This window comes from Scomber scombrus, chromosome 3, assembly GCF_963691925.1.
Source record: "Scomber scombrus chromosome 3, fScoSco1.1, whole genome shotgun sequence".
NCBI classification, from domain to species: Eukaryota; Metazoa; Chordata; class Actinopteri; order Scombriformes; family Scombridae; genus Scomber; species Scomber scombrus.
In genome coordinates this window covers 34,893,613-34,965,701 of record NC_084972.1, presented here as the reverse complement: position 1 = coordinate 34,965,701, position 72,089 = coordinate 34,893,613, and the positions used below count along the sequence as shown (strand labels likewise).

Genomic DNA, 72,089 nt, shown 5'->3' with positions numbered 1-72,089 from the left:
ACAAAAATACTGCAAATAAAGGCAAAAACATCCAGGCCTCTAAATTGTGTCTCGCTGATTAACAACGTTGAAATAAAAGGCCCCCTGGTGGTTTATGTGTGAACTACATGTATCTGATGGTATCAGGTTTATATACTGATGATGTAAAGCTCTCTAACACTCATGGATCACATATTATTCAGTTGGAGTTACAAAGTTAAGTTCCCCTTTCCCCCAAATTAGATACTATGGGGCGCTTCCATACACAGTGTAACTTAGACTTCAGCTGGAAGTATTAAAGTACTGAGGTACAGTCTGTGATTCTCTGTAAGCCATGATTTTCCTTATTGACTCCACTGCATCAAACTGTGCCACCTCCCAAACCTCAGCCCCCAGGTCCCTCTCCCATACATCTTCAGTCAATGCTGAATGTGTTGAGGCGCTGTAATCGCCCACAAAAGTGAGATTTAACCTTATTATTACAGCAGAACTGCAACAGAAGCTGCAGACATTTCTCTCACAAAGACTAAAGAAGAATAACCACTGTCAGCTTGTGTGAGATTAACATGTAAACGGGTAAAATACAAATGATTTTAAGGGTTTAAGTCGACATAAATCTCTCAATAATAGCTATCTACAGGCTCTCATTGCATGACAAACTGTGCATTTGTGTGTGTGAGACAGAGAGAAAGAGAGAGAGTGTGAGAGGAGAGTGTGAGAGATAAAAGGGAAACTTGGAGAGAAAGAGACAGCCATCCACTGTGGTTAAAATGAGATCTCACACAAATCTGACTCGTCCTCATTTTCTTCACACAAAAGAAACCCAGGGTACAAAGCTCGCCCTGGACTACACAACACATCGTTTGTTTTCAGTCTCACGTTTCCTCTGATGGAGACGACTCGCTGTGAGTCCGCCGCCGAACGTCAGCAGCTTCTTTTCTTTTTTTTTTAATCAATGGGACAAACACGACTATTGTCTGGTTTTTAATGAGCTGTCCCTCGTTCTGTTGTTATGTGATCGAAAGAGTTTCTTAATGGCCAATCAAAGCGTCGCTAGGCAACAGCGTGCATCAGATGGATTGTTTGAAGAGGCTGTCGGTGAGTGGACGTAATGATTAGATTGATCTCATTAAGACGCTTGTAGACATCGTGATGACTTGTTTGTCTGAGGTTAGATGTGTTTGTATTTCTGCTGCTTGTCTCTTTGTATGAGAGCAACGTTGACTGGGTCTAACATGTCAGATTAACCCTCCTGCTGTCTTCAGGTCATGTTTGAACCAGGAGGACAACAGGCGTTAACTCAAACATGGTGTAGTTTCCTTAAATGAGGCCTAATGAACATTTAGAAGGCAGCTTTATTCATAGAGCATTTCATACACAGGAGCAACTCAATGTTCTTTACATAAAAACAAACATTTAACCTTCATGTCGTCCTCCCGGGTCAAATTGACCCCGTTTTGACGGTTCCTTCCTTCTTTCCTTCCTCTGACCCCCTTTCTTCCTTTCTTTAATCCTTCCTTCCTTCCTCCTTCTTTCCTTCCTCTCTCTTTCTTCCCTTCCTTCTGTCCTTCTTTCCTCCCTCCCTCCTTCTTTCCTTCCTTCCTTCCTTCCTTCCTTCCTTCCTTCCTTCCTCCTTCCATTCTTTCCTTCCTTTCCTCCTTCTCTTTCTTTCCTTCCTCTCTCTTTCCTCCCTTCATTCCTTCCTTCCTTCTTTCTTTCCTTCTTTCCTTCCTTCTTTTCCTTCCTCCCTCCTTCTCTCTTTCTTTCCTCCTTCCTTCCTTCCTTCCTTCCTTCCTTCCTTCTTTCCTTTCCTTTCCTTCCTCCTTCCTCCCTCCTTCTCTCTTTCTTTCCTCCTTCCTTCCTTCCTTCTTTCCTTTCCTTCCTCCTTCCTCCTTCCTTGACTCGAGGACAACAGGAGGGTTAACAGTGAGAATTGGAAACATTAAAACATTGACTGGTTCTAACATGTCAGATTAACCCTCCTGCTGTCTTCAGGTCATGTTTGAACCAGGAGGACAACAGGCGTTAACTCAAACATGGTGTAGTTTCCTTAAATGAGGCCTAATGAACATTTAGAAGGCAGCTTTATTCATAGAGCATTTCATACACAGGAGCAACTCAATGTTCTTTACATAAAAACAAACATTTAACCTTCATGTCGTCCTCCCGGGTCAAATTGACCCCGTTTTGACGGTTCCTTCTTTCTTTCCTTCCTCTAACCCCCTTTCTTCCTTCCTTTTTTCCTTCCTTCTTTCTTCCCTCTCTCTTTCCTCCCTTCCTTCTGTCTGTCCTTCCTTCCTCCCTCCCTCCTTCTTTCCTTCCTTCCTTCCTTCCTTCCTCCTTCCCTTCTTTCCTTCCTTTCCTCCTTCTCTCTTTCTTTCCTTCCTCTCTCTTTCCTCCCTTCCTTCCTTCCTTCCTTCCTTTCCTTCCTCCTTCCTTGACTCGAGGACAACAGGCGTTTACTCAAACAGGGTGTAGTTTCCTTAAATGAGGCCTATTGACCTTTTAGAAGAGCGCATTTCATACACAGGAGCAACTTAATGTTCTTTACATAAAAACAAACATTTAACAGTAGGAATTGTAAACAAAGACCATAAAAACATACAATTAAAACCCAATAATAGTAAAAATTGGAAACATTAAAACACACAATTAAAAGATGCATTTGTTTCTCACACTTCGTCCACAGGAGGTCAAATTTGAACCACCTCAAATGCTTTTTGGGATCTGAAAGTTATTAACTCCACCAAGATGCAGGAAGTTATGGATGAATTTTAAAAATAGACACCAGATTCCTAATTTCACTCAAATGAAAATTGTTCATCAAGTACTTCAGCCGAAAAACTTGCGCTCTCGTCCGGTCCAATTTACATTATGATGAAGTTACATAAATAATATAATATAATATAATAATCATATAAAACCATCACTGTATGAACCATGTATGTAAGTGTAAATGTTGCACCCTTAAAATAGGCAGAATAGCGAAGGAAGAGGGATGAAAACACAAGACACTGCTGTCGTCTTCACTTGTGTATTAAGCGTTAAATGAAATATAGTACAAACATCTCAGCAACAGTCTTAAATACAAACAATGGCGTAATAACAGTCTGACATCAAGCGGGAAGAAAACAGTAGCTAGCATACACAGTGATGAAGTTAGCCTGAAACTCTTCATCACAACCAATGACAGAAGAACAATTATCTACAACATGTTACTACTTTTATAATGTTTTCTGTCTGATAATTACCTTAAAACTCGTGTGTATTAAGTGAAGGACAGAAGCGTGACTCCCCCTAGTGGAGCATTAAGGCATTACTAACAAATCAATGCATAATCAACCTGGAATCTGTCAACAATCTGTCACTTATTATCTGGACTAATACATTTATTAGCATAATCAAGATACAAAAATTAAATGATATGCTATGAAAATGCAAAACACAATATACATCTTAACTGTCAAATGAATTAAATTGTTTCTAGAAAATCAAAAAGCTTTTAAATTCTTAAGTACGTGATCATACATGCACACACTGTACCACAAAGCCACAAACACACACAGATAAGAATATCTTCATTAATACAGTGTCACACACACACACATACACACACACACACACACACACACACACACACACACACACACACACACACACACACACACACACACATCTCCTCGCTCGCTTTCTGGAAGCAGAATTTGTGTTTTCTGCCAAACTAGAAGATTCTGCTGCAGACAAGAACAACAAGTAAACATCTGTAATTCCCTGCAACAGAGCGGGTGTGTGTGTGTGTGTGTGTGTGTGTGTGTGTGTATGTGTGTGTGTGTGTTTGTGTGTGTGTGGTTGTGTGTGTGTGTTCCTGTGCATTTGATGTCATACTTTGTGTCCAAGCTTCCCTCTTTTTGAACCCCATCTATGTACATGCACAGGTCTCGACTCTCTCTCTCTGTGTGTGTGTGTGTGTGTGTGTGTGTGTGTGTGTGTGGTTGTGTGTGTGTGGTTGTCGTCAAGCTGGCTGCTGATTCCCAGCTCGAGAGCAAACAGCATAAATCCACACAGTAGTGAATTAGCTCTCAGATTAGTCACACTGTTAGCTGTGATGCTAATGCTGCAGGCTGCTTCAGTTCTCCATCAGCTGACTGACTGAATCCATCGAACCCAACAGACATCACATCGCTGCTGCTGATGCTGATGTTTGTTTTATGTGCACATTTTTACTTTATTATTATTATCCCACAGTCCACAGATAGACTGCCTCGCTATCGCTTTACAAGATTAAATCTGCAATTTCCTGCCTACACATAAACACTTTCCTCGCCACCAAAAAAAAAAAAAAGAAGAAATCAACATTTTCTGCCTCCGCTTCATGTTTTCTGGCTGCGGATGAACAGAGCTAAATTATAACACAGAAAATAAAGTTTCCAGAGTAAAAACAGTGATGAGAACAGCATATTTATGGTCATTTATGGGACTTTTTAGCTCTGTGGATGAAGGTAATATCAGTCGGACCGTCCAACACTTTGATCCAGAAACATCTAAAACCTTCAAATGGACTGTCATAACATTTTGTGCAGATGTGAGAAAATGAATCCCAATAACTTTTGTGATTCTCTGAGTTTTCATGCAGCAGCAGCATCAGCTCCACATGTTCACTAACCCAGTGAATCATCTCAACATCTACTCAGAGGATCGGGACAGAATTTGGTGCAGACGCTCTTCTTCCCCGGAGGATGAAACCAGGCGGGGAGTTCCGGTCCTCTGAAATGAGGCCAACGAGGAAGTAACTTAAACTGCATTCTATCAAAAGGCCACCAGGGGGCGACCGTTTTGGTGTCAAAAGGACTTCCGTCTCTATACAAGTCAATGGAGAATTCACCAACTTCTCACTTGATTTCTAACCTCAGTAAACGTTTTCAAAATGTGTTTATGGTCTCAATCGCTAGTTTAAAGCCTTCTTCAATGCAGTATGATGTTCATTTGGGACATTTTGGCCTCCCTGATTTTATATGTGACGATAAAGCAGGGTATGCATTAGGGCGTGGCTACGTGGTGATTGACAGGTTGATTGGTTCACAGGTTCAGGAGGGCGCCTCATGCTCCTCCTGATGCCCATATAAGTAGAATCTGTGTTTTTATTTTTCCCAGCATGCACCTGAAATGTTCAAGATGGCGCTGCTCAGATCCGAAACTATTGGCCTCCGAGCAGCAGTCCACAAACCAATGGGTGACGTCACGGATGTTACGTCCATTTCTTATATACAGTCCATGATTTGCAACTAAAGTAAAACATTTCCACAAATATTTTTAATATATTTTGGATTTTATGAGTTGTATCTCCACCAGGATACTTTGTCCCTATTAATGTATAAAAATGATCATAACGGTAAAAACAACTGAATGTTTTATTTGATAAAGAGAATAATTAATTAATATCACACATACTAGTTTCTAAACTGGTTTTTATCATTTTTATCAAAGTAAAGGTCTACTTGTAGAATTGAAGCTTGTTGTAGACCTTTACGTCTACAACAAGCTTCAATTCTACAAGTTCAAGGCAAATACAATAAAACAACCACCTTAACCACTACATAATAACCTATAATAAAATATAATATATATGTTATACCTTTATAAAAAGAACATCTATTTACAAAAGAGACAAAACAACCAGTGATGTCTAAAGAAAAATGAGTTCCATTTCAACAATCTCAGCCTTCACAAGAGCATCAATATTAGTTTTCTGCGTCTCGTGGAAGGAAATCAGCAGCTTCTCAGAGTTTTAAAGAATAAAAGAAAAGAAATAAAGCAGAGTGAAGAACAAACAAGCTCCACAAAATGAAGGGCAGAAAATGTCAAGCTGGTTAGTGATGCTGCACGAAATCCCTCCTCACAGTTGAGCCTGCTGTTCGGTCTCACTGCTGCTTGTTTACATGAATAAAAAAAAGAAATCCTAATTGAATTACAGCCACATTTTAATGATGTTCTTTTATTGAATTTGTCTGCTTTAAATTGTTTATTTTGGAATTAAAAACAGATGAATTTATTATCTATCTCTCGTCTCTGTGCTGCAGGCTCAGCTCCACAGAAATACTGCTGAAGATTTTATGATGTGAGTCTTAATTTATAGATGAAAGTAGAAGGAAAGTATCCGTATTATAACTAACTCCCGGCTCTGGCTGCCAGGCCCGACAGATGCCAGACACATAACAGTCTCCATTTGGTGAATATATGTGTCCAAAGCGCCTCTGAATGCCATGTGTGCAGACATTTGTAGAGTCAGAGCGGTAGGGGAGAACGGGGTTGGTAGTCACACTTTTTACTTTCCTTTCAATTCCTCATAAACCGTATACTGAATAGATTCCCTTTTAATTTGTAATGAAAGCCTAAAGTGTCAGGTAGGAATAGAGAGGTCTGACTCTCCTTCAGCTGATTCTGTTCTAAAGATATAAACCGTCTAATATGTCTTGTGCACTTATGACAACCGTCCCCATCGTGAGGTTGGTAGTAAGACATCATGGAGGTTGGTAGTAAGACATCATGGACGTTGGTAGTAAGACATCATGGAGGTTGGTTGTCTCTGTGTTATTTTAATGGAGAGAATTTTTAAAAAAGAGACAGTCTTAAAAATATATTTAAAATGATTAGTTTCATTGAAATACAACAACCTAACATCTCAGCACCAAGAGAACATCAACAGGAAAAATCATTCTGTTAAGTGCCTTTTTTGTCCTTATATGACAATATTGTTAATTTTCACCTCTCTGACTGCTCTGAGCTTCACATCTGGAGGAGTCTGGCTCTTTGTTTGTCTTCCTGACAAAGTTCCTGCTCATTTTGTTATCTTAAAAGAAAGAAAGAACTAGATGTATGAAACCATATATGTATATACCAACATGTGACAAACATCCCCAACTGGGATTTGTTGCTACCAGCAAAGCTACCAACCACATGTTTTGGTGTAGCTAAGAAACAAACCTCCTCATACTTTTTAATGGTAATAATTGTTTTATTATAAACTAATTGTGTAAAAGAAGAGAAACACTGAAGAGTTGGATATTTACATTTTCACATGAAAAACACTAAACGTCCTCTCACCTCAATGTCAAGCAGTTTACTCCAGAAATGATCTCTGAAGTAACATCCCACCTAAATTCTGAAACGTTCAGTACCAAAACCTTTTAACAACAGCGCCTTCTAGAGCCTGAGATCTGATGAATGTGACAACCAACCCCGCTCTCCCCTACTCAATGATTTCAGCTCTACAGGACCCACAAAAAACTTTCCCATCTTTTTCTATAATTGGCTGAAAACTCCATCAGCAGTTTATTTGCCAGCAGCACACAACAAACAGCATCTCTGCCTCGTCTGTCCAAAACCAAACAAACCCCGTCATGTGGAACAAGAGCAGCATATGTCGAGCTGGTTGGTGATGTAGTACATAAGTAGACAGCATGTACGTCTCTAGGGTTCAAGAAACATTTCATTTTTTTAACAACATAATATTTTTATTGAGTTTTCAAGTAGGAGAGAACGGGGTTGGTAATCACACTTTTTACTCTACATTGAATTTCTCATAAACTGTATCTGAGTCAGTGATGTTTGTTAGTGTCCATGTGGTTTAGTTTAAATTTAAAGGGGTTCAAACGCAAATTTCTGCTTTTAATCCATTTTGAGAGAATATATTAGAGGATTATGACAAAAATGTCTAAGTGGTTCTTTCGGTCACTACCCAAAGCTCATGACCGTAGGTGAGGGTAGGAACGAAGATCGACTGGTAAATCGAGAGCTTTGCCTTTCGGCTCAGCTCCCTGTTCACCACGACGGATCTGTGCAGAGTCCGCATTACTGCAGACGCCGCACCGATCCGCCTGTCGATCTCCCGCTCCATCCTTCCCTCACTCGTGAACAAGACCCCGAGGTACTTGAACCCCTCCACTTGGGGCAGGATCTCATCCCCGACCCGGAGAGTGCACTCCACTCTTTTCCGGCTGAGGACCATGGATTCGGATTTGGAGGTGCTGATTCTCATCCCGGCCGCTTCGCACTCGGCGGCGAACCGATCCAGTGAGAGTTGGAGGTCACGGTCTGATGAAGCCAACAGGACAAGATCGCGGGTACAAGCTGCCAAAATGAGCTTCCTCCGTAGGGTGGCGGGGCTCTCCCTTAGAGATAGGGTGAGAAGCTCGGTCATCTGGGAGGAGCTCGGAGTAGACCCGCTGCTCCTCCGCGTTGAGAGGAGCCAGATGAGGTGGCTCGGGCATCTAGTTAGGATGCCTCTCGGACGCCTCCCTGGTGAGGTGTTCAGGGCACGTCCCACCGGTAGGAGACCCAGGACACGCTGGAGAGAGGGAGGTCTGGGCTTCCCCAGACTTCCCTGCGTAGGCTGCTGCCCCCGCGACCCGACCCCGGATAAGTGGTGTAACCATAAAAACTTTGTACCAAATAATTCAACTTGCTTAAAAAACCTAAATTGTCAATAAAACACCATATCAACTAGTTTGGCATGATCTTACATTATAACTTTTTATATTAAATAAACATGTGTCAACTAACAACAACTGGAAGCTAACAGCCACATGTTGTAGTTAAACTATCGTTCTCTCTTCATACTTTTTAATGGTAATGATTGTTTTTATTATAAACTCATTGTGTAAAAGAAGAGGAACACAAAAGAGTTGAATATTGACAATGTCCCCTCATCTCAATGGTACAATGGAGTATTAGGGCCAGACTAAGAGAACATTTTTTTGGGGGGAAAATACGAGAATAAAGTCGTAATTTTATGAGAACAAAATTACTAAAATAACAAATAAGGAAATAGTTCACACATCAGCATCAACGACGGAGTATTAGGTAGGACGGTACAGAAGAGTATTAGGGCCACTGAAGAAAAAAATGTAGTTCTGACCTTTTTCCAAAAACTTTTTAGGGAGGATTTAAAAAAAACAAAAAACAAAAAAACTTTTTTTTTTTTAAACAATGGCAAAAAAATCCTCCCTAAAAAATTTTTTTTTTAGGTTTTGGAAAAAAGTCAGAATTCTGCCTTTTTTCTCAGAATTCAGCCTTTTTTCCCCCCAGTGGCCCTAATACTCTTTCCGTACAATGAAGTAACATGTCACCGAAATTCTGAACATTTCAGTACCAACGCTTTCTAACAGCGCCCCCTAGAGACCAACATCTAGTGATAACCGACCCTGTTCTCCCCTACAGAATATAATACAAAGCAGGAATGACAGCAGAGAAAGATTAAAACACATCACACATCTTAAGGGATGAACAGGCGAGGTGAGGTTATTTATACAGCAGCAAGCAATTCAAGGTGCTTTACATAAAACATTAAAAGCATCCAGATAAAGTGCAAAAAAAACAAAAACAAACTCACCATAAAAGCACATTTACAATTACAAACAGTCATTTTTAAAAACAAATCAAAAGGGGATTCAGCCTGCATATAAATAGACATGCACATTACATATGAAGATTAAACAGAGATCACAGAGTTTGGATAGATTACAACTAATGCAGAGCAGTAAAACCCCAGAGAGAGAGCATCAAACATTCACAGAGCACCCCCCCCCCCCCCCCATCCCTTTATACTGGTCTGCTGCTGGTTTTAGAAGAGGCTCCCACAGCTTATCAACCCTCTGATTCCCCTTCAACACTGAGCTCCATCGCTCCGTTGGCTAAACTTAAAAGACGACTCTGTAGCGCCGGTTCACAGCATGAGGTCGAAGCTCAAAAACTACTGAGATTAAATATCCTGCTGACGGCAGAAACTCATTCAAAGGAAACTTTTTACAGGACATTTGTCAAAGAAAGACCTTCACCTGAAACAGTCAGCTGACTCAAACCAGAGTTCATCTTTATGTCCTTATTAAACAGTATTGTAAAGCCTGAACCATCAATTGCTAGAAAATCCTAATTCTTTAAAACTGGAGTGTTTATTGGTTTGTGCAGTTAAAGCTTGTTGTTTATTATGAATATTGAAAGTTATGTTTTGAAACATTATCTATTTAGCTCTTATGAATGTTGGCATGCAGCAAATATTTGGTTATTCGCCATGAAAAAATGGGCTCATCTATAACTTACCCACCATGTGTGTTTCATACAGGGCCTGCAGATTCCTTTAATGTTGACAAGATTTTGATGGTTTTATTTATAAATCCTTTATTGAGTCCATTTTAACATTTTGCCTAATCTCGTTTTATGGAAACTTGTCAGTAAAAAACAAAAATCGTCTGTTCAAAATTGTGAAAGAAGCCAGCAAGATAATTGGCATGCAGCAGCTCTCTCTTTCAGAGATCTTTGACAGGCGTGTTTTAAAGAAAGCACGGTCAATCTTGTCCAGCTCTGATCACCACTTTTGGAGGAATTCATTCCTCTGCCGTCTGGACGGATATTTAGGCCTCGAGCACGAACAAATAGGTAAAAATGTTCCTTTGTCCCAGGTGCAATCAATGCAGTTAACTTGTAAACCCCTCATCGCATTGCTCATGTGGCGAGACTTTTCTGACATTTCTATTCTTATTCCGATTGTGATTGTTCTTATCAAATTTGGTTGTGCTGTATGTTGAGATGATGTTTGTTATGTCACTGTTTATTTATTTATTTATGGTTGTTTTTTGTGCTGTCACTGCAAACCAAATGTCCCCGCGAGGGACAATAAAGCTCTAAACTGAACAATTACAGAAAAACAAACAAACATCTGTTTCATCAACATTTTCAGACAAACTCTGGACTATGAAGCGTTTCCACTCGCAGCCCCCAAAACTTTACACTGAGTCTGCTTCCAAAATTAAAGTTTGATCTGAGTTTGAACCCAAACTGCTCTTAAAAAGCTCTTATGAATAATTTCCTCTTAAGCATCAGTGAAAAAAAAGAAGCACAGACTCACACAATTATGATATTATCAGATGACCTCCGTGTTAGTGAAATATGAAAGATAATTTCCGCTGAAGTGTTTACGCCACAAATTACAGACGCGGCAGATTCTCAGCTGATGAAGAACGCAGTCGACCTTTGCAGTTATTAACAACAGCAGAGTGTCAGCAGCCTCGTCCTCTGATAACAGCATCACCTCCTCATCATAAAGCATTTTTACTTTATTAAAGCCGAGGAGTCAAACGAGCGATAATCACAACAACATCAACACAAGTGGAGTTTCTCACTGAGGCTCTGCAGCTTACTTTTTGTATTTACTGAAGGACCGCAGAGAAGTTTTACACCGATAAAATGAAAAAGACACAAAGAGCACAGCTGAAAATTGTGTGTTTGGCCTCATGCAATATGTATTTTAAAGTGTTCCTGTTTTAGAGGTGCAAAATATGTGAGGAGAGAATATAAATCTATATAAATATATATCTGCTGAAGCTGATTTATCAGCACAGACTGAGCACTGAAATCCAACATCTGAGAAAAGCAGGTTTAAAATCTGCAGTTTGATCACAGAGACAGAAACAGAGTTTAATAGTTACCAGTGTTGGGCAAGTTACTTCCAAAATCTAATATATTTCATGTTACTAGTTACTTGCATTTGAAAGTAATACGTTTTTTTTTTTTTACAATATTACCTTCTGTGTAGACTAATGTTACTCATTACTTTTTAGTTACTTTCTCCAAAATAAACATTTAGGACAATGCATTACAAAATAAAGACGAGCACTATTTGTTGCTGTGCTCTCTCTCCAGGTGTTTCTTGAGGTTACTTGTACTAGTTTTAGCCGTAGACAGACTTACTGTGAGGTTCTTATCATTTTCTGTGACAAATTCAAAAAGACCAGGATGCGTACAGTCTCTGGTGATGGCTGAGGCTCTGCTGAGATAGCGGCTACTGTGGATGTCATCAAGGGAGGGGAGAGAACAGCTGATGATTTTTTGGGCAGTTTTTATTACCCTCAGCAGAACAGCCAGCATGCCAGACTGTGATGCAGTAACCAGTATGCTTTCAATGGCCGAACGGTAGAATACCATCAGCAGCTGCGTTTTCAGACCGTCCTTTTGTCAGAAGCCTCAGGAAATGCAGGCGTTGTTGAGCCCTTTTTACTGCAGCCGTGGTATTGACAGACCAGGTTCTGAACGCGTTCCACACATTCAACCCCTATGAATAGTGGAAGATGTTCCCTGCTGCGCTTCCTGAAATCAATTATGAGTCATGTACAAGAGTAATGGTGTTGTCAGTCTGATGTGATATTGCACTAAAAGTAATATTACACCTGGAATACTGATATTGCCCATTTGTGTACAAGAATTGGAAGAATTACAGACATTCATATATATATATATATGTATGTGTATATATATACTTTGACTCATCCTGTATAACGGGGAGATTGAGCAATTTTTTAAAACTTAAGCCGTCCTCTAGGAAAGGAAAAATGTTACAGCAGTAGAATGAAAAATGACTTTCAAAATATAGTTTTATATTCACATTTTGGTAAATGACAGAAGAATAACTCATCAGTATCTTTCTGTAGATAGATCATTCTGGCTCAGGAGGAAGGGAGCGGTCGTCCACCAATTGGAAGATTGGTGGTTCGATTCCTGGCTCCTCCAGTCCACATGTTGATGCTGTTGCTATGCCAACGGTGTATGGTTAGTCTCCTCCTGATGAGCAGGTTGGTCTGTGTGGTAGCTGCTGCCATCAGTGTATGAATGTGTGATGGAGACATGTAGTGTTAAAGCGGCCTGAGTGGTCAGAAAGGCCAGATAAGCGTTATATAAGTACAGTCCATTTACCATTTATCACATAACTCAGATGAAGTGTCGGGTATGATGTCGTGCAGCTCAGCCGACACTCAGCCTGCAGAGAGTCGGCTGCAACATCTGAACGCTGAAGAATTCAACAACAGCTTCAATTATTGATCGTGGGGAAGGTGAAGATGGCGTCTCTGAGCTGTGAAAGCTGCAGAAGGACACAATGAACAATATGTGAGAGAATATAAGAAGCTATCAGCTGTTAGAGAAGAGAAGCTGCTGGAAAACATTCCTCTGTTTAATCCCAGTAACATTTCACACTTATAGTATCAGGAATGTTTGTATATTTTAGATTTATGCAATTTCAGATTATTTTACACAGGTATTGTATATTGTATGTAGTATATTATTGTATTTTATTGTTATTTTTATGTGTTTTTATCACTTTTAACATTACGGGGCTGCTGTTGTGTCTATTTTGAATTTCTCCCTAGAGAGATCAATAAAGATAACTTACCTTATAATAACATAAACCTGGTCCGAACATGAGGATAATTAAATGTGATCTAAAACGCTTTAAAAGACTTTAACAGATAAAAGAATATAATGATCCATGAATTAACAGGCAGGAATATAAAAATGTCCTGAGATTAAACTTGTTTTATTCTATAATATTAGGCTTTTTTTTCTAAGTATAAACAGAAAATTAGCAACAATGACAGCAGCAATATTTAATCGCACTAAAGAAAATAAAAGCTAAACTGGAACTTTGTAGATCGTCTATTAATCGTTATTTTCAAAGCAATTTTTACAAGGTTTATTTATATGAACCAGGCGGGGAGTCCTCTGAAATGATGCCAACCAGGAAGTAACTTAAAACTGCATTCTATCAAAAGGCCACCAGGGGGCGACCGTTTTGGTGTCAAAAGAACTTCCGTCTCTATACAAGTCAATGGAGAATTCACCAACTTCTCACTTGATTTCTAACCTCAGTAAACGTTTTCAAAATGTGTTTATGGTCTCAATCGTTAGTTTAAAGCCTTCTTCAATGCAGTATGATGTTCATTTGGGACATTTTGGCCTCCCTGATTTTATATGTGACGATAAAGCAGGGTATGCATTAGGGCGTGGCTACGTCGTGATTGACAGGTTGATTGGTTCACAGGTTCAGGAGGGCGCCTCATGCTCCTCCTGATGCCCATATAAGTAGAATCCGTGTTTTTATTTTTCCCAGCATGCACCGGAAATTTTCAAGATGGCGCTGCTCAGATCCGATACTATTGGCCTCCGAGCAGCAGTCCACAAACCAATGGGTGACGTCACGGATGTTACGTCCATTTTATATACAGTCTATGATTTCAACATGTTGAAATTACAAAATAAAATAGAAATGACAGCAAACTTAAATAAACATCAAAATAATAACCAATCAATAAAAAATAATAACTATTCAATACCAAAAAGATGCAAACAGTGTATATCTTGTTAATAATAATTCCTTTTTATTTGGTTGAACTCGGCTTCCTTTGTCCGCTGAGCGTGATGAACAACCTCTGCACAGTTTAAGTCCACAGGAAGTGAAGCAGAGCAGTTTATTTATGTCTTAATGAGTCACGAGCTGGTCGGCCTGCAGCAGACAGGCATGACTAATCAAACTGGCTGTTCGGGAGGTCAGATGGAGGAGAAGTCGCCCCGAGCTGCAGACCGACACCACCGAGAGGAACCAGGAAGTGCGTCTCTGGTTGTAATCTGCTGATTCACGGCGAAGGTTTGAAATGAGCTGCTCGCTGACGTAAACGCTGTGATTCAGACTCAGTGTGACGATGTTAGAGGGATGAATGACTGATGAGATGTTAGAGGGGAAACACAGCCTCCAAACACAGAGAGGCTCAAGTTTACTGTAAAAGTTTAGTTTATTAAAGGACGAGTTCACAGTTTTTCAAGCATGTCTTAACCTTTACATCAGGGGTGGCAAACATGCGGCCCGTGGAAGGGAGGAAAAAAGAAGGAAAGGAGGGAGGAAGGAAGGAAGGAAGGAAGGAGGGAAGGAAGGAAGGAAGGAAGGAAGGAAGGAAGGAAGGAAGGAAGGAAGGAAGAAAGGGAGGAAAGAAGGACAGGAAAGACGGAAGGGAGGAAGGCAGGGAGGAGGAAAGAAAGAGAGAAGGAGGGAGGGAAGAAAGAAGGAAGGGAGGAAGGATAGGAAGGAAGGAGGGAAGGGAGGAAGGGATGGAAGAAGGAAGGAAGGAAGGAAGGAAGGAAGGAGGATGGGAAGGAGGGAGGAAGGAAAGGAAGGAGGGAGGAACAGTCAAAACAGATTGGGTCAATTTGACCCGGGAGGACGACACGAAGGTTAACACAATAAATATGATATATATGTATATATGTATATATATGATATTTATCTATTTCTATAAACCATAAATTATAAAACATATAACCAGACATTTATTCTCTCGGCTTGTATCGACTATTTTTCTTCTTTGGGATTAATGATTATTTTAATGAAGAACAGGAAACAGTGAGAGTAATAAACAGGAGCAGATAATGAGTGTTTGATTGAACTGGTTACAGCAGGTAAACAGATGCAGATGGAGGGGCGGGGGGGGGGGGGGGGGGGGGGGGTTGGGGGGGTTTGGGGGGGGGCATGTATTGTTATTGTGCTCCTGCAGTCAGCGGCTGATGAAGTGCCTTGCTCGAAGGCGTTCTCAGAGGCAGCCTTCAGAGACGAGGAGCATTAATCAAACACTTCTCTCTGCCACATTTCTGCACCTCCACCATCAATATGAACCTGCAGCATGAATCATCACAAAGCAGCTTCTTCTTCTTCTTCTTCTTCTTCTTCTTCTTCTTCTTCTTCTTCTTCTTCTTCTTCTTCTTCTTCTTCTTCTTCTTCTTCTTCTTCTTCTTCTCCTTCTTCTTCTTCTGCAGAAATATTTAGTTTAGAAACAGACAACGCTTCTTCTAGATGATGTAAATCAACTTAAATCATTAAATATTCATGTTTAGATGCATCTGAGACGTCAGCTGTAAAATCTGCCTGCTTTCACTTTTTTCTTGTTTTTTTCTTGTTAGTCTTTTTTATTCTCTTTTGTTTTATTTGTTGTGATGTTCTGCTTTATTCCATTTTATTATTATCATCATCATTCTATAAGTTTTACAGTTTTATAATTTTTTTATATCGTCTGTTTCTTTTGTCTCTTTTTGTTTAAACCTAGTTTTTAGTCCAGCTTTTATTAAACTCTCTCTCTTTTCTTTCATTTTTACTTCATCTCTTATTATTTCTTATCTTTATTTATTTATTTATTTATTTATTAATTCATGTATTTATTTTGCTTCACATTCAGCTGCAAATCGTCCCAGTTCCTGTTGACAAAATATAAACAATTTGATACATTAAAGTGAGTACAATGCAGTCGCCACTTTCTGTAATATAGTCGGACATAATATCATGATAGCTGTGTCACTGAATGACGTTATTTTGACAGATTTAATGTAACGCTGCTCTTCATGTAACCTACCATGGGCTCAATCCTCTCATACTGGCACTGTGCCGACATCACAGCCAGAATTTATAAACTGAGGACAGGCCGGCCAACCAATGGGAATTCATAATACAGGTACAAACTAAAATGTGATTGGAGGTAAGTGGAATCAACAACAAACAACAAAAACTCTGTTACACCTGGACAGAGGACCAAACCAAAGTCTTAATCTTTGGGGGGATGGCTCCGTTCAAGCGAAGCTCGAGGGTTTGTTGTTGCTGTCGCAATTATATGACATCACACAATACACGCTAGATGACGCCTCCGCTCCGACGACGTTGCCACAGCAACCTGTCAGATTGGTCATTAATGTGGCCCAGTCTGAACAGAGCCAAATCCCATTTGGACACTTGCTGTTTGGACAGTCAGGCCTAAACATCAGATTTGAGAAGGAATCAGATTTGCCTGCAGTCTGAACGCAGCCTTTGTTTTTGTCTGTTATTTTCTCTCTCTTCTCCAGAATCTTGAGGTTTTTCCTTCACGTTGTCTTTCCAGCAGATGTTTGACAGGAATATAAGAAACATGAGTGGAAGCGTTTTGTTCCAACACTCAGCAGCTGATATGGAGGAGACACTTCTGCTCGCTGCTGTGTTTTGGTAAATTGAGATCTGATTGAGAGGAACACTTGGAGAAGTCAAACACTGGTCAACACTCGCTCTCCGCTGAATCTGTGTTCACGCCTGACTCATGTTGTTGTTGTGTAATCTGAAGCCTTGTTCTGTGTAATTGAGCTTCTTCCACTTCAGTTAATAATGTCTCACAGTGACTTCTGGATGTATCTGAGTTTGTTGTGTCAAGCTTGTCGAGTGAAAAGTGAACATTATAAGATAATGAGCAGGAAGAATAAAAATGTTTCTAGTCGGGGAACAAAAGAGAAAAAGTCAAACAAATTTGAATAAAGTTTGAATAAATAAGTTCAGCTTATAAGTCACCAAAGTTTACAGGAGTAGGTTCAACATAAAATATTATTTCAACTTATATTTCCAAGTTACTAAAGTTTAAAGAAGTTGACAGTCTTCTAAAACTTCCCAGGACAAGTTAACAAACATCTACAAATAAACACATTAATAAAAATCAAAATATAGTTGAAGTGAAAATGAGTGGTTCAGTAAAAGAGAAAATAATGAATAAGATAAAATAAAATTGGAAAGGTGTTATAATCGACATGTACATTTGATATGAAAATAAGTTTCAAATGTCTTCAACACAATCATGGCTGCGTGTGTGAGAAGATGAGGAAGATGAGGAAGATGAGGAGGATGAAGGAGGAGTCAGCACTCATCTGTTGCATGAGAGGCTTTTTGTTTTTGTCATGAATTCTTGAACACAGAGAGCAAATATTATGAAATAACTGTTTTTTAGATTGTAATAAAAGTCCTAAAATATTGCAATATGGCTTTAGCTTTTTTTTATTTATTAATGTGTTAATGTTTATGTGTTTATATTTAGGTCTGACTCTGATTCATGTAGATTTACAGTAGTTTTGTAGGTGTTTGTTAACTTGTCCTGGGAAGTTTTGGAAGACTGTCAACTTCTTTAAACTTTAGTAACTTGGTAATATAAGCTTTTCGTGTTGAGACAACTTTATTCAAATTTGTAATTTTTAAAGCTGATGTTAGCCTGGTATGCAAACTGTAGAGGATTGGGTTTGATAAAGGAGAGGACCGGTCTCTCAAGGGTCTACATGAGATAAGACGTGAGTGCCACAGGCCTGCAGTCACTGAAGTCCTCAGGGTGTCTTTTTAGGGGAACAGGAACCAAGAAGGAAGTTTTTGTGAGAATCTGCACTAAGAACAGCGTGTTTGATGCCTGAGAGGTAAAACTCAGGGTTAAAGGAGTCTGTAACTCTCTGACTGCTGCTCTACAGGTTAATCTGAAGGAGAGACTCAGATGAACATGTTAATATTTTGATCAACTCAGAGCTTCTAATAGGGCTGGGCAATTAATCGAAAAATAATCGAAACCGACATTTAGAAACTCTAATCGACTTAATCTCGCTCATGTCAATTAATGGTGGTGTTCACTGTTGCCATGACAGCAAAGGTTGCATATCTTGCCTCCAGTGATCATTTGAACCCAAACCATGATCTTTACATAGTTCTAATCAAGTAAACTAGACATTAACCACAGCGTCACACCTTAAAACAGCATTATTTTCCCTTCCTAAAGATCCTCATGTGTGAGGGCAGCAGTGTAAAATATAAAAGGACGGAAGGAAGGAAGGAAGGAAGGAAGGAAGGAAGGAAGGAAGGAAGGAAGGAAGGAAGGAAGGACAGACAGATGAAAGGATGGAAGGAAGAATGGAAGGAAGGAGGAACAGATGGAAGAAAGAAAGGAAGGGATATCACAAAATATGGTGTGAGGGCAGCAGTGTAAAATACAAAATATAAGAAACTGTGAAAATACATCATTGTTCATCAAAGGAGGAGATAATCGGTCATTAATCGTAATCGAGGTTAAAAGTTCAATTAATTGTGATTTTGATTTTTGCCATAATCGCCCAGCCCTAACTTCTAACATCTGGATTACAGTGAGAGGACACAGAGCTTTTAGAAGTAAGGAAGACTAAAGTAGTACGAGTCCCACTCATCCCCCAGTGGAAACCATGTCCTTGACTTTAATAAAACAGCCGATAATATGAGCTTTAATAGCAGCTGAAAGCCTGCATGGTGTTAAAGTGAAAAAGGAAATGATTTCACAGTGTCTGACAGAGACTGATTACAGTGCAAACGCTGTTGTGTAACATTAATTACTGAACTATGGCAGCGTTTAGGAGGTGAGATGAGCGGCTGAGTTAGAGTTAAAGCATCGATCCCATCATGACTGTTACATCATCTAAAGTTAAACGTCCCTCACTTCAAAAGTCTGATGGAGGAGAAATGTACCTGGCTTTTAAAGGGATGAGAGATGACACTGTGATTGGTTTACTGCATGTTATACACCCAAAAACACCCATTACTAATTAAGACACTAAGAACAAACCTCTTTCAACCATGAGCTGGTGCTATGACTATTTATTTCCACCGTTAACAAGCAAAAGTTGATTTGGACACATGATAAATGCACTTCACCTTCAAATAGATAGATATACTTTATTCATCTCCACATATACATACATTAATAAAACAAATAATATATACAAAAACCTAAAATTTAAAAAAAAGAAGTAAAATATGTAAGAAAAGTATGTTATAAAATAGATATATTAGAGGATTATGGCAAAAATGTCTAAGTGGTGTAACCATAAAAAATTTGTACCAAATAATTCAACTTGCTTAAAAACAGTAAATTGTCAATAAAACACCATATCAACTAGTTTGGCATGATCTTACATTATAACTTTATATTGAATAAAGGTAATGGAATACAATTGTTCTAAATATTACATTTACTCTGGTTACCATGGAGATCAGGAAACATTTACATGTTTTAAATGTCATTATTAGTATAAGTCCACTTAAATACACTGTAGGTGATAAAATATGTAATATGTATCATTCTTTTGTGGTTACACCATTTGACATTTTCAGGAGCATTCAGTCTTACTTTTGGTAAAAAAATGGTGCAAATGTCATTTCAAATTATATAAAACCAACAAACTTTAATATATTGATTATATTGAACTGGGCGTAACTCTGACCTCCATGATGTCTTGCTGCGGAGCCGTTGAGTTCAGTATGAATTTATCTCCTATAAAACCAACAAAAATACTAAATGTACATTTTAACAAACCTGATGCTGCTTTTAAAACTAGTTTTAACAAGTAGGGGAGCTCCGGTCCTCTGCAATGAGGCCAAAGCGGAATTAACTTTAAAACTGCATTCTATCAAAAGGCCACCAGGGGGCGGCCGTTTTGGTGTCAAAAGGACTTCCGTCTCTATACAAGTCAATGGAGAATTCACCAACTTCTCACTTGATTTCTAACCTCAGTAAACGTTTTCAAAATGTGTTTATGGTCTCAATCGCTAGTTTAAAGCCTTCTTCAACGCAGTATGATGTTCATTTGGGACATTTTGGCCTCCCTGATTTTATATGTGACGATAAAGCAGGGTATGCATTAGGGCGTGGCTACGTGGTGATTGACAGGTTGATTGGTTCACAGGTTCAGGAGGGCACCTCATGCTCCTCCTGATGCCCATATAAGTAGAATCCCTGTTTTTATTTTTCCCAGCATGCACCTGAAATTTTCAAGATGGCGCTGCTCAGATCCGATACTATTGGCCTCCGAGCAGCAGTCCACAAACCAATGTGTGACGTCACGGATGCTACGTCCATTTCTTATATACAGTCTATGGTTTTAACTGATTTATGGATTGATCATCTTACCAACACTTATTTATCTCTGACCCATGAACAGGAGGAATGATTACAGCAAAAAACATCTTTAATGTTCATTTGGTTAAAGACAAGAGAAGCCTGTTTGTCTTCACCTCGTCTGCTGTATGATTATAATTTGTTTTTCTCTTTTAACGCCTTCTCTCTCTCTCTCTCTCTGTCTCTCTCTCTCTCTTTCTCTCTCCCTCTCCCTCTCTCTCTCTCTCTCTCTCTCTCCTTCTCTGTCTCTCTCTCTCATCATCATTATATTTTATATTGTATTGTTCTGAGTTTACAGTGTTATGTTGTCTCTCTTCAGCTCCTGAGTGTGTGTGTTATTATTAATATCACTCTGCATTGACACATCTCACTCTGCTGAACTCCTCTGTCTCTTTTTTATTCTCTGATTGCTGACGCCTAATAAATACACAGATCAGCCTCTTCTCTTTGTGTATTTGCTCTCTGAAACTCGTCTCAGCTGATGTCAATTTTAAAGGAAATGAGGCGGCGGGAAACTAATGTCGATATGAATATGGACTCGTACATTAAGAGTCGACTCGAGCCTCCCGGCACTGAGAGAACATTTGTATCTTGTTTGTGTGTTTGCTCACCCTGAAACACACACACACACACACACACACACACACACACACACACACACACACACACACACACACACACACTGGAGAGAGTAATGAATGTTTCACAGCAGACCTGACAGGCATCAAACACACTGTAATGAACCGAACACGCGTCTGTAATTCAACAAGCAGATTAAACACTTTCTTGCTCTTGTAATTGACTAAAGAAACTATTAGAGATATTTTATTTTAGTCTAATGTGACAGTAAATTAAACATGTTTGTATTGTTTTTTAACAACCCAGGAAAAACTGAAGACATGATCTTGGACTTTAGGAAACTGTGACATATTTCACTGTAATAGAAACAAGCAAGTCACCAATTAATCAATTAATCCTCCAATTACTTTGTTACTTAGGCAAGACAGCTTTTTTTTATATAGATGGCAACTCAATGTGCTTTACATGAAACAAACATTTAATAGTAAGAATTGGAAATTAAAAACATAAAAACATACAATTTGAGAAATAAAAATGAAACCCGATAATAGTGAAAACATAGAAATTAAAATTTTTCGGCCACACGGACAACCACCTAACACTATCTCTTCCATAGAACCTCATCATGTACTCTACCAGACGGCCCTCTGGCTCTCTGGACTTGTTTCCTGTCCCATGATTAGCTAATCTTTCTCTTTAGACGTAGTCGTCACTACGGATCCTACGGATCTGTTTCTTCGGCACAATCAAAGGTAAAAGCCGCCGTACTGTACTGTACCTTTAAGGAGTCAAAGGACTTTTAATACCTTATCTTCCCCCTAAACATGACACTACAGAATAGACAGGTCCAGTGGTATGTCTCAGTGGTACAAAATTAAAATAACATTAAAACATACAATTATGTATTATTATTTAATAATAAAAAATAAAATAAAAACAAACTACAGAAAAATAGAAAGACAGAGAACTTCTTATACAGTTCTAGCACTACTTGGCTCGACTCTACTTGGTTTTTCTGCTTCTCCATCAGGGATAGTACCTGGTATCTGGTACTAAACTGAGTCGAGTCGAGTAGTGCTAGAACTGTCTAATGCAAAAGCTCCAATAGTTAGTTCGATACTGCGATACCTTAAAGAGACAGGAGCTAAAACGGCCTGTTAATAGACAGAGGCTGAACTGAGCGGCTGCATAAAGGACCAGTAGAAGATAAATAAGGAGTTTTTATTCCAGTAGAGACTCAGAATATTAACATAGTGTCAGGGCCCAGTAGTGTGGCAATGTATTTTGGTAGGTTTAGTTTTTGTCTTGTCTACTTCCTGTTTTATTTTGGTGTGTTTCCTCTTGTCTAGCTTCCTGTTTGCCTCCCTTCCCCTAATGTGTTACACCTGTGCCTCGTTGTTATCCAGTCTATATATGAGGTGTGCTCTTTCTTTTCTGTGCCAGATCGTCTTGTCAGTTTCTTGTCAGAGTTCCAGCGGTCCCTTTCAATATATCTTCTAGTGTTATCGACCAGTTTTGCCGTTTGGATCCCGAGTTTTGCAAAGTGATTTTGTACTTCTGCCCTGTGAATTGGATTTCCCAATTTTTGACTTTTGGATCGATTAAACGTCTTGAGAACTATTCTTCCCTGTGTCCCTGTCTCTGCATTTGAGTCCACCTGGTCTGTGAAGGATATTCCTCCTTTGACCAACTCTATTGGCTCCTACAGACTTTCATTCACATAAAAGCAGCCAATGAAAACACCTGAGGTCCTGCAGGAGAAGAAAGATAAAATAAATCTGGCACAGTTTTAAAAGTCATTCCTCATGTTGTCTGTTTCCTGGCACCGAAGTCCCTCCGAACCAAACCCCCCCCCTCCCCCCTCCCGCCTCCCACTGCTGCCAGAGACTCTTCAGCCACTGAATATATGAACCATCAGTCTCTTTGTGTGACACTCTTTATATCAAATGAACCGCTTTCTGCCAAGCAAGAAGTTTATAGAGCTCGTTTACAATGCAATCAATTCCTGAATGTGTCCTTGCTCCTTTAAAAGCAGACAGGCTCTGAATGTACAGCGGCGGAGCCAAATGCATCTAAACCTACTTAACGATTTAAGGGTCAATGAGCAGAAGAAACATGGAGTCAAACATGCTCTTTCTGCTGATTTCAAAGGCTTGAATAGACTTTTTACAGCTGCTTTGTGAGAGAAGAGTTTAATTAACCCTCCTGTTGTCCTCGAGTCAAGGAAGGAAGGAAGAAGGAAGGAAGGGAGGGAGGAAGAAAGAAGGAAAGGAGGGAGGTAGGAAGTAAGGGAAGGAAGGAAGGTAGGAAGAAAGGGAAGAAGAAAGAAGGAAAGGAGGAAGAAAGAAGGAAAGGAAGGAGGAAAGAAGGAAGGAAGGAAGGACGGTAGGAGGGAGGGAGGAAAAAAGGAACGAGGGAGGGAAAGAGAGGAAAAGAGGAAGGGAGGAAGGAAGGAAAGGACAGGAAAGAAAGAAGAAAGGAAGGAAGGAAGGAAGGAAGGAAGGAAGGAGGGGAGGAAAGGAAAGGAAAGGAAAAGAAAGGAAAGGAAAGAAAGAAGGAAGGAAGGAAGGAAGGAAGGAAAGAAAGAAGGGCGGAAGGAAGGATGGAAGGGAGGAGAAAAGAAAGAAGGAAGGGAGGAAGGGAGGAAAGGAAAGGAAAGAACGAAGGAAGGAAGGAAAGAAAGAAGGGAGGAAGGAAGGATGGAAGGGAGGAAGAAGAAGGAAGGAAGGGAGGAAAGGAAAGAAGGAAGGAAGGAAGGGAGGAAGGAGGGAGGGAGGAAAGGAAGGAGGGAGGAAGGACAGACAGAAGGAAGGAAAGAAAGAACAGTCAAAACAGGTGGGACCCGGGAGGACATCACAAAGGTTAATGTTGTTATGACTGTGAGGTTGCCTGTGAGAAAGCCTTTGAGCAAGGCACTTCACACAATCACTGCACACCTGCTGGCTGCAGGAACATGTATTTGATTAAAAATGAGCTTTTAAGGTAGTATTTTTAAGTCCAGTAGGATTATTACAAGGTGGGATAAAAGGTGGTTTATAATAACCCTACACTGTAAAAAATATGTCTTACAACCACAGAATTGATTGACAGACTACAATCGAGCGAATAAGATTAATCATAAACTTTCTACCTGGACTCATCAGAGTTTTAATGTTTTTGTGAACTTAAAGTTTTACATTTCTAAATTATAAATCAATAATGACCTGATTCCTCCTTAATTATCTACAGGTTTGTTTTTGGACTCTTTGTGTTCTCTTGGTTTCCAGTCAGTGTTCATTCATTCGGTTTTGCTTTTCTATTATTTGGGTTTTTCATGTCTTCACACCTGTCCTGCATTTTCCTCGTTAGCCTCGTTAACTCTCGCCTTGCTCCTCAGCCAATCAGCTCACAGCTTTACCTTTATGTTGCACCACCTGTTTCCTGTTGTTTGATTAGTCTGGTTTCTATTTAAGCCTTCAGTCTTTGTTGGATCATTTGTTTACTTTCATCAGTTCTGGAGTAAAGATGTTTTGCTTTGCTTTTCATGACAAAGACAAACTTCCACAGTAAATAAAGCAGGAGGTGCTGGACAACATACAAAGTTGGCACACTACAGCTCCCAGTGGTAGATTTATTAGGAAATCACCAGTGATGTTTTGAGCTCTTCTTCAGACTGAAAACTAGAAAGTCACTATCTTAAATCCACAAAAGTGACAGTCACATGATGTCCCACTCAACACCATATGTGATAAACAAAAGAGCATCAGGCCATATAGTGTCATAATATCTATATAACGTCATTTAACTCTCCTGTTGTCCTCAGGTTGAGGAAAGAAGGAAGGAAGGAAAGAAAGGAAAGGAGTAAGGAGGGAGGAATAAAGGAGTAAGGAGGGAGTAAGGAGGGAGGAAGGAAGGAGTAAGGAAGGAGGGAGGACGGAAGGAAAGAAGGAAGGAAGTAAGGAGAGAAGGAAGGAAGGAAGGAGGGAGTAAAGAAAGAGGGAAGGATGTGAAGAACAAAGGAAAAATTAAAGAAAGAGGGAGGAAGGAACAGTCAAAAGAGATGGGGTCAATTTGACCCAGGAGGACAACAGGAGGGTTAAAGAAAGAGGCGTCTCTATATTCTAAAATAGATATCCCTCATTTAAATGTTTCAGAATCATATAAATATGAATCCACATGATAAATAGACCTATTGCATATAAGAAAACACTGTGTCATACATAGATGACGTAGGTAGGAGCATCGTCTCTCCAACGCTTAGCTTTACAAACACGAGTCCAACAACATAAAACACATTTCATCCTTTATAATTTTCAGGTCTTTTCAGGACAACACTGCTGTGCTCTGCCTGTAAATGTATGTGGAGAGAGGAAATCCTTCCCCAAGGCTAAAACATCACAGCTCAACTTCTGCTTCAACATCCACAGCTCCGTCTCAAACTGCTAAATCATATAAAAGCAGCAGCGTCTCTTTCTCTGTCACAGCGCCACGTTTTCTGCTTTATTTTTTAATGTTGCTCTTCTGGCTTTGATGTCATTCCACGACACAATTATCTAACACAATAATTACCATGTGAGCAGATTTGCCCGCAGACCTTTTCCTCTCTGTGGCGGATGCTCGACATAACAAAACGACACTAAGCAGCTAATAAGACACTGGCTTTGAAGTGTGCTGAGGTCTAATTTGTTCCTATCAAGCGGTCGTGTGAGCCCGTCGGCTGTCGAGGCGAGTCCTCTGCCCCCCCCACCCTCACCCTCACCCTCATCCCCGCCTGACACTAGATGTCTCCTACTTATCACATGCAGACTGTAATCACAATAAGGAGGACTGAGATGTGTTTTCTATCAGACCTTTCACCTCAACCCTCTCCTCCTCCTCTCTTTGCACTTTCATATTTATCCCTTACATATTGTTCTGGGTTTAAATCTAACAGCTTATAAAAACACCCCGAATGTTTTTTTATTCTGAAATTTGATGACTTTTCCTAAAGTGGTGCAAAATGTACAAAAATCATCTTTATTGTCATTCTACACTGTACAACGAAATTGAGATGCAACCCCTTATTAGTGCAAATTATTAAAGTGCAAAGATGAAAATATTAATACTAAGATTTAAAAAACCCATAAATACCAAGCACACACCTCACATGTCATTCAAATGATTGCACAATCACCAGTCAGACACCAGAAAGAGACATAAAAATGACTAAAAGAGACACAGTTTGTCAGGATGCCTGTGTTTTTCCCTTTGTCCCTGCTTTCCCTTCCCTGTTGTGGGAGTGTTCTGTCTTGTAGTTGTTCCCTGTCCTCTATTGATAGATAGATAGATAGATAGATAGATAGATAGATAGATAGATAGATAGATAGATAGATAGATAGATAGATAGATAGATAGATAGATAGATAGCCTTTATTGTCCCATGGGGAAATTCGTTTTCACAATCTGTCAAAACACCACCAAACATTGAACAATATACATACACACTGCACAAACACCACCAGACATTGAACAACCGACACATATATATAAGACACACAGGAGGGCTGGGTCCATATGAGGTTATTGGGGAAGGTTATTGAGTGCTGAGATGGCAGACGGGACCAGGCTCTTGCTGAAGCCCGTCTCCATCTCAGAGTCCTGTATCTGTGACCAGACGGCAGCAGTGTGAAGTGAGGGTAGAGAGGGTGATCCGGGTCGTTGGTTATTGCTCGTGCGAGGCGTGTGACTGCTCTGTGGTTGAGCTCGGTGAGGTTGGGTGTGGGATGGTTGATGATCTTGGATGCGGTGTGTGTTATTTTTGTTAGTTTGTTCCTGTTGGTGGTGGACAGCATGTTGTAGAAACAGGGTGAACAGTACAGGAATATGGGTTGGATGATGCTGGTGTACAGTAGTGACAGAAGGTGGGGGGGGCAACAGAGAGGGCACGGAGGTTGCGGATGACATGGAGTCTCTGTTGGGACCTTTTGTGAATGTTGGTGATGTGTTGATCAAATGTTTATTGTCTGTGGTGAGTCCGAGGTATTTGAAGTGGCTAACCTGTTCAACTGTTTGGTTATGGATGGAGGTGGGGACCAGTCCAGATGGGGGTGTGTGAAGTTTGGATGACCATTGGATGTTGGTCTGGAGCTTGGCGGAGTCGGAGTCTTCCTCATTGCAATCTGCACACCTGTCATCAATCAGCCATCAAACCATCTTCTACTCAGTATTTAAGGACCGGTCCTGCACTCATTCTCCGCCAGATCGTCTGTTTTGCTCATGCAGTATCATGCTCTGACTCACTCTCACTGTTGCTTCTCGTTGCTTTTCGTTGCTTCTCGTTGCTTCTCGTTGCTTCTTGTTGCTTTTCGTTGCTTTTCGTTGCCTCTCGTTACTTCTTGTTGCCTCTCGTTGCTTCTCGTTGCCTCTCGTTGCTTCTTGTTGCCTCTTGTTTCTTCTTCTTGCTTCTTGTTCCTTCTCGTTGCCTGTCTCCGCTGTCCTAACGTTTGATTCTGTGTGCAGTTCTCCGGTTGCCATCCACGAGTCCTTCATTACTCCCTGGTCTCCTGAACTCCGCTCTTTCCTGTGCTCCAGCCAGACTCACCTGTTCACCTGTCGACTCCTCGGACCCTCAGTAAAACCACTGGATTCAAGGAAACAGACACTCACCTTCATGACTCCAGCCGGTCCTGCCTTTGACCCCTCTGTTGTCAATCAACCTGGTTTTGTGTTGACCAATTCATGTCTGCATTTTGGGTCTGAATAATCACCATTATGACACAAGTTGACTAAATAAATCTAAAAAAAGAGACATAAAAATGACTGAAAGAGACACAAACACAAAGAAAGAAAGAAAGGAAAGTGGGCCCGATTCGACAACTCGGTGGGCCGATTCTGGTCCACGGGCCGCATGTTTGACCCCCCTGCTTTAAAGGATCATTCTGGTCATAGAGTGCATAATATACTGTATGTGTTGCTTCATGAACCCAAGCTGTTAAAATAAGAATATTTCTCTTCATTTTCAGTCGTGTTCTGACTCAGAGTCCGACCTGCAGGACTTTCCAGAGCTCTGCAGTAAATGTTGAGTTTACCTGCTGATGGAGGTGTGGACTGCGGCTCTTTGATGTGCCGCTCCACCTTCTGTCCCGGTCGGTGTGAAGCTCAGAGCGGATGTGAGCGGCTGCCATCGCCTCAGGAGCTGCTGGCTCTGCTGCAGCATTTCCTCGTCTCTCTCTGTGTCGCTCTGCTCGCTCCTGATTAGAAAGGAAGTGTGTCACTGCTGCTGCTTTCTGTGTGTTTCTGAGCTCTGTGATCGGCCCCCAGCAAAAACTCTGTGTGTGTGTGTGTGTGTGTGTGTGTGTGTGTGTGTGTGTGTGTGTGTGTGTGTGTGTGGGGGACGTCTGTTTCACTGCACCACCAGTTTTTAGTAAAAGATCAGGGTGGAGCTATTAAACCAGACATGAAAACCATCTTTAATACACAGCTTTTAATATGAAGAGGAGTAATTAGGTCCATTATTTTAATTATAAAGTGTAATCTGTTACAGTTGCTAAGAAGAAAATGTGTCATTAAAATACAGTTACTGATGAAAAGGTAAAGTAAATAAATGTTTTTTATGTATAAGGATCAAATTTCTTTTCTTTTTTTCTGTGCAAACCAATTTCTGAGGGAGTAAGTAACTTATTTGAAGAAGTAAAGAAGGAAGTAAAGAATGAAGTAAGGAAGTAACTCACTTAAAGTAACGAAGGAAGTAAAAAAAAGGAAGTAACTTAAAGAAGAAACGAAGGAAGTAAGGAAGTAACTTACTTCAAGAAGTAATGAAGGAAGTAAAGAAGGAAGTAACAAAGGAAGTAACTTACTTAAAGAAGTAAAGAAGTAATGGGTAAGTAAATAAAGAAGGAAGTAACTTACTTAAGGAAGTAAAGAAGTAACGAAGGAAGTAAATAAAGAAGTAAGTAAGTAAGTACGGAAGGAAGTAAAAAAGAAAATAACGAAGGAAGTAACTTACTTAAAGAAGTAACGAAGGAAGTAAAGAAGTAAGTAACTAAATAAGGAAATAAGGAAATTAGTAAGTTACTTCTTTACTTCCTTACTTACTTACTGCCAGCCAAAGATCTTTACACCCTTTAATCATGAAATCTGCACATTTAGAGCTCACACTGTGGTGCTTGGTCAGATGTTTAAGTTGCACGATGCTTCTTCAGTTTCTCCCCAAACAACGACAGGAATGTTTTAATCTGTTTTCCTCTTCAGATTCAACTCTCTCCTCTTTCTCTCTTTTCTTTCATCCCATCTGTTCGGTGTCATCTTCAACCTTTTTAAAAACCCCTCCTCTTTCTTCACACTCTCTCTCTCTTCCTCAGCTCATCACCATCTTGTTTTCCACCTCCTCTCCTCTTCTTCTTCTTACCTTCACCCCATCTCCTCCCTCCTCCTCTTTTTTAACACATCTCACTCCCCTTCTTCTCTCCTCCTGTGTGTCCCTGCTTGTCCCTGTTTTCTTTATCTTCTTTTTATAATCATCTCTTCTTTATTCAGGCCCACCTTTTTTTCCTTTTACCGCCCCCTCATCATCACACATTTCATCCTCTCTGCATCTTCTCCTCCACAGAGCCTCAGAAGACTCCTCCTCTGCATCTCTCTGCACTTCAACGTACACTAATATAAAGAAGTCTCCTGTTTATTCACACCCACACAGAAAAAACAGTGAAAACAGGAGCACACCGACGCCCTCTTCAGACACTTACTCTTTATATTTACTAGAGAGAGAATAAAACCACTGGGGAACTTTCCGAAGCTTAGATTCAACGACTTTAAACAAGTAAAGGTGGGGAAACAGTCACATGTGTGCTCGCTGCAGGAGTCCCGAGAGCTTTAGAGAAGTTATCCTGATAGGTTTGTCCTGTGATGTCTGCAGCGGGGGAGCGTGTCGATGAATATGTTGATTCTGAAGAGAAGCAGGTGGATATAAGGTGATACTGTAAAGACTCTGAGACAGGAAACTACATTCTGGGATTTTCAAAGTTGGAAGCTTTGCATGGGAATTAATGGGAATATATGGGAATTAATGGGGATATAAGGGCATTGTTGGGAATCTATGGGAATCTATGGGAATCTATGGGAATTAATGGGAATATATGGGAATTAATTGGGATATATCGGAATTAATGGGGATATATGAGAATTAATGGGCATTGATGGGAATATATGGGAATTAATGGAGATATTTGGGAGTTAATGGGACTATATGGAAATTAATGGGCATTGATGGGAATACATGGGCATTAATGGCAATATATGAGAATGAATGGGAATATATGGAAATTGATGGGAATATATGGGAATATATGGGAATTAATTGAAGTCTATGATAATTAATGGGAATATATGGAAATTAATGGGCATTGATGGGAATGAATGGCAATATATGGGAATTAATGGGAATAAACTTTACAAAATTGCATGTTATCCTATACCAGGGAACTTATACTCTACTTGTTTGAGCTATATTTTTATATTTCATATTCAGTTGCTGCCAAGTATAGGCCTATGTTTTGTACCTGTTGGGGTCTGCATGAATATTAAATATGCCACACACACACACACACAGAATATAAATGTTGAATAAATCGACCACTCGAGACAAAACATTTCTTTTTTTTCATTAATACTCACACATTGACTGTCAGTCATTTTCTGCCACACCAGCTCAGGCTCTTTTGCTGCAGCTACTGTGTTACTTTTTTTCTTAAATATATACTATCTGCATTCATTAATATTTCTAACTCCACTGGGGAGAAGTATGAGTATGAGCCTTTTGTTTCTCCTGTTGCCATGGTGAATCATGTTATCTGTGCTCCATTGATGAAGGCTTGGTATGTCCTCATGAGTGAGCTGTTCTGAAACCCAAAACTTGTATCTGAGTTTGACAGCTCAGAGACAGTCAACCTAGAGTTTTAACTTTAAGTGAGCCACCGAGCTAGCAGCTGGGTTAGCAGCCGAGTTAGCCACCGAGTTAGCAGCCTAGGTAGCAGCTGAGTTAGCAGAAGAAAGCTCTCAGACCTAGCGCCCATGTTTCTGGTAGAGGTGGTGACTTTGATTGACAGGTGACACTCGATAGGGGGCGGGGCTTCATCGGACTCAGCGGGCACTCCCACAGCGTTTGGGAGCAGAGACAGAGGCTGATTTTTACACAACTTTGAAGCCTAATTTCATATATTTGGCGGTTTTTTTAATCATTAAAATTTGGCAGGGTGGTTAACAACACACTTTTCTGTGGTATGTCAAACTCAGAACACATATTTATTCTTACTTTACACAGACTTTAAGTGAAGTAATCACTCCTCCACACTCCTGTTGGCTCTCGATGTCAGACTGGGCAGCACAGCTCAGTGAAACACGGCTGCTGCCTTTAAACTGCTAAGAGGTGCGGAGGGATTATAATGTCCACTGACAGACACATCTAATCCAAAAATCCCCCACAGATGAAAATGAACCGCAGCGTATCTTGTCACAGAATTATATCACGTCGCGTATCGCTTCCCTACATCTTATCAGTGAATCCATGCTGAGACAAGTAATGAAGATAAAGCTGCGGGGAAACAGCCGATATTGAGACAGAGTGTGAAGCCAGCGCTGCTTTCTCCATTCATCCTCACAGCTTCACCTGAAGGCTGAAAGGGCGAGACAGGCGGCCAACGTTCACATTTTAATAGAACAACAAGTGAAATGAGAGGCGGATATAGAAAGAGGATGTTAAAGAGGGTAAAACGTCTAAGTTTAAACATCATTATTATGTATAAATGGCTTTAATTGGACCCCAAATCACTAATTTAATTTCAAAATGTAGTCATATAGAGAGAATACAGTTCATTTACAGTTTAATTAGTGGTGGAAAGTAACTAAGTATATTTACTGTAGTGTAAATTTGAGGTACTTGTACTTGTACTACTGTAGTTCAGTTTGAAGTACTTGTCTTTATTGTAGTACAATTAGAGGTACTTGTACTTTATTGTAGTACAGTTAGAGGTACTTGTACTTTACTGCAGTACAGTTTGAGGTACTTGTACTATATTGCAGTACAGTTTGAGGTACTTGTACTTTACTGTAGTACAGTTGGAGGTACTAGTACTTTACTGTAGTACAGTTTGAAGTACTTGTACTTTACTGCAGTACAGTTTGAGGTACTTGTACTATATTGCAGTACAGTTTGAGGTACTTGTACTTTACTGTAGTACAGTTAGAGGTACTTGTACTTTACTGTAGTACAGTTAGAGGTACTTGTACTTTACTGTAGTACAGTTTGAAGTACTTGTCTTTATTGTAGTACAATTTGAGGTACTTGTACTATATTGCAGTACAGTTTGAGGTACTTGTACTTTACTGCAGTACAGTTTGAGGTACTTGTACTTTAAACTTTGCCTTAAACTGTCATTAAATTTAATGACAATCAATCAAATAATTTGAGATATTTTACTACAAACTGTAAATGTGGATAAATGATAAAGGTGCATACCACATAAACACAACATTCACAGTTTGACCCTCTCTCTCGTTTCCTGTCTCTACACTGTCTGTCAAATGCAAATAGCATGAAAAAATAATCTTTAAAAAACACTAATTTGAGCCTTTGTGCTGAACGGCAATCATGCACTCATATTTATTGCTAAATTGCACAATTGCGTCTGTTTTATTTTTTATTTTTTGTGTTTTTATACCATGTATGTTTTCTATTGTCTTCTTTTGCACTGTGTGGGCTGAGCACCCATAATTGTGTTGTACCCTGCACAATGACAATAAAGTGTATTCTATTCTATTCTGTTGGTGGCACCACAGAAAAAGTCAGTGAGATTTATCTTCTTTGGGATCATAAATATCTGTATAAAATTTCATGTCAATTCATCTGATATCAGTTGAGATATTTCAGTCTGAGCTGAAGTGATGGACTGATGTTTCCATCTATAGACAGATGCTGTTAGCGTCATTTTATCTGCAGTCGTCTTCTTCTTCTGCTGTTGCTGATTTAACAGATTAAAATCATATCCTCGGATTAATTGATGTTGACTGTTGACTGATCAGGCCGTCGTCTTCTCGTTGACCTCGACATGACCGAAGCCGCCCTGAGACATGACGGGAAGTGAGAGGCGGCAGGAGAGTCGAAGGTAAACAGAAGCTCAAATTAGCAAATCAATCTTTTCAGACTGCAATTGATTTGTTTGTCCAAGTGAAATTAGCATATTTGATTAACGGTGAAGACTGGAGGAAGTTCAAGAAGAGGTCAAAGCCTTTTTCAAGAGTCCTTGTATCAGAGTGGAGCATCACCAGGAAAAATAGATCTAAAATCATAGACTATATATAAGAAATGAACGTAACATCTGTAACGTCACCCATTGGTTTGTGGACTGCTGCTCGGAGGCCAATAGTATCGGATCTGAGCAGCGGCATCTTGAAAATTTCAGGTGCATGCTGGGAAAACTAAAAACATGGATTCTACTTATATGGGCATCAGGAGGAGCATGAGGCGCCCTCCTGAACCTGTGAACCAATCAACCTGTCAATCACCACGTAGGCACGCCCTAATGCATACCCTGCTTTATCGTCACATATAAAATCAGGGAGGCCAAAATGTCCCAAATGAACATCATACTGCATTGAAGAAGGCTTTAAATTAGCGATTGAGACCATAAACACATTTTGAAAACGTTTACTGAGGTCAGAAATCAAGTGAGAAGTTGGTGAATTCTCCATTGACTTGTATAGAGACGGAAGTCCTTTTGACACCAAAACGGTCGCCCCCTGGTGGCCTTTTGATAGAATGCAGTTTTAAGTTACTTCCTGGTTGGCCTCATTTCAGAGGACCAGAACTCCCCGCCTGGCTAAAACACATCTTCAATTAACATTTTATTATGTTTCATTCACCCTAAAAATGAAAAAAGGACTTTTCCAGCAGCACAGTAGAGAGTCTGATCTCCCTGTGGACTCTAAATGTGCTGTTGGCCCGAGGTGAGCTGCAGACAGATGACACATGTGATGCCGGTGGCTTCTTTTCACCTGCCAATATGTGATGGATTGTGAGTCTCTCAGGATCTGTTATTTCCCCTCTTCGCCCCCCCCCCCCCCCCCCCCCCCGACCGCAAGTCAACCGTTTGACTCGGCCCCTCATGAGCAGTCAGGGAGGCTTTTATATCCAACTGTGCAGCGACTCTGACCGACAGAGAGAGGTTATCAGAGTAAAGTGACAACGACAAAAACCTGCAGCGTCTTCTTACCCGATGTGTCAAACCAGAGATACTGAGACTGAGAATCTAAAGGTGTTTGAGATCGTGAGGATGAGTTTTACCTCTCTGTCCAAACTAAAATAGCCTTTTTCTCCCTTAAAAATTGAGCTTCATACTACTGAATGAATAGGACGAAGCGTAAGCCTACTGCCATAGTGCAATGAGTACAGAAATTAATGTAGCCTATGTGTCCCAATCTCTAGGTGATTTTGTTCTGTAATGTTAAAATTGCCTGTTAATGTTCATGAATGGCAATAAAGGCTAATAAAGTTCTTCAAAATGGCCTCCAAAGAGTGTTACCTTTGTAGAAACGCTGTCATACCACTGACCCAACACAAGGTGGCAGTAGTGCAACGTTTTAGAGTTAAACTTCGCTATTTTCGACCTCTCTTTGCTCACGATAAACTAAATGTTAGGAAACTAGATACTGTTTCTTCTTCACTGGTTTTCTGCGGCTGACTTGCTTGTCTGTATTCTGCACATGCTCAGTCGAAGAACAGATTTACCTATTTTGGTGTTTTAATGTGGAAGAAGGTAGCTGAAAGTATGTGGCAAAGATTGTTTTTGCACAAAAATGGTGTTTTAGAAATTTATTTTGTATTTATTTATTTATTTATTTATTGCACATAAAGAAGAAACAAATATAATATTAAAATGTAATACATGCAGATTTTTTGAGATTATGAAAAGAAAAGAAAATTTAAACTTAAAATTCAAAAGGGCGATAAATGTACATTTTAAAATAATTAGAATTCCTATGATAACTACTATATTAATATCATATTTATTAATAATAATAATACTATAATATTAGCAATAATATAGCACAAAATTCAGAAAGTTCTTCACATGAATAAAACTTGAAAATACCATAAAATCATCAGAAACAATGGCAAGAAAAACAAGAAAAAACTGATTAAACCAAAGAAGATCATGAAAATATGAAAGCAGGCAAACAGAGGGACAGAGGACTAATTCCTATGATAATAGTTTTATAGTTTTAGAATAAAATGTTTTCAGTAGCTGAATAGTTACCGCGTACACCATCTAATCACAATGTCTCTGATTCAGGATCCAATCTGATAAAAAAGGTAAAAATGCCACAAAAACATAAAAAATAAATTCTCTTATCTGATTTTGTCACCAAGAATTAGACGATTATGTTACATAGGTGCTGTGTCTGTGTAGTTACTTGTGTAATGTGCAGATATCGACAGGTTAAACCCTTCCTGGAAATGACGATTAGCTACTTACTGCTTCGTTCTTGGTACCATATCATTACAGATTGTTAAATGAACCCAATAAACCTACTGATGGTTTAGATGTGACAACAGTATAGTGGAGCTTAGTGTAAAAAACATGATGTATAATTTATATTTGTGTAACACAGCGATAGTCACCGTAGTTACAACGTCCTCGGCCGACATTTCCTGTTTGAAAAGTGGCCCCTCCCCTTCTGCTACGGAGCCAAGATGGAGACCGTTAAGGATGAGAGGTGTTCATAGTTCCTCACTCAACTTGTTGACTGTTTTGAGTGAAACTATCCAGGTTCTCATAGTACTGCATGTTTCCATACTACTCAGTGTGAACTTATGAACTAAGAATATTAAGAGTAAATGGCTCAGTGGTGTTTTTGTGTCTATGTGGTTTATTCAAATTTAAAGGGGTTAAAATGTGAAAATGAACCAACAAAAATACTAAATGTACATTTTAACAAACCTGATGCTGCTTTCATCATCATCATCATCATCATCATCATCATCATCATCATCATCATCATCATTATCATCATCAGTGTTTCATTGTCACAGAGACCTTCAGTGGAGAAATCTTTAGTTTATCTACAGTGTAAATGAATGGAAACAGTTTGTTAGTGAAAGTGTGTGTGAAGGTGTGTATTTGTGTGTTAGTATCAGGATCAGAGAACGACAGATTTCCTCTGTTCCAGTCCAGATTCACTCTGATCCTCTGGAGCTTCTTCTTCACTGGGAGATCAGTGCTGGGAGCTGGTGGTGACCATGCTGAGTATTCATCATTATAGAACCCTATTCTCCATAATCCAGACTCTATGTCTCCCTTCCTCTGAACAGACTCTGATGACACACCCAGCATCCAGTTATTATTGTCTCCAACCTCGACATCCCAGCTGTGAGTCCCTGAGTTAAAGCCCTCAGAGCCCAGGACAGAGATGTAATAATCAAACCTCTCTGGATTATTTGGAAGCTGTTTCTCTCCTCCTCCTCTCACACTGGTCAGATCTTCAGACAGGATGAGATATGGATAAGCAGTGTTTGGATCCAGAATGACAGGAGTGTAGGAGACCATCTCCTTCATGTTGTTCCAGATGTTGAAGGCCAGGTTGCCCAGGTGTTTGGCCTGGTCTATCAGAGCTCCTGAGGGCAGCTGTGGTTCATCCAGCAGGAGGCAGCGCTGGACTCTTCCCACTGCAGCCTTGTAGTTGTTCAGGAATGAGACGTCTTCAGCTCTCAGCTCCTCCTCTGTGGCTCTGACTGTGTGTGAAAGAGCTGCTATCTCTCTGCTCAGAGCCTCCATCTTCTCCTTCATCATCTGACTCTTCTGCTCCTCTTCCTCCCTCAGAGCAGCCATCCTGGCCTCCTCTTCCTCTTCTAGAAACTGGTGAAGCTTGTTAAACTGCTCCTTAATCTGCCTCTCTGTGTGTTGGGCCTGGACCTTCATGTGTTTTGCTGTTTGATCAAACTTCACTTTAACTTCTTCACAAACCTTTAACTTCTCCTTTAAGGGCTTCAGAGTTTCCTCAAGTTCCTTCTTGTGTTGTCGTGCAGCTTCATCGATGGGTCTGAATCTGTGGTTGGTGTGTTTTTCTGAATCTCTGCAGACGACACACACTGGCTGCTGATGGTCCAGACAGAAGAGTTTGAGTTTCTCAGAGTGCAGACTGCAGAGAGCCTCTGAAGCTCTCTGATCTCTGTCCTGTAAGAAGGACTCACACAGGTTCTTTAACGCCAGGTTACAAGGTGGTTCTGTCCTTGAAGATCTTCTCTTACAAACTGGACACTCATGTGTTGGTTTCTCTCTCCACCAGTTCTTCAGACAGTCTTTACAGAAGCTGTGGCTACATGACAGAACAACAGGATCTCTAAAGACCTCATGACAGACCGGACAGCAGAGATCCTCCTCTGATCTGGAAGCCATTTAGTCTCTGAGTGAAGCTGAAAACACAGCAGACAGAAAGTACAGTCAGTCATGGCTCCCCTCCCTCCTCTACTAACTTCACTGACATTTACTTTCAGTGTGACTCCAGTTTTTAGTCAAACTCACCTTCAGTGTGTGGAGAGTCAGCAGGTTGAAGCAGCAGAGTTCTAGTTTTCCACTTTTCTCTCCTGTAGCTGTACTCACTCAGAGGAAGTTGTTAGTTTGGTCTGAAGGTGAATCCGATGCTCTGTTTTTCAGTCTGTGTGTCTCTTTAGAGACCAACAATAAACTGTTTCCTGGTTTGTCTCAGGTGAGTCAGGTGAGGGGCGGAGCTTTGTCAGATCTCTTCTGATAAATGTTGTAGCTTCACAGTAACACAGGGTGTGTTTCATTCCTGCACTCAAACATAAACAAACCACCAAGTTTAATGACAGCAGACTAACAGGTTTTATGTGATTTAATCAGTACAGTACAGAACATCATGACCTGCATTAAACTTATAAAATAAACTCTCATTCAGAGGAGAAGTTCTGTTCAGCTGTTAGTGTGAAAACTTTACAGGAACTATAGAAACACAAAGGAGTGAATATTGTTCTGGATGATTTATTTAAGATTTTACATATTTCCAAAAACAAAAAGGACAGAACAACACTTATAAGAAATGACGGCACACTGATGAATTTGTTGTGGCGCCCTCTGGTGGCACCGACAGTGTTTACTGCCACACCCAGCAAGTCTTACAGCATCAGATCGTTGCAACTTTTGCTGCTTCAGCTTGTGACAGTTTGACTTTTTGTGTTTTTAAGGAGCCAGTCAGGTCTCTCTCCTGCATTTTCTACTCAGTCAATAGTTTAGTCAGTTTACAAAGAATCCAGACTGAAGCAACAGCACTTTACTTACTCCCTTCACACTGAATGAACATAAACACAAACATGTACAATTAAGGCAAAAATATTCATATATTTGAGCACATTCTTATAATCCCTGAAATCCCAAAGTGTCTGAACAACAGTCCACAAAACAGCAAAATACCCAAATTAAAAACTCTATTGCTGGTTTTCCCTTTAACATATAATCCAGTTCAGTTCAGTTCCTTTACCTAAAATAAAGTTTGGTTTGTTTTCAGTTTAAATAATAACCCCCAAAAAAGGCATGATTGAAAAAGACAATTTTACTCACAGTAGTCGGTCAGTCTGAAGGTGAATCTGATCTGTGTCTGTTTTTCAGTCTGTGTGTCTCTTTAGAGACCAACAATAAACTGTTTCCTGGTTTGTCTCAGGTGAGTCAGGTGAGGGGCGGAGCTTTGTCAGATCTCTTCTGATAAATGTTGTAGCTTCACAGTAACACAGGGTGTGTTTCATTCCTGCGCTCAAACATAAACAAACCACCAAGTTTAATGACAGCAGATTAACAGGTTTTACCTGATTTAATCTGTACAGTACAGAACATCACGACCTGCATGAAGCTTATAAAATAAACTCTCATTCAGAGGAGAAGTTCTGTTCAGCTGTTAGTGTGAAAACTTTACAGGAACTTGAGAAACACAAAGGAGTGAATATTGTTCTGGATGATCTATTTAAGATTTGACATATGTCCCAAAACAAAAAGGACAGTACCAACATTTATAAGAAATGACGGCACACTGATGAACTTGTTGTTGTTGCTCGACTCTTCAGTCAAACCCTTTCTCAAGACCACATCGGCCCCGTCCTCCAGAACCTGCCCTGGCTTTCCATCCCTCACATCCAATATAAACTGCCCCCCTCCTACCTCCATTCATCAGATGCCAACCTTTTTTCCACCTCTGACCAACTGCCCCCAACCTCTGGACCTCACTGCACTGACCTCAACACTTTCAAATCACTCCTAAAAAAACCAACCTTTTCAAATCCGTTTAGTTTCTTCTTCTCTTCTTTGCTTCTGTCGATTGTGATTTTATTTATCCTGTAAGGTTTTATTGTTTCACTGTGACATAAAGAGATGCTGTTTTTGGGTATTTAACTTCCCAATAAATATAACAGTTATTTCAGCAGTCTTAGTTTAATTTAATCTTGATTTTATCACCAATAATTAGATGATATGTTACTTGTGCATATCATTACAGACTGTTAAATGAACCCAATGAACCTACTGATGGTTTATATGTGACAACAGTATAGTGGAGCGTCTTCAGCTGCCATTTCCTGTTTTAAAAGTGTTCCCCCCCTTCTGCTACATACTTCTCAGTGTGAACACACTCATGACCTCAGACTATGAAGAAGCGTAAGAACAGAAGAAAAGATTTGAAACACAGTATTTCAGATTCAGGGGAGCTTCTCCTGGATTTGCTGGGTTATGTTTCAATATTTCAGGTGGAGGGAAGTCTCTCAGTCATATCAGCTGGTCTTCCTTGTGCTGTTGTTCATGTCAGCATCATTGATTCTTTCACTTCATCTCTAAATCCAGCTTCATGCATACCGACGCTCTGCTGTCCACAACAGGAATCATCATCACAGATAAGCAGCGCTGTGGGAAACTCTCTGCAGCGGTGACTCAGTGCTGTTGTCGGCCTTTGTTAGGTCCCATCAGCTCAGTCTGCATCATCCCTGCTTACAGTGAGGCTCAGAGCCAGCTCAGCCTTTATCATCCTGCAGGGCTTCAAACACAAACAAATCCTGGTGGGTGGAACTTCCCGGCTGCTCAGGCTTAAACCTGCCATTTGTTGTCTTCTCCTGTATTCACCTGTTTTTTTACGTCTCGAACCAACTGATCAACCCAAGTGTGTTTTCTTTTTTCTTTTTTTTATCCTTCTTTATCTGCAGCTCCTGTTTGCTGAGCTCAATATGGATTGATTTCAGAGTCTTTCACAATATGTTACAAACAGCTGATGTTGTTTTCTGCACCGATCGTTGTGGCAGCGTGCCTGACAGCATGAAAAGTTGACTTCACTAAAGTTGGAAAGTAACACAGAACAGAGATGTTGCCAAAAATGACTCAAGAGCTGTTAAATCTTACCGACACGTGGGAATAAAATAAATCCTAGGAGGGATTTGCACGTCGCAGGTGTACAGATTCCTCTCTGTGGTGATTTTATACACTGAACAGTTAATGTGTCGGGATTTGAAGTGAAGGCTCAATGTTCCTGTCCCTGTTTCAGGCCTGGATCACCGGACTCACATCCTGACAGTGTGAGAGAAAGCTGCCACTCTCCTCTACAGCCTTCATCTCCAGTGTCACAACACCTGATGTGAGCCTCTTTCTAGCTCCTTTTGCTTATTCTTGCCATCACACTCCTTTTTTTTTTCTGTCACTCAGCAGAAATCCGACTCCGTCTCTGAGAAAAAACAACAGACTCGAGACATTTGCATCGACCTCGTTGCTCCCCGAGTGCAGCTGCTTCACACCTGCCAATATCTGACTAACCTCATGTGACCGACCCATCCACCCACACAGGTATTTACAAGGCAAGGTTAGTCGAATTGTCTCTCACATTTCAATCACAAGGCAATTCAATGTGCTTTACATAAAACATAAAAGAGCAGAAAAAACCCTTTCAGCTTGGCCAGTAGAAACTTCTCAACGTGTGTTTTCAATAAAAACAAGAAGAACTTCAACAGTTAAAAAGACACTAAGTTCAATGTAATAATAGATGTACTGTGTGTAAGGTTTATTATATTTCACATACATATTCTGTATGTTACATTTAGATCTATTCATTATGCTATAGGATGTTGCATTTTGATGAGAGGATCCCAAGAAAGATTTACTAAAAAAACATGTTAATTCTGTATGTTTAGTTGTCTGGGAGACTACTTTAGAGGTGGGAATGAGATGGATTTTGGGGTTCTCACCATATGAATAGAAGGTTTTAATGTATGTAAGGCTGCGTTCAGACTGAAAGCCAAAATCCGATTTTTAGCCAATCTAGATTGGAACCAGATGCTCTTATGAAGTCTGAACTGTCAAAAATCACATGAAATCTGATTTTTTCAAACCAGATGGAAACCACCTTTGGGAGGTAGTTTCAAATCTCATTTGGACAGATTTGTCTGAGTCTGAACAGCTCCAAACACTCACATCGGTTCTGACTGTGCTCTGTGCCTTTTTGTCTTGTCAGCCTGTTTGGGCTGGACAGTGGACACAATAATAAACTAAAATCAATCAATCAAAGATTCTATGACACCATTATTGTTGGGTATTTTTTAGTATAATAGTGAAATAATGATTGTGCAGATACCTAGTTCATTCCCACAGTGAATGACTATATAACAACTATATAATGACTATATGATCAACACTACATTGATAATTTCTAAACAGATGGAAAAAAACATGACGTTCAGAGAACTATCACTGATTACTGTGATACTGAAAAAAACTTAAACAAGTGATGATTCTCAGGTGATTTTATCTTTTTTCCATTATTTATAAGCAGATTTATGAACATTTATTTGATGCACATCAGAGATGACGATATCTCCAGGAAGTTTAAGTCAGACTGAATCTGTAAATGTGTTTATCATGTGTGTGTTCTGAGTTATGACTGAATGTTTTTATGCAAATTTAATTTTCACTTCTTACTTTGCTGCCTGCTGCAGAGCGTCTGATGTTTGTACCAAGTATCAACAACGTGTTTAAAACTATGTATATTTACTCTTAATTTCATACCTCAAAAAATAGTGTATGATTTTAAAAACATCACAACAATGATGATTTAAGGATTTGCAGGAATATTACCTAAAATACCCACTGTATCATATTTGATGCAAATATTTTCAAAATGATATTATAACATAAGTAAACATCAGAACTAAACTTTACAGAGATTTTAACAAACTGTAACTTTAATACACTTTCTTTATTTTCTTCTGAAATCCTTCAGTTCAGTAAACAGTTTAAAATATGATCTGCCAACACTTCTAATTAACTGAGTTTACTGAAGTTTGAATCTGCAGTTTCTGCTCCGTAGATTCATTCATTTACTTCTAACAGCAGTTCCCGTTTTATTTGAGTTGTTAAAATTGAAAAATACTGTTTAGTAGTAGCACTAATATGTTTATTGGGAAAATGCAAAGTATTAAACATAAAAGTGACCATTTGATGTCCTGTATTAATGTGATCATAATATTACAACATAACAGCACAATAATAAACAGTAATAAAAAACACAGGACACAAACACATCATATATAATATAGAGTCAGTGGTTACAGAGCTGAGAAGCTTGTAACTATACAAGTTAAAATATGAATATAATCTGTGAAAAAGAAAATAGGGCAATAATTCATAAGACAGAGACAGCAGTAAAGTGAGAAGGGCTTTGAGGCAGAGTGGAGTCCATGTGTGACTCCTTCCTGCACCTTCACCAACATCCTGAGGACTGTTTGACTTTTATCAGCTGTCAGACACACAGCAGCAGAGAAACATCCTGTCAGCTGCTGATCATAACCCCCCCCCAAACCTCCCGGTGGTTTAACTGCACCATCGCCACGCTATCACACTGATTAATCACAAACCTACAGGGTTACTTATTATTGCTGCTATAACTCGGGTGCAGTAGTGGAGGAATGCGCCGCCCACAGGGCTGCTGCTGCTCTCTGGTGTCGGCTCACCTCGCTCCATCAGTGGTGTGTTATTGGCCTCCAGCTCAGCGGTCCATCTTCCAGAAGTTTCATTATACTACAATTCATAACGCCTCAAAAGATATCGCATATCACCCTCACAGAGACTGACATCTGCAGAGCTCCTCGCTTTTCTTTATTTGATCTTCTTTTGTTTTCTACTTTCAGTGTAACACAATAAAATATGTGGTAGAATCAGAAAAACTATATTTTTTCCCTCAAGTGAAAAATGTGTGTGGGCAGCTGACTGGTTTAGTTGGTAGAAACCAGAACATCTGCCAGAGTTTTACTTTAAATCCATCAGAAAACAGGTTGACGTGTCAGAAAACAACTGCCAATAAAAACCAGGTGTGTCAGCTGATTGCTCAGGTGTATTAATTAGGCTGATGACATCACAGCCTCAAACTGTGTGTGAGATTAATTACCACAAACCTCAACACAGTGCAGCCAGTTGTTGGTGTTTCATCAACATTTATTTACCAGACTACAGACTACAGACTGCAGCGTTGCTCTCACACTGTTTACAGTTCTGATTTATTACCTGCATCAGAAACATGACATCATGTCCTTCGTTGGGGTCAATTATGGTGAGATTTTGTTGACTGTACCTGAAAAAGGTAAATATCGCTGGTGGTGGAGAGTGCACATATAACCCTCCTGTTGTCCTCGAGTTAAGGAAGGAAGAGAGGAAGAAGGAAGGAAGGGAGGGAGGAAGGAAGGAACATTTAACCCTCCTGTTGTCCTTGAGTTAAGGAAGGAAGGGAGGAAGGAAGGAAAGGAGGAAGGGAAGAGAAGGAAGTAAAGGAGGGAGGAAGGAAGGAAAGGAGGAAGGAAGAAGGAAGGAAGGAATAAAGAAAGAAAGAAAGAAAGAAAGAGAGGAGGGAGGGAGGAAATAAGGAAGAGAGGAAGGAAAGAAAGGAAGGAAGGAAGGAAGGAAGGAAAGAAGGAGGGAGGGAGGAAGGAAGGACAGAGGGAAGGAAGAAAGGGGGATGGAGGAAGGAAAGAAGGAAGGGAGGAAAGAGAGAAGGAGGGAGGGAATAAGGACAGCGGAAGGAAGGAAAGGAGGAAAGAAGGAACAGTCAAACATCGGGGTCAATTTGACCCGGGAGGACGACACGAAGGTTAAACAAAGGGTCATTTCATCTGTTTATTTTAGTCAGGCAGACTGGAATTATAACCTTTTTCCCCATTACATAGAATTAAACTCAGATATCTGGCATCATACAATACAAAATAACATGTTAACATTGAAACAACACATGACATGTCAACCAAGTTATACAACCTTGTGTGAGTGGTCTAACCATGAGTGGAGACTTCGGATTTAACATTACCTGAACACCCAAAAGTCCCAAAATCCTCCTGGTAGGTCGGACTCAACATCTGAGACGAAGCTGGAGGAAAACCAACCTACTCTCTTCCCTACTGGCAGCTGAACGGTATTTAACCTCCTCAGCCTCTCCTAACTGGAACATACCACCTGCTGCATTTTGTCTGTTAATGCTGACAATCATAATCTACTATAAGCACACAAACATCAGTACACAAAGATCAACCAAATGTCCGTCACTGCTAATAGGATCTAATGATGCAAACCTGTCTCTGATCTCACCGATTGAACAGCTGATCTGTCTCCAACATCACAGCTAAAACAGCTGAAAGAGCATAATGAAAAACACAGATAAACCACATATCAACAAATTAACACATGAATGGAAACGTGACTGAAAAATGATGATTTTAACACACAAAACAACGACAGTGTTGGGGGACAGGGCCCAGTGAAATATATAGTAGATAAACCTGCATGAGATAAACAGACACAGCATCCAGACACACATATAAAATGCTGGACAGTAAATATAGTGCACTATAAAGTAAACATGTAGTCATTTTGGACCGAGTTTACTGAGGGCAGTAGATCATGCAGTGAGTTTTATGGATGAGGATACACTGCCTGACTGTGAATTTCAGATTTCAAACAGAATATTGAATATTTTAAAATACATCAACAGCATACAGACACTGTGTTCAACAATAGACCATTCTTCAAAGATGACATGTTTGTCAGGCTCTAAAACCTTCTTTACGTCACGGTCGCTGTCCTCCGGGTCGCTCAACATACCATGACAGGATTCCTGCTCTTTCCTTTCCTTCAGTAATGTCAAAGAAATCCTAGAAGAGACGTAAAGGCAAGAACCCAAGATAGAGTTTCACATGCAGCTGTTGAATTTATTCCCCAACTCTTCCACACATTTTCTAAATAATTTGGAGTGAATGTCACGGGTGACACTCGGTGGAGGATTTGCCCGCTGGGCGAGCTTTTCCTGGTGACATTTCTCACCATGTGTGTGACAACTCGTCTCTCTCGCTGCGTGTTTATGTAAGAAAGAAGGACAGACAGAAGGAGAACGTCAGGTTGTCGGTTGTGTGAAAATCAGGATGTGTTCACGGCTATCGTCCCCACAAGGTCACTGCCATCGCCCATCTGTCACACACACACACACACACACACACAAACACACACACACACACACACACACACACACACAAACAGTTATTCAATCCATCACGCTCGCCATCAGTCTGTTTCCCTCTCAAAAAATCACACAGCACATCATTTAGTGGAAACATACACATACACACACACAGTCACACACACACACACACACACACACACACACACACACACAGACACACACACACACACATACTCGGCTGCCACTGTGGGTTCATCTGTCTTCGTCAAAGCAGACCTCCGGCCAACAGTTGACATCTGACTGCTGGTGAAGAAGAGAGAGAGGAGATCTCTCTGCCACTGACACAACGTGTTGTTCATGTGTGTTTTTTTTTGTGTTTAACGTGTCAGAAACGGTGACGAAAGCAACGTGTTTCCTTTAATAACATGAACAGGAGGTGTCATACAGGAGGTGTCATACCAACCCTGTGTCCTAGCAATGACATGCTATACAACTTAACGGTTGTCTCAGTGATGTAATTAGAGTAATCAGTGTCTGGATTTATGTGAATGAGTGAAGCAACATTTAATTATGACTCGGAAGTCGAGATGGATGGGAGACGTACGAGCTGCAGGTGTCTGACAGCAGACTTGGGTTCGCATCATACCTGTGGTTAGATTTAGCTAACAAAAGCACTTTGTAAGCTTGAAATTACTGTTTTGTTTGTACGACTTTCTACTTTCTAAGAGAAAGCACAAAGTCAGGAGGTTGTGATATGAAGCACAACAAACTAGTGAAGCTGTAAACTGAGGCATGTTCCTGCACATGCTCAGTGGCATTTACAGAACAAGGAATCTCAATCCTGAGGGTTAAAGCCAGTCAAGTCAACTTTATTTATATTGCACCAAATCACAGCAGAAGTGATCTCAGGGTGTGTTTAACCATAGACTGAACCTAACATCCCCCCATGAGCAGCCCTTAGTGACAGCAGCAAGAAAGAACTAAAGCAGAGCTGGACTCGTGGTGGGCGACCGTCTGCTTTGACTGGATAGACTGAGAGAGAGAGATTAATAAATGAATGCCTTTATTATCATTGCATGTTCAAATAAAATGAAATTCGCCATTTCTCATAAAAGAATAAAAACTGTTTCCATTCACTCTGCTCAAAGCACACACACACACACACACACACACACACACACACACACACACACACACACACACACACACACACACACACACACACACACATAAAATACTGTTAAATAAGGTAAAATATGGTAATTAAGTGCTTTAAAAAGGAAAGGCTAGAGAGCATATGCAGTTATTGCACATGATGGTGATGCAATTTAAAATCACTGTGGTGGTAGTGGGGGAGGGAGGGGGATTGGGGGGGTTAGTCTCTATTGGGTCTTTTTCACCAGAGCATTGGAGTTTACAGTCCACTTGAATTCCCAGGAATCTAAAACTGGAGACTCTCTTCAAGAAAGAAGGAAGGGAGGGAGGAATGAAGGAAGGAAGGAAGGAAGGAAGGAAGGAAGGAAGGAAGGAAGGAAGGACAAAAGGAAGGAAGGAAGTGAGGAAAGAAGGAACCGTTAAAACAGATGGGGTCAATTTGACCCGGGAGGCCGACACAAAGGTTAAATGTCAAGTAAGTTAAAAAAAAAAGCAACCTTTGAAATGTGTTTTATGTTAAAGTTGAGGGAGATCTCCTGGAGGTTAGAGTAAAGCCATCCAGAGTATTTATACAATAGATAATGACATTTTTTCAATGTGCTTCTCTCTCTCTCCTATTCTTCCTCTCTCTCCCCTCTACCCCAACCGGTCGAGGCAGATGTTCTCCCACTTTGAGCCTGGTTCTGCCTGAGGTTTCTTCCTGTTAAAAGGGAGTTTTTTCTTGCCATTGTCGCTAAATGCTTGCTCATGTGTGAATGTTGGGTCTCTTTAAAATTAAAACTTGAAGAGTACGGTTTAGAACCTGCTCTATGTGTAAAGTGCCTTGAGATAACTTTGTTGTGATTTGGCGCTATACAAATAAAGATTGATTGATTGATTGATTGATAATGTGTTTCTAAGGTGTTTAGGACCAAACACAGTGTGTCCTTAAGGCATTCTCAGAGTGTAGTTAACTGATTGGTAACAGAAGTTATCTCAGGACACTTTTCACATAGACTGAACTCTTTATTATTACAGAGACTCGCCGTTCCCCCGTGAGCAGCACTCAGTGACAGCGGCGAGAAAAAAAACTCAATTTTTAATGGGAAGAAACCTGGAGCAGAACCGGACTCTCGGTGGTCGACCGCCGGCTTTGACAGGTTAAGTTAAGAGAGAAAAGAAGGAAGGAGAGAGAAAGATAGAGATAATGAAGCACAAGAGACATGGAGGAAGGTTACCATCTTATTACTAGTTTTACTTTTTAGAGACATTTCCAAACACACGATGGTAGCTGCTGTCTTCAGGGACGCAAAACATGTGACCCAGTGCAGCGGTGTGGCTCACTGATGGGTTTTTATTGGATGACAATGGAGGAATAAGACATATCAGACTTTGATACACTCACTTAGTAGATCAGTTAATTGTTGAGGAGACTTACTGATGCAGGATAAACTCAAATCCTTTAAATCTATATTAAAGATTAAACCTGGCAACCCAAAAATTATGCTTATTAATGGATTATAAATTATCTACAAAGTCATAGTAAATGATTAATTAACAGTTATAAACCTTTGACATTGGTGCCATTTTCATCACAATTTTATTATGAGGCCAGGAACAGAGGTGAATACCAGTTTAACATGACTGTGGTGAACAAAGCACAGGTGAACTTAAATTTCTGTGTATCTGAAAAATTCACATGTGCAGAAAGACAATGTGTTTTTAGCTTGACATTTGAATGCAAACTTTACATGTGAAAAGGATTGAGTCAGTTAAAAGTTACACATTTGGAAAATCACATTGTGTGTCTTAAAAGTTACATGTGAATTTTAAGATGTTATTTGCTCACCCTGTACATCTGCAAGAAAATAATATGATATACATGTCAGGTACACACACACACACACACACACACACACACACACACACACACACACACACACACACACACACACACACACATACCTGTTTTTACTACCTCGTGGGGACTCCTGTCTCCACCCTTTCTAAAGGGTCCAGAGACGTAATTTTAACTCCTAAATTCATCATAATTCTGTTTGAACAAAATAATGACTTGAAATATGAATAACTCTCACATAAATTTGAAACCTGAATTTTGCCTCCCTCGTTGGGACCCATAATGCTAACGCCTATTAGCATACAATTGACATCACTGTTAGCCACAGTACAATTCATATGCAGTATTTGAACAAATGTTGGATTGAAACCCTAACACTAACCATTAACACTGCATCTAATAATCCAGTTAGCCAGGGGGCTAATCGCTAAGCTAATATGCTAATACGAAGCTAATATGCTAATATACACACATACACACTTTATCAGGAAAAGGTCCCCACGGGGGAAATTCATACACTGCAGTACCGTGTGTGACCTCTGGGGTGCACACAAAGTCAGGAAAACAAGCCCTGTGGGTATAACTGCACCAGGCCTTTCAGGGGGCTGTTTGCTATTGCAGTTATAAAATCGGTCCCCACGGGTTATTAATATGTCAGGTTGCGGTCCCCACCAGGATAGAAAAACGCACACACACACACACACCCCCACACACACACACACACACACACACACAAAGAGGATGTATGTGCAGCTTGTACATTTACATATGTTTGCAGTTTGTACATGAGGAGAAAGAACAAAGCACATTTATTAAAAATAAATACTAAATAAAGATGGTGTGTGTGTCAAGTGTTTGATGTAAATATGTGTAAACTGGATGTGTGTAAATATGACAGTGAGCATGATTCAGTGTGTGTGTGTGTGTGTGTGTGTGTGTGTGTGTGTGTGTGTGTGTGTGTGTGTGTTACAGTACTTTTGCAGTTATGCCTTCGAGCTGTGCCCTTGTGCATCTGTGTGTGAACATGTTTATGTATGTTTACGGCTGAGTGTGTGTGTGTGTGTGTGTGTGTGTGTGTGTGTGTGTGTATGTGTGTGCGTGTGCATATGGTAACTTTATGTCACGTACAGCTGTGGTAATATGAGTGTTTATATTACAGCTATTAATCACACTGAGCAGTCGAGGGGTTGGTTGTTTTTTGTCATCTTTCTCTCTCATCTCTTCATTTTTCTCTTTTTCTGACAGTCTGGCTCCGGCTTTAAAACACTCTTTACTATCAGCCACACTCACATTATCCCACTGTGTGTGTGTGTGTGTGTGTGTGTGTACCAAATATAGACGTGTCAGTCAACCAACCACAGACCAGTTAATTCTCATCCTAACAATGGGACACAATTAAAATCAAATAAAGGAATTAAGAATTGAGAAAACAACGAGCATAAATGACAAATTGATAAATGGTTTAAATGCTTGAATGAATGATGGAGAGAAATAGTCTAACAGAGGAATTAGATTAAACTGAGACTGCTGAAATAACTGTTATATTTATTGGGAAGTCAAATACCCAAAAACAGCATCTCTTTATGTCACAGTGAAACAATAAAACATTACAGAATAAATAAAATCACAATCGACAAAAACAAAGAAGAGAAGAAGAAACTAAATGGATTTGAAAAGGTTGGTTTTTTTTAGGAGTGATTTGAAAGTGTTGAGGTCAGTGCAGTGAGGTCCAGAGGTTGGGGGCAGTTGGTCAGAGGTGGAACAGAGGTTGGCATCTGATGAATGGAGGTAGGAGGGGGGGCAGTTTATATTGGATGTGAGGGATGGAAAGCCAGGGCAGGTTCTGGAGGACGGGGGCGATGTGGTCGTGAGAACTGGTTCGACTGAAGAGTCGAGCAACAACAACAATAACAACAACAAGTTCATCAGTGTGCCATCATTTCCTATAAGTGTTGGTTCTGTCCTTTTTGTTTTTGGAAATATGTCAAATCTTAAATAAATCATCCAGAACAATATTCACTCCTTTGTGTTTCTATAGTTCCTGTAAAGTTTTCACACTAACAGCTGAACAGAACTTCTCTGAATGAGAGTTTATTTTATAAGCTTCATGCAGGTCATGATGTTCTGTACTGTACAGATTAAATCAGGTAAAACCTGTTAATCATTCATCTTTACAGCTGATGGTTGGTGTATTGTTGAACTATGGACTGAAACACACCCTGTGTTACTGTGAAGCTACAACATTTATCAGAAGAGATCTGACAAAGCTCCGCCCCTCACCTGACTCACCTGAGACAAACCAGGAAACAGTTTATTGTTGGTCTCTAAAGAGACACACAGGCTGAAAAACAGAGCATCAGATTCACCTTCAGACTGACCGACTAATGTGAGTAAAATTGTCTTTTTTCAATCATGCCTTTTTTTGGGTTATTATTTAAACTGAAAACAAACCAAAACTTTATTTTAGGTGAAGGAACTGAACTGAACTGGATTATATGTTAAAGGGAAAACCAGTAATAGAGTTTTTAATTTGGGTATTTTGTTGTTTTGTGGACTGTTTTTCAGACACTTTGGGATTTCAGGGATTATAAGAATGTGCTCAAATATATGAATATTTTTGCTTTAAGATTTTATGTGTTTATGTTCATTCAGTGTGAAGGGAGTAAGTTAAGTATTGCTGCTTCAGTCTGCATCCTAATCATTAATAATTAATCTTTACAGCTGATGGTTGGTGCATTGTTGAACTATGGACTGAAACACACCCTGTGTTACTGTGAAGCTACAACATTTATCAGAAGAGATCTGACAAAGCTCCGCCCCTCACCTGACTCACCTGAGACAAACCAGGAAACAGTTTATTGTTGGTCTCTAAAGAGACACACAGACTGAAAAACAGAGCATCAGATTCACCTTCAGACCAAACTGACAACTTCCTCTGAGTGAGTACAGCTACAGGAGAGAAAAGTGGAAAACTAGAACTCTGCTGCTTCAACCTGCTGACTCTCCACACACTGAAGGTGAGTTTGACTAAAAACTGGAGTCACACTGAAAGTAAATGTCAGTGGAGTTAGTAGAGGAGAGAGGGGAACCATGACTGACTGTACTTTCTGTCTGCTGTGTTTTCAGCTTCACTCAGAGACTAAATGGCGTCCAGATCAGAGGAGGATCTCTGCTGTCCGGTCTGTCATGAGGTCTTTAGAGATCCTGTTGTTCTGTCATGTAGCCACAGTTTCTGTAAAGACTGTCTGAAGAGCTGGTGGAGACAGAAACCAACACGTGAGTGTCCAGTTTGTAAGAGAAGATCTTCAAGAACAGATCCACCTTGTAACCTGGCGTTAAAGAACCTGTGTGAGTCCTTCTTACAGGACAGAGATCAGAGAGCTTCAGAGGCTCTCTGCAGTCTGCACTCTGAGAAACTCAAACTCTTCTGTCTGGACCATCAGCAGCCAGTGTGTGTCGTCTGCAGAGATTCAGAAAAACACACCAACCACAGATTCAGACCCATCGATGAAGCTGCACGACAACACAAGAAGGAACTTCAGAAAACTCTGAAGTCCTTAAAGAAGAAGTTAAAGGTTTGTGAAGAAGTTAAAGTGAAGTTTGATCAAACAGCAAAACACATTAAGGTCCAGGCCCAACACACAGAGAGGCAGATTAAGGAGCAGTTTAAGAAGCTTCACCAGTTTCTAGAAGAGGAAGAGGAGGCCAGGATGGCTGCTCTGAGGGAGGAAGAGGAGCAGAAGAGTCAGATGATGAAGGAGAAGATGAAGGCTCTGAGCAGAGAGATAGCAGCTCTTTCACACACAGTCAGAGCCACAGAGGAGGAGCTGAGAGCTGAAGACGTCTCATTCCTGAACAACTACAAGGCTGCAGTGGAAAGAGTCCAGCGCTGCCCCCTGCTGGATGATCCACAGCTGCCCTCAGGAGCTCTGATAGACCAGGCCAAACACCTGGGCAACCTGGCCTTCCACATCTGGAACAACATGAAGGAGATGGTCTCCTACACTCCTGTCATTCTGGATCCAAACACTGCTCATCCAGAACTCATCCTGTCTAAAGATCTGACCAGTGTGAGATGTGAAGGAGAGAGGCAGCAGCTTCCTGATAATCCAGAGAGGTTTGACTTCTTCTTCTTCGTCCTGGGCTCTGAGGGCTTTAACTCAGGGACTCACAGCTGGGATATCGAGGTTGGAGACAGTAAAAACTGGAGACTGGGTGTGTCCTCAGAGTCTTGTCAGAGGAAAGGACGCATGTATTCTGGATTATGGAGAATATCGTTCTGTATTGATAGCTACTCAGCAGAGTCACCATCATTTCCCTACACTATTCTCCCAGTGAAGAAGAAGTTCCAGAGGATCAGAGTGAATCTGGACTGGAACAGAGGAAATCTGTCGTTCTCTGATCCTGATACTAACACACACATACACACCTTCACACACACTTTCACTGACACACTGTTTCCATACATTCTCACTGATGATAAACTGAAGATTTCTCCACTGAAGGTCTCTGTGACAGTGAAACACAGCAGGTAGATGTGATGATGATGATGATGATGATGATGATGATGATGATGATGAATATATAAATATATTCTACATGTAAAATACTTATTTTAAATCAAGTTTTGATGTATTAACTTGTAATTGTTGTACATTGGTTCAGATTGTTTGGTATTTGTTGGGTATGGGTTAGGGTTAGGGTTTGTGGATCTCTTGCATGTCATCTGCATCATTTTGTACAAGAAACTGAACATTTGTGACAGTTTTTAGTTCAATCTTGTTGTAACATTGGCTCAAAATAACGATTGTCAAAGTTAACCTGATGTTGTGTTGGTGCTTTATTTCTCAAACTTTAACACAGAGACTTTTAGTGTGGAAGCACATGTTGTTGAGTTTTGTGCAGATTAATTAGTGCCACGGCTGCGCAGCTCCGAGGCATCTCCTTTCATACTTTTTATTATTCTTCCGCCAAATTTCGGCACATAACTCGTCCCGCAGCTTTTAGAGAACCCCGACAATATATACATCAAAACGTGCGGCTCGATCGGGAAAGAGGTGCTATAACTTTTGGTGATGAAATTCCAATGATTCCCAAAGTTATTCCCAAAAAACGGGCATAATTCCCCATTGGAAATTAATGGGAATTTTTAAAAAACCCCACAAAATGTCACCGTAATTTCACCTTTTTCAGAGTCACCTAGCTCTCTCATACCTTTTACAATTAACGTAGACTTTTCAAAGTATGAGCAGTTTGTTGTATTCAGATACGTTATTATTTCTCAAACTTTAACACAGTGACTTTTAGTGTGTAATCACATGTATTGTTGAGTTATTGTGGTTAAATTTGTATTTACTGTTGAGTTTTATGTATTTTTAAATCCATATAAATATGTAAACTGTAATGTAATCTTGGGATTTGGTTCTATAAATAAAGGTTGATTGATGAACATCAGAGGTCTTTAATTCTTCCTGTACTTGATGTCTCAGTCAGCAGGCATTTGGTTTTCTTTAATACCTTAACAAAAACATAATAGTTGCTCCCAGCAGGTTTTTGAGACAAAAACACATAAACTGGTCAGTGACAATCAAGAGAAATTTTGAGTTCCACGGGGCTGCTGCCGGGATGAGTACATGATTTATTTCCAGTGTTCAAACGTCACCCTGATCATATTCTGGTTTCGAGAATTGCACTAACACTAACTAAGTAACTTTTACTGTCGCTGTATTAAGTACATCTTAATAGTCAGTATCAAGTGTAACAGTAGATGTAAGCAGAGAGTAGCACACAGAGCACAAGGCAGTAGCAACATGCACTAACTCTAAGCACTACACTACAGCACTTGACGCTTCATAAATACTGTGTTAGCACACAACAGTGTGTACAAACGCACACATATGCACACATGCACACATACACACTGCATGCATTTGAGCAGTAATAGTGTCAATATAATTTATATACATATATATTTATATATATATAGTGAGAGAGAGAGAGTATCAATACTAGCTTGGCCGCTAGCTCGGTTAACTGGCAAAACAGACAGACAGGAATTAGCCAATCACAGAAAAGTAGCTCAGTTTCTGCCCAGCAACAGGTTGCTAAGGGCAGCTAAGGCTCTACGGTTGCTACGGCGATGTGACAATCTGCTTGGAAAAAATTCTCAAAATGCCCCAGAATTTGGCTTCTGACAAGGTCCCGAATAATTGCAACCTGTGAGAAAACCGTAACTCCTGTCCAAAAACCGAAAACACTGTGAGAGACACAGAAGCTGGCAGATTCTGACAGTGTTTATTTTATTAGGATATTCCTTAAAATGAGCGCGTAAGCTCAGTGCGAAGACAGATTGAGAGTCTTTTGAAAAAAAAGACGATTACATTAGGGTCAATGGGGAGCGAGACAGGTATTGCCGCCGGTCTCGGCCCCCCCGTTTAAATTTTGTGCAGACCCCGCCTGTCAATGTCACATTTTATGAATCCCAACACCTATGTCTACATTTTGACAAAAAATTATTTTTTCCTTTTCACGGTTTGGCCGTGAGCTCGAGTTAAAAATAAAAATTAAGGTTGTTTTTTTTACTGCTTCTCGCACTCAAGCTAACTGACGCTTCCACTCTAACTTTGAAGAAAAAGTGATTTCCACTCCTCGTTTGACTGCTCATAGTTTGAAAAGTTTACATATTATGTAAAAACAGTTTGTTTGGTGTTTTAGACAGACCAGAAGTTTTCCTCTGTTGTAATGTTTGAATCACATTTCTACGTGCAGGTATGAGAGAGCTAGGTGACTCCGAAAAAAGATGAAATTAAGGTGAAATTTTGTGGGTTTAAAAAATTCCCAATGTAGAATTATTCCTGTTTTTTTGGAATAACTTTGGGAAAAATTGGAATTTCAACAACAAAAGTCATAGCACTTCTTTCCCGATCGAGCCGCACGTTTTGATGCTAAACCACATAGACACAAAAAAAGTAGTATGGAAACATGCAACACTATGAGAACCTGGATAGTTTCACTCAAAACAGTCAAAAAGTTGAGTTTGTAACTATGAACACTTCTCACCCTCAACGGTCGCCATCTTGGCTCCGTAGCAGAAGGGGAGGGATCACCTTTCAAACAGGAAATGTCGGCCGAGGACGTTGTAACAACGGTGACTATCGCCACATTACACAAATATAAATTATACATCATGTTTTTTACACTAAGCTCCACTATACTGTTGTCACATCTAAACCATCAGTAGGTCTATTGGGTTAATTTAACAGTCTGTAATGATTTGCACGAGTGACATACTCATCTAATTATTGGTGATAAAAGCAAATAAGAGTTTTTATTTAGTTTTTAATTGTTTCTTTTCTTGAGGTATTTTTACCTTTTTATTGGATTGGATCCTGAATCAGGGACATTGTGATTAGGTGGTGTCCATGGTAACCATCTGGCTACTGAAAACATTTTCACTTTAAAAACTAGCAGTAATTATAGGAGTTATAATTATAATAAAATGTTTTAGTGCTCTTGTGTGTTACTTTTTGTGGTCCTCTGTGTTTCTTTATGCTTTTATATTTTCATGGTCTTTTTCTTGCTTCTACCTCATCGATTGAATGTTTTTATTGCCTTCTTGTGAAGAACTTTGTGAATTTTAATTCTGTGGAAGGAGCCACACTAAATAAATGTTTAATTATTAAATATGAACTATTACAAGTATTATTCCTAAAATAGAAACCGATTAAGATGCATTATAATGAGATTAATGTTGTATTTTTGTTCTGGTTGCGCACACACACACACACACACACACACACACACACACACACACACACACACACACACACACACACACACACACACACAGAGCGGCCTGCAGCAGTGTTATTCCTTCAGTTGCTCTTCCCCGCATGAAAAGAAAAGTGGTGAGAAAGTTTTGATTTATTAAGCAGTTACTTGCTGATTTATCGTCAGTGTTTCAGGGTGTGCTTTATCTGTGGAGAGAGGCTGGGAGAAAAACATTTCCTCTGCTCAGGTTTATGTGTCTGTGTGTGTGTGTGTGTGTGTGTGTGTGTGTGTGTGTGTGTGTGTGTGTGTGTGTGAGAGAGAGACACGGAGAGAATTACATTCAAACACTTTCTTCAGGTTTTTGTGCTGCAGCTGTAATGAAAAGTCGTCACACAGTGGAGGAAGAGGTGTGTGTGGATTGCTGCTAATTTGCTGGCGATACAGTTTCACTCCTGTCGCCTGTGTCTGTTTTATAGCCGTGTGTCAGTTTGCACTAATCTCCTCTCTGAATGAAATGAATGCAAATCCAAACCGAAATGAAATATGCTACTTTGCTGCTTTAACTAAATTGGGGGTGAATTTCAAGTGGAAAATCTGAATCCCTGCATTATTCTGGGCGAGAAGAGGAAGACATGAGGATGATGTCAAAGAGTCTCCTAATAGAGATTAAAGTTTAATGCTGACATGTGACTAATAACAACACATCTGTGGAGAGAAAGAGAGTCATTTAACCCTCCTGTTGTCCTCGAGTCAAGGAAGGAAGGGAGGAAGAAGGAAGGAAGAAGGAAGGAAGGAGGGAGGAAGGGAGGAAGAAGGGAGGAAGAAGGAAGGAAGAAGGAAGGAAGGAGGGAGGAAGGGAGGAAGAAGGAAGGAAAGGGGGGAGGGAGGAATGAAGGGAGGAAGAAGGAAGGAAAGGAGGGAGGAAGAAGGAAGAAAAGGAGGGAGGGAGGAAGGAAGGGAGGAAGGAAGGAAGCGAGGAAGGAAGAAGGAAGGAAAGGAGGGAGGGAGGAAAGAAGGAAGCGAGGAAGGAAGAAGGAAGGAAAGGAGGGAGGGAGGAAGGAAGGAAGGAAGGAAGGGAGGAAGAAGGAAGGAAAGGAGGGAGGGAGAAATGAAGGGAGGAAGAAGGAAGGAAAGGAGGGAGGGAGGAAAGAAGGAAGCGAGGAAGGAAGAAGGAAGGAAAGGAGGGAGGAAGGAAGGAGGGAAGAAGGAAGGAAAGGAGGAAGGAAAGGAAGGAAGGGAGGAAAGGAAAGAAGGAAGGAAGGGAGGAAGGAAAGGAAGGAAGGAAGGGAGGAAGGAAAGGAAGGAAGGAAGGAAGGAAGGGAGGAAAGAAGGAAGAAGGGAGGAAGGAAGGAAAGAAGGACAGAGGAAAGAAGGAAGGGAGGAAGGTAGGGGGGAGGAAAGACAGAGAGAAGGAGGGAGGAAGGAAGGGAGGAAGGAAGGAAGGAAGGAAGGAAGGAAGGAAGGAAGGAAGGAAGGAAGGAAGGAAGGAAGGAAGGAAGGAAGGAAGGAAGGAAGGAAGGGAGGATAGAAGGAACAGTTAAAACAGACGGGGTCAATTTGAGTTTGGGTCTCTAAAGTACTGAGCAGGTTTAAAGGATGCATGACAGTAAATATTAGAGCTGTCTAACAGGAAATTAACAGCTTGTCATGATTTGATTTAATGGATACGACAAGAAAGTTCGAGTGAAGCAAAGACTCCATAATCATAATGTTGGTTTCATGTTGTTTTAGTCAGCCTGATTTATTCTGCTTGATTATTATGTTGGACTAAAAAAAAACTGAGAGAAATAAAAAGAAAATTCAATAAATCAACAAACTAAAAACTGCACAACAGGCGACACTCGAGCTGAGATGTTTGAGGTTGATTTGTAATAAATGATTGATTGATATTCTTGATTTGTTAATTTATTCCTTCAATACTAATATTTTAAAGTGCATCTTACTGCTGTGAATCAGTGATTATCATTATTTGGGATTATTTGGGACAAGATTTGCTGGCAAACTTCAACATAAGTAGAAAGAAACTGATTATATTTGGGTGTTTTTCTATTAGGTTTACAGTCATGCTTGCAGCTAAATGGGTGTTAATGGTTTGTCTGATGGTCCAAACTGAAATATCTGTTAGAACAACTAATACATTGATTAACATGTAATACTAAACAGGCGTTCATGGTCTAGCATTACCATTACCATTACCTCCACATCTACTGCCATGAAATGTTATACCAGCATCCATGTTCCCTTTCAGGATGAATCAGGACCAGTGGGAGCATCTTCCTCTTCCTCCTGATCAGCAAGTGGCCACTTTCATCCCTGAACTCCGTCGAGGCAGATGTTCTCCCACTTTGAGTCTGGTTCTGAGGTTTCTTCCTGTTAAAAGGGAGTTTTTTCTCTCCACTGTCGCCAAGTGCTGCTCATGTGGGAATGTTGGGACTCTTTAAAAGTTCGGTTTAGACCTGCTCTATGTGTAAAGTGCCTTGAGATGACTTTTGGTGTGATTTGGCGCTATATAAATAAAGATTGATTAATTGATTGAACTGGCAGGATTGAGAAAAGGACCCTAACCCACAAACAAAGATTTCAGGGCAGCTGAAACCAGGACGTTGTCTTACAGGCAGCATTTCTACATATGTTCACCACAAGTTTTGGATATATCTGAATAATATCTGACATCAAAACAGAAACCCAACACACCTTTTTCTTTTCTTAGGCTACGTTCACACTGCAGGCCTTAATGCTCAATTCCGATTTATTGCTCAAATCCGATTGTTTGTTTGGCTGTTTATATTACACTTTTAAATTTGGTCTGTCTGCGGACTGCGATGTGAACAGCTCACTCTCCTGAAGTGACCCGCATGCTCAGCTTATCATTAATGACGTCACACACAGAACAGTGTTTATGGAAGCGAACACGGCAACAGAAACAGCCGGTGAAGTTACTGGTAGTCTCATTTATGGTCTAATGGTAAAAACTGTGTTTGGAGGCAGCCGGCAAATTTGTGAGCCGGTGATGTTAAAAAGGAGGAAGAGGAGAAATAAAATGAATACTTTAATGATGTCTGGGTTAGGTCTGTCTGTTTAATGTGTGTTGCTCCAGAATAACGTCAAAGCCTCATTAAATGCAACTTGGCTATTCAGATTGCGGTCGCATTCAAAAAATCTGATATGTATCCGATTCAGTCCCACATTTGAAAGTAGCCTGAATCGGATTTGGAAATGTCAGATTCAATACGACTTGTGATGTTCACATTGCCAGAAACAAATCAGATATGGGTCACATTAGAGCAAAGAAATCGGATTCAGGTCACTTTTCACTGCAGTGTAAACGTAGCCTTAGACTGATCGGATCACAATGAGTCTTAGAGGAAATTTTTGTATTTGGTGCTGTCCACTTATGATCGGATCACCTGAGATGCAATTTAATGCCAGGTGTAAACAGGGTGCTTGTTACTGCTGTGTGCAGGTTCCTCATTAACAGGATGGGAAACACCTGGACCTGGACCTGATGTGTCCCCATTTATAAAGCCAGAGAAGCTGCCAGTCCAATCCAGACTCTCTCTGCTCCACATGCTCCTGTGTGGCATTTTGGTTTTAGTTTTAGTTTATTTCACCATCCAACACACACTCATCCACTCTCTACATGTCTGATTTTACAGACTAGCCCTACCTATTTGCTCTTCTATGTTTATTTTGAATGCATTTACTTTTATACTGTTGAATCCCCGAGTCAGGCTGTGACAGGATGCACAGATCTACGTTGCCATAAAAAAAAGAGAGAAAAGAAAAGACAAATATGTTGACACACTGGATGTTTATTGTGAACATTTCCCACAGATACATGAAGCTGTCACTGCTTCATTCAAAAGTAAAACAAAACAAAAAACAACTTTATTTTTGGGTTTGTAGTGTGGAAATGTTTTGACATGTAAAAAGAGAAGAAAACCTTGACAGAGACACTCAAAAAGAGACAAAACATCTAACCTACATCCTCTTTAAAAAAAGAAGCAATAAAAATAGAAAAAGCCTCTCCTTATATAACCCTGCCGGTGGCTCACGTCTCCCCACAGCCTCGACATGAAGCGGGGGAAAGTACGCAAATCATCCTGAATTCTGTTTGAAGCGTGACGTCAGCCGGAGCTTCTGACGCCGCCAAACATCAGAGACGCAGCAAGAGTACAGCAAAGAGAAATATTTGGGGAAATGTGAAGAGAGGAAGACTTAAAATACAAACAAAAAACAAACTGTGAACTGAATCAAATCTGTGAGCTTGTAGATCAGGATCTCATACGGACATTTAAGGGATTGATGCTTAAATTAGAGTGAAAGCCTCCACAGTCACCACACAGTCACTGTTTAATGACAGCAATAAGAAAATGGGTCAGAGACAAATAAGGGTTGGCAAGATGAGCAATTCAGAAATATCCTTTAAAATAGTTTTAAAAGCAGCATCATGTTTGTTAAAATGTATATTTTGTCATTATCTCGGACGAGCCCCCAAAATTGGAATAAACCCTGGGGGGTAAAAGTACAAAACAACTTAGAAAGAAAGATCATCTGACACTCTGAAATTTCAATTAACAGAAAATTGACTCCACTAAAGGGTTAGGGTTAGGGTTAGGCAGCCGGTCTTGTTTTTTGGTGCCAATTATTTGGTTTATTGTCTTGAATTTTGTACAAACATGCATCGTCCACAGAGGATGAACCTTTATAACTTTAATGATCCTGTGTGAGGGAGGAAGGGTGGGAGTCATGTTTAAATAGAGTTAGGGTTGAGGCACATATTTTCAGACAGTCTCTCCTGAAGGGCAGTTATAGTGTTGCTGTCAGTTGTTGAAATGAAAAGAGACAAATAGTTAATATGAGGACTGGAAAGGAGAGCTGAGAGAGCAGCAGAAACTTTGACTTTGTTGGGAGGTTTAATTGACTTTTCCACCGTCCAACAAACATATCTGAAGGAGAGTACGGCTGCATTTAAAGAAGCTTTTAGACACTGAGTGTTTGCTACACAATAGCTGTGTCCCAATTCAGGGGCTGCATCCTTCGTAGGACCCGGCCTTCGAAGGCGACTCCTTCTGAGGGACCTCCGACCTCGCCCTTACCGTTACGTCACAATGTCTGAAGGCCAAGCCCGCGAAAGAAAGAGAGAGAAAGAACAAAAGGAAGTGAAAGAGTAGAAAGAAAGTTTAAGAATGATTGAGCCAGAGCAATTTTTGATTTTATTTTGAATCTTCCTTGTTCTGGAGGAAGAGGAGAAGCAGCTCCGTCGGCTGCCGTTTTTTTTTTTTTTTTTTTGGGGTTGAGCAGCGGTGCACAAAGGATCTTGGGATATTGGAGGCCGCGAAAGATTATAGCGATGTGTCCTCCAAAAAGAGGGAAAAGAAGGCTGCATTTGAAGGAGCCTTTGAATTGGGACAGCCTTCGTGCAGCGTTGTGACGTAATCGGCCTTCAAATGCGTCCTTCGAAGGATACAGCCCATGAATTGGGACACAGCTATAGTCAGACTCAGATGCAGCTGAACATATTGTGTTTTCCATTTTTTAACATTATTTATTTGGGAAACATGAAGTCTTTGTAAGTTAAAGAGGACGATCGAAACCTGTTTGATATGAAAATTGCAGTGAGATGAATTTTTTGTGTGATTTGACACTTAATAAGATTCACCCAAGTATCCAGTAATGTGCTGCATTTTCTGTTTTACAACATTTCCAGTAAAAAAAAACACAACCCAAAAACTCTCATTACAAACATCTCTACAACAGTTCCACCTTATTTCCATTGTTCAACAAGCATGTCTGAAGGAGTCTGCAGCCACCTTTAAAGGCTCACTGCTTTCTGCACATTATGTCTTTCTGGAAATGTTGCATCCTGTAATTAAAGATTATGATCTAAACCGGTTTGATATGAAAAATACCTTGAAATGACTTTTGTTAGTATGCTGTTTTCTGTTTTACAACATTTCCAGTAAAAAATCCCCCAAAAAACAAAAATCAAATTGCAAACATCTCTGCAACAATTCCACTTTATTTAATCTAAACAAAACAACTGTCTATAAATACAGTCTGTTAATATCTTTACATCTATACAGGCAGCTCAATGCTTCACATCAATAAAACCCAAACAATCAATACAACTAACCCTAACCCACCCTGAAACCTCACTGAGAGGTCAGAGTTCATTCTAGCCTTTAGATTCAGGACCACGGACAGCTCTGCTCTAACTGCTCTGTAACATACACATTGCATCATGGAAAATAAATGAATTAAGCTCCTCGTACATTTTGAAAACACATGAGAATACAAATGAGAACACAAAGTGAATGAAAAATAAGATCATTATGTTCACAAATGAATTATTTAGTAAACTCATGGGTTTACAGTTCACTTCAGTTCAGACACTGTTTTATTTTTTCTCTTTCCTCTTTGTTAATTGCCATCGGTTGGTGTGGATGAAGTTTCACTCTGGCAGGCTCCTGCAGACACGACCTCTGGCTCAGAACTAGTCCAGACTCAGAGTTTCCTGCACAGTTTCCTTTATGTCAGCTAAAGGTTGCTCTTAATGCAGATGCCTGTGAGTTATTGAATGATATATTTTCTTTGGTCGTCTTCTTTTACAGTCTGCAGGAATGTGTTTGCAGCAGCTAACCGCACTGATGGACTATGATACTGATTTCTCTCTGTCGGGGTAAAATGTCTTCCCTTTTTTTTTAAGGAATGCTCCTGCACCTCGCTGGTCATGATTTTTAGCCTTTGGTCTCTTTCTCACTACCATTATCATGTCTGCTGTGTTTCTGACTCAAAGCCGACATTCATACTTTACCACACGGTTAATTGGCTAATTAAAACTTTATCGGCCTGATTAACTCTTAAGGTCTGTGTGTGTAAAAATGTGTAAACTTGTCACCTGCAAAAAAATGTTCAAGCTGATCTACTAACATGTTCGATGAGATAATACGCAATGTCCATTTAGTAGTTTACCTTAATGAATATGTAATATGGGATCTATCTATCTATCTATCTATCTATCTATCTATCTATCTATCTATCTATCTATCTATCTATCTATCTATCTATCTATCTATCTATCTATCTATCTATCTATCTATCTATCTATCTATCTATCTATCTATCTATCTATCTATCTATCCATCCATCCTCCTAGAACCTCTAAATCCATGAGATTACATTTCTGATCGTCCAAACTCTCCATTAAGACAAAAAACCCTCATTTAAATACTGCTGTCTGCACCTGTTGTTGTTTTTAGTGAAGTTATTCTTAGTAGATCACCTGTAAAACCCACACTAACTAGACATGCAATCTGTTGCACTGCACACACAATGTAGTACCTTTATATGGGATCTTAGTAGATCAGACCCTTTGTGTGTATTTGCACCAGCATCTCATCAGTGCAAAATCTTTGGTGATTCGGACCTAAATTGAGGCACAGTTCATGGTGCTGTTAGTGTGTTTAATTTATTATTTTTGGATTTGGTTCATAGTGGAGTAACAGGGTCCTGAGCAGAGAATGAAGTCACACTCCTTCTGTGTGTGTGTGTGTGTGTGTGTGTGTGTGTGTGTGTGTGTGTGTGTGTCATATATTCTTTGTTTTGATAGCCAGTCCGGCCAACTGTGCATGGGTCTTCACCTTGGCAGCCATGTCATCAATTTTCTCTTATTGCAACTAAACAGAAGATTAAAAAATGTTCCTGAAACATTTGAGGTGAAAAACAGGAAAAACAGGAAAAACAGGATCTGAGTTTTATGAGCCTGGTTTTAGCCTGGTTCGACTAAACTCTTGGTCTGAGATGTTGTTGCTCTAGTCCGCCATCTGGTGGTCCTGATTGCCCCGTACTGCACCTTTTTTTTTTTTTTTAAGTGAGCATGAGTATGGAAAAAAGCATATTGGAGAACATGATTGAATAGCTAATATGTTTGCCAAACACACTCCTGCATTATTCAAGAGGCAAATACTGAACCAGGCATGCTGACACACACACACACACACACACACACACACACACACACACACACACACACACACACACACACACACACAAACACTCTCAAGTGCAAACAAAGACACACACACACACACACACACAGGCACATACGGTACAAACTGTTTTCACCTTCTGCTTATTTATTAATGCAAGTACAGCACAGACGTGACACACACAAACACACGCACTAAATTATTACTTGTCTCTTGAAATGTAACACAAAAACACAAAAACACACACACACTAAATTGTTTATTACTTGTCAACTGGAAATACACGACAAACGCACACACACACACACACACACACTACAATTTACAATCTCTAGGCATGTATAAAATGTATGTATAGACTTACGAACCATATGTCTGGAAAAACACATAAAACCGTCTTGAAAACTGCTGTTGCTTGGGGGAATATTACACACACACACACACACACACACACACACACACACACACACACACACACACACACACACACACACACACACACCACATTTCCACCCTCTGCTTATTTATTACTCCAAGTATACTGCAGACGTGATTACAGGAAAACAGAGACACACACACACACACACACACACACACACACACACACACACACACACACACACACACACACACACACACACACACACACACACACACACAGAGGAATGAAACCGTTTATTATGTGGTCATGTGATTATACTCCCAGAAATGTGTAATCTGCATACATGCATGAATGTGTTTGAATATATGTACATAAACTCACCAGTATGTCTACAAATGCACATAAATAGTCTTTAAACTACTGGTGCTTGGAGGAATATTACACACACACACACACACACACACACACACACACACACACACACACACAGACACACACACACACACGGTTCTCTGAAAGATCGGAAAACCTACACACACACGTTTGTCTTTATATCCTTATGAGGACACGCTTTGAGGACAATATTGTGAGGACACTCATTGACATAATGCATTCCCTAGCCCCTTACACTAACCTTCACCATCGGGACTAAATGTCTAAACCCAACCTTTACCCTAAACTGAATGTAAACCCAATTATAACGTTCAATTAAAACCAAGTGTGAAGCCTCAAATTGCACTTTGAAGATGTGATGATTGGCAGAAATGTCCTCACAATGCTGGTTTTCAACTGAAATTGGTTCTTTGAAAGATAGAAAGACGTGCACACAAACACACACACGTTCTAGTCTTTATATCCTTATGAGGACACGCTTTGAGGACAGTCCTGGAAGGACACTGATTGGCATAATGCATTCCCTAACAAGCAGGGAGCTTCGGTCCTCTGCAATGAGGCCAACCAGGAAGTAACTTAAAACTGCATTCTATCAAAAGGCCACCAGGGGGCGACCGTTTTGGTGTCAAAAGGACTTCCGTCTCTATACGTCAATGGAGAATTCACCAACTTCTCACTTGATTTCTAACCTCAGTAAACGTTTTCAAAATGTGTTTATGGTCTCAATCGCTAGTTTAAAGCCTTCTTCAATGCAGTATGATGTTCATTTGGGACATTTTGGCCTCCCTGATTTTATATGTGACGATAAAGCAGGGTATGCATTAGGGCGTGGCTACGTGGTGATTGACAGGTTGATTGGTTCACAGGTTCAGGAGGGCGCCTCATGCTCCTCCTGATGCCCATATAAGTAGAATCCCTGTTTTTTATTTTTCCCAGCATGCAGCTGAAATTTTCAAGATGGCGCTGCTCAGATCCGATACTATTGGCCTCCGAGCAGCAGTCCACAAACCAATGGGTGACGTCACAGATGTTACGTCCATTTCTTATATACAGTCTATGTTCCCTAACCCCTTACATTAACCATAACTATCACAACTAAATGACTAAACCCACAACTTACCCTAAACTGAACCTAAACCTAAACTCTAATCTTCATCTTAAACCAAGTGTGGAGCCTCATATCGCCCTTTGAAGATGTTAGAAGCCAAAATGTCACAACGTTGTTTTTTTAACTGAAATTGGTTCCTTCAAAGATAGAAACACACACACACACACACACACACACACACACACACACACACACACACACACACACACACACACACACACACACACACACACACACTCTGTCTCTCAATTTCTATACAAGAACACACAAACAGCTTCATTTAAAGTGCATGATGTTTACCCCACTTTCCCACTACTTGCATACACCTAAAGGCAAATATGTTTACACACACACACACACACACACACACACACACACACACACACACACACACACACACACACACACACACACACACACACACACAGAGAGAGAGAGTTAAGAATGAGCACTTATTTATTTTTCATTTTTCAGGATAAGATACATACAAACAGACTCCTCCACGTTCTTAAACATCTTCAAAGCAGCACATGTTTGCTCAAGTTGATCTTAATTAATTGAAGATCCCCTCCAGACTTGCTTGGAGACATTTATGAAATACTCTGCTTTGACTTACAATTTGTGTCTGATTTGTGTTTTTTGTTTTTCCTGGAAAGCCTTAAAAGATGACATCATGCTTTTTCTACCTCATTAAAAACGTTTCATTTCATGTTCCCACATCACACCTGGATCCTGCAGGACAATACTGAAAACACACATAATCATGTATTTACCCTCCTGTTGTCCTCAAGTCAAGGAAGGAAGAAGGAAGGAAAGGAGGGAGGAAGAAGGAAGGAAAGGAGGGAGGGAGGAAAGGAGGAAAGGAAGGGAGGAAGAAGGAAGGAAGGAAGGGAGGAAAGAAGGAAGGAGGGAGGGAGGGAGAAAGGAAAAGAGAAAGGGAGGGAGGAAAGGAGGGAGGGAGAAAGGAAGGAAGGAAGGAAGGAAAGAAGGACAGAGGAAAGAAGGAAGGTAGGAGGAAGGGAGGAAAGAAGGAAGGAGGGAGGGAGGGAGAAAGGAAAAGAGGAAGGGAGGAAGGAGGGAGGGAAAGAAGGGCAGAAGGAAGGAAGAAAGGGGGATGGGAGGAAGGAAGGAAGGAAGGATGGAAGAAGTAAAGAAAGAAAGGAGGAAGGAAGCAGGGGAGGGAGGGAGTAAAAGAGGAAGGGAGGAAGGAAGGAAAGAAGGACAGAGGAAAGAAGGAAGGGAGGAAGGTAGGGGGGAGGACAGAAAGAGAGAAGGGGGAAGGAAAGGAAGGAGGGAAGAAAAGAATGAGGGAGGGACGAAGGAAGGAAAGGGAGGAAAGAAGGAACAGTCAAAACAGACGGGGTCAGTATCTGAATATAATGAAACCATAATTATAAGAAAACCTCCTTTTCCCAACACCTGTTACTTCTTTTAATTGTATATTTTATAAAGTTTTACATAAACATAATCTAACAACACACCATATTAACATAAAGGCAAAGCAGATTTATTCATATAGAGCATTTCATACCCGAGGGCAACTCAACATGCTTTACATAAAAACAAACATGTGACAGTAAGAATTGGAAACAAAGAACATAAAAAACATACAATTAAAAAGATAAATAAATAAAATTGAATTATAGTAAAACTTGGAAACATTAACCTTTATGTCGTCCTCCCCGGTCAAATTGACCCCGTCTGTTTTGGCTGTTCCTTCCTTCCTTCCTTCCCTTCATCACTTCCTTCTGTCTTTCCTTCCTTCCTCTTTTCCTCCATCCCTCTCTCCTTACTCCTTTCCTTCCTTCCTTCCTTCCTTCCTTCCTTCCTCCATCCCCCTTTCTTCCTTCCTTCCTCCCTCCCTCCTTCTTTCCTTCTTTTCCTCCTTCTTTTCTTCCCTCCTTCCTTCCTTCCTTCCTTCTTCCCTCTGTCCTTCTTTTCTTCCTTCCTCCCTTCCTTCTTTCCTTTCCTTCCTCCCTCCTTTCTTTCCTTCCTTCCCTTCCTTCTTCCTTCCTTCCTTCCTTCCTTCCTTCTTTCTTTCTTTCCTCCCCCCACCTTCCTTCTTTCCTCTGTCCTTCTTTCCTTCATCCTCCCTTCCTTTCCTTCCTTCTTTCCTTTCCTCCCTTCCCTCCTCCCTTCCTCCCTTCCTTCCTTATTTCCCTCCCTCTTTCCTCCCTCCCTTCCTTCCTTCCTTCCTTGACTCGAGGACAACAGGAGGCTTAAAACATATAATTAAAAACAAGAAAATCCAAACTCCTAACTATGATATCTGAGATACTGAGTGACATATAACCGAGGAAAGGAACATTCATTGTCCATCAGTGTAACTTTAAATATCTCCCCATCATACATCCCAGTATAGACACATATTCACTCTCCTGTCACACTCTTGGTGGTCAGGATTATTTATTTTTCATCTGTTTTAGCTCCTCATCATCGTCTGTGACAGTAATGGACAGTTTGACAGTTTCAGGCCGCGTCATGTTTCTGCTGTAAAGACGCCAGAAAGACGCTTTGGACACATTTGAATTTATTTTCTCTGCAGCAGAAAAACAAAAAAACACTTTCAGAGACTCCTGCAGGTTAAACCCTCCTGTTGTCATCTAGTCAAGGAAGGAAGGAAAGGAGGGAGGAAGGAAGGAAGAAGGAAGGAAGGATGGAAGGGAGGAAGAAGGAAGGAAAGGAGGAAGGAAGGGAAAAAGAAGGAAGGAAAGGAGGAAGGAAGGGAAAAAGAAAGGAAGGAAGGAGGGAAGGGAGGGAGGAAGGATTGAAGGGAGGAAGAAGGAAGGAAGGAAGGAAAGGTGGAATGAAGGGAGAAAGAAGGAAGGAAAGGAGGAAGGAAGGGAAAAAGAAGGAAGGAAAGGAGGAAGGAAGGGAAAAAGAAGGAAGGAAAGGAGGAAGGAAGGGAAAAAGAAAGGAAGGAAGGAGGGAAGGGAGGGAGGAAGGATGGAAGGTAGGAAGGAAGGAAGGAAGGAAGGAAGGAAGGAAGGAAGGAAGGAAGGAAGGAAGGAAGGAAGGAAGGAAGGAAGGAAGGAAGGAAGGAAGGAAGGAAGGAAGGAAGGAAGGAAGGAAGGAAGGAAGGAACAGTCAAAAAGGCGGGAACCGGTAGGCCGACACAAAGGTTAAACTGAGCCTCAAACCTCACTATGGGTTGGCAAGATGATGAATTCATAAATTATCATTGGTTTTATATAATTTGAAATGACATTTTCACCATTTTTTACCAAAAGTAAGACTGAATGCTCCTGAAAATGTCAAATGGTGTAACCACAAAAGAATGATAGATATTACATATTTTATCACCTACAGTGTATTTAAGTGGACTTATACTAATAATGACTTCATTTAAAACATGTAAATGTTTCCTGATCTCCATGGTAACCAGAGTAAATGTAATATGTAGAACAATTGTATTCCATTACCTTTATTTAATATAAAGTTATAATGTAAGATCATGCCAAACTAGTTGATATGGTGTTTTATTGACTATTTACTGTTTTTAAGCAAGTTGAATTATTTGGTACAAAGTTTTTATGGTTACACCACTTAGACATTTTTGCCATAATCCTCTAATATATTCTCTCTAAATGGATTAAAAGCAGAAATTTGATCCTGGGTACAAAACAAGAACACCCAACAGACTTGTTAGTCTTATAATATTAAAAAAGATCTGATGTGAACATTTCTCGTCCTTGAATAGAAGAGAAAAAATTCATTTCTAGAATAAAACATAAGCGTCCTGCTTCCTGTGAGACCTCCTCTCTCTCCGCTCGTCTTCCTCTTGCTCTGTTTGCTTTTTCTTCTCAGGACTTTTCCCCCTTTTTTTCTTCTTCTCTGCTTCTGCAATCCATCTTTTCCTCAGCGACACAAATCAGATATTTATTATCTGTGGACCTAAAAAGGAATCTGCCTACAAGCTCTGACAACACAGCAAGGAGGTGTGTGTGTGTGTGTGTGTGTGTGTGTGTGTGTGTGTGTGTGTGTGTGTGTGTGTGTGTGTGTGTGTGTGTGTGTGTGTGTGTGTGTGTGTGTGTGTGTGTGTGTGTGTGTGTGTGTGTGTGTTGGGGGAAAGGGGGTAAATTAGATTTTGGCAGGTATTATCCGTTTCAGAGACGTATGGACGTCCAAGGACATGGCCAGCAGGGTAAACAATGGCACACGCGAGGCAGCTGGATAAATAAAACAAACACAACAAATAACCAGCGGAGATGATTGTGGACACGGTGAGAAACGAGCTCTGAGACGGGCGGATGGTTCAGGTAGCTGGGAGGTGTCGGGTTGTTGGGTTTGTTAATGATGGAGGTGAATTAGTTGGTGGTTAAAACTGGAGCAGGATTCATTGTGTGTAGTTTAAATTGGGTTTAATTAACCTTTTGAACCCCCGGGCTCGATTTTTAATCCGTTTTATTTACAGGCTTCTAGCAGAGTCACCAGATGTCATAGAGTTTTATTTGGGAAGCAAGTTGGGTTCAAATTGCAATCAGTTTAATGTGAGTTTGTACTGAAATTAGTTACTATTTAAAATACGGCTGCAAATTTTATTTATTGAGTCGTTATTTGATTGAGAAAACATAATAAAAGTGTATAAAATACCCTCATAAAAAAGTATTAATATGATCACCAAATATTTGCTCTTTTTCTATAAATTATAAGTGTTTAAATGAAGTATTGTAGGATCAGCCTGTTGGAAGATTCAAAGAAAGGAAGCAGAGAAACGTCTGAATGATACAAAAAAATAGACAAAAGAAAAAAACAAAGGCGAGCAGACAAATGAGAGCTGAACGTGTTTGAGTGAAGCTGACTGCTGATGAGACAGAGACGCTGACAGAGTGAGACAGAAAGCACCAAACGAATGCGACGCCTGAAAGAGAAACGACAGAAGAAATCTGCTGAGAGAGAGAGAGAGAGAGGGAGAGGGCCTTCCTCCTCCTGACTGTGAATGATCTGCGACGCTCTTCATCAGACATCCGTCCTCGCCTTCGTCAGCTTGTCTCTCTCTCTGAGGGACAAAGACTCAAACCTTCACTTTCACTTTCATCACATGTCTGACTTCTGCTCTCCTCAGCTTGGTTTGGAAACTTTAGTGTCACCAAAGTCTAGAGTGGGATTTACGAAGAATACATTTACATTAACAGCTGAATATGCAGTAAATGATCAAGAAAAACAGGTAATTCTCCTCTTACTGCAGCATATTCTTCACATCTCCCGCTCTATATTAATATTCTGTGTCTCTACTGGAATAACTTTACATGATTCCCAGTTAAAAACTCCTTATTTATCTTCTACTGGTCCTTTATGCAGCCGCTCAGTTCAGCCTCTGTCTATTAACAGGCTGTTTTAGCCCCCCCCCCCCCCCCCCCCCCCCTCCTGATGAGCCTACTCTGCTCTAATTGGTCGGCTTCAGGAAGATTCTGCATAAACTACCACCTTAGCAACCACGGAACACAGCCCTTAGCAACCGCCTTAGCAACAGCCTTAGCTTAACAAAGTATCAAACTAACTGAGTCATGATGTAATTAGGTAAGTAGCTAACTCTGCTCTGATTGGTCGGCTTCAGGAAGCTTCTACATAAACTAACTATAGTAGCAGGATTTCACTTCTTTTTCTCCTTCTTTACTCCAAATGTTCAACTTCTCAAAATCACATCCGTACATGTTGGAGCTGAATCACATCTGAGATATGAGAGTGGAGACACCTTAGAAACCGCCTTAGCAACCACCTTAGAAATGCCTTAGCAACCACCTTAGCAACAGCCTTAGCAACCACAATAGCTAAGTAACTAAGTAAGTATCAAACTAACAAACTGAGTAAGTAAATAATGAATTAACTAAGTAAGTATCGAACTAAGTTACAT

The 72,089-nt window shown here is 40.2% G+C and overlaps 2 protein-coding genes across 2 annotated transcripts; one reads left to right on the top strand and one right to left on the bottom strand.

Moving 5' to 3' along the window:
• Positions 1-36,136: 36,136 nt before the first annotated feature.
• Positions 36,137-37,540, bottom strand: LOC133977457 (nuclear factor 7, brain-like). The gene has a single exon (XM_062415629.1). The coding sequence runs from the start codon at positions 37,517-37,519 to the stop codon at positions 36,137-36,139; it is 1,383 nt and encodes a 460-aa protein (XP_062271613.1). The 5' UTR covers positions 37,520-37,540.
• A 14,173-nt stretch (positions 37,541-51,713) lies between these two features.
• Positions 51,714-53,126, top strand: LOC133977470 (E3 ubiquitin-protein ligase TRIM35-like). The gene has a single exon (XM_062415647.1). It carries the CDS (start codon positions 51,735-51,737, stop codon positions 53,124-53,126), a length of 1,392 nt encoding a protein of 463 aa, XP_062271631.1. The 5' UTR covers positions 51,714-51,734.
• The last annotated feature ends 18,963 nt before the right edge of the window (positions 53,127-72,089 follow it).

Coding starts and splice junctions, on each gene's coding strand:
- LOC133977457 (XM_062415629.1), bottom strand. CDS start 37,519: ATGGCTTCCAGATCAGAGGAGGATCTCTGCTGTCCGGTCTGTCATGAG.
- LOC133977470 (XM_062415647.1), top strand. CDS start 51,735: ATGGCGTCCAGATCAGAGGAGGATCTCTGCTGTCCGGTCTGTCATGAG.